The sequence below is a fragment of the Lonchura striata genome, chromosome 3 (genome assembly GCF_046129695.1).
Source record: "Lonchura striata isolate bLonStr1 chromosome 3, bLonStr1.mat, whole genome shotgun sequence".
NCBI lineage: Eukaryota > Metazoa > Chordata > Aves > Passeriformes > Estrildidae > Lonchura > Lonchura striata.
In genome coordinates, this window is record NC_134605.1 from 14,197,429 (window position 1) to 14,269,517 (window position 72,089).

General features: G+C 38.2%; 1 protein-coding gene, 1 long non-coding RNA gene and 1 other non-coding gene across 3 annotated transcripts; 2 read left to right on the forward strand and 1 right to left on the reverse strand.

The window, feature by feature from the left end:
* The first annotated feature begins 225 nt into the window (after nt 1-225).
* On the forward strand, nt 226-32,562 carry LOC116183367 (uncharacterized). The gene is made up of 2 exons (XR_004147972.2): nt 226-281; nt 32,472-32,562. It is a non-coding gene; the product is annotated as an uncharacterized LOC116183367 (long non-coding RNA).
* On the reverse strand, nt 9,319-43,123 carry HAAO (3-hydroxyanthranilate 3,4-dioxygenase). Its single transcript, XM_021526429.2, has 10 exons — nt 42,923-43,123; nt 38,786-38,864; nt 29,843-29,926; nt 28,143-28,249; nt 25,231-25,320; nt 24,484-24,527; nt 13,305-13,450; nt 12,160-12,228; nt 10,932-11,014; nt 9,319-10,141 (listed from the first exon to the last, which is right to left on the reverse strand). Exons 1-10 carry the CDS (start codon nt 43,000-43,002, stop codon nt 10,063-10,065), a joined length of 861 nt encoding a protein of 286 aa, XP_021382104.1. The 5' UTR covers nt 43,003-43,123; the 3' UTR covers nt 9,319-10,062.
* Nucleotides 43,124-46,805: 3,682 nt separating this feature from the next.
* On the forward strand, nt 46,806-46,899 carry TRNAI-UAU (transfer RNA isoleucine (anticodon UAU)). Its single transcript has 2 exons — nt 46,806-46,843; nt 46,864-46,899. It is a non-coding gene; the product is annotated as a tRNA-Ile (tRNA).
* The last annotated feature ends 25,190 nt before the right edge of the window (nt 46,900-72,089 follow it).

Genomic DNA, 72,089 nt, shown 5'->3' on the forward strand with positions numbered 1-72,089 from the left:
TACATTCAGCTGGATCAAGCAATCTCCATAAAGGCTACAGCTAAGAAGATTTAGTTGGGACCAAGTGATTTTAGGACGTGTTCCCTATTAGACCCATCCCATTATAAATTAACCTTGGATTGCATCTGTGCTTTCTGATTGTGATCTCTAATGTGTCTGCAGGTTGGGATTGGATGCAGGTGATTAATTCCTGTTCCTGATTTGTGCCTGGTAAAATCAAGACTGCATCTGGAGGGTGGGGAAACAGGTGTGCAGAATGTTCCAGATCTGTGTTTGCTAAGGTAGGTGTTGCTTGTTTTTCTCTCCAGTTTGGAGTAATGCTTATTAATTTAGGTTCTCCTTTTTTTCTGCTATATCACACCAAAGCTTCAGTTTGTTGTTACAGCTTTATTATACTGGTGAGTACTTTTAAATCTTTTAGTGACCATCTAGTGCTTGTCATCTCTTTGGAATTTCTTTGCAAATGAATCTCAATAGATTTGGAAAAGTTCTGCAAAATCTGGTTTTGTGTCTCTTTTGGGTGACAAAGTATCATCCTTATGTACACTTTTTATGGACTACCTACTATATTGAACTATAAGGAGTTTTATAAAATGATTTCCTTTTATTTTAAATAAAATAATTACTGTAAGGAAATAATTATTTTAGCTTTGTATGCATTATTGTTTCTTGTAAAAAAATGAGAGAAAACATAAATATTTTCTTAGTGTTGTTTTGGTTTGTGTTTTTTTTGTTTTGTTTTGTTTTTGGTTAATTTAGGAATGCTGGTTCTCACACAGGAAAAGAGAAGTTACTTGGCTCTGAACAAAAGATCTCTGTTTAGGTGGTTTTATGTGGTATCATTACTATAACTAATCATGTCCCTGGGCTTTCAGTTTCAGAAATGAACACTTATATCTCTTTAAGTAGTTGCCATGGAAATCCTCACAGCATGAACCTCTTCAGTGAACACCTTATGGCAGATAAATGATGTCTTTTGTTTCTATAAACACATCAGAAACTGGAGTGAAAGGGGTTTGTGTGTCTTCAAAGCACAGCCACAAGGACTGATACTTGTTTGTTCTAGCATATGTTTCCTAACCTCACTTCAAATCACATAAATCAATGTCAGATTCTAATAGTGTTTTGCTGTTATTTGAGAAAGCAATACAGTGAATTGAAGAAATCTCTTTTCAGCTCCTATTCCCTGTAAAGATTTTCAGATTTTTTTTTTTATTTTTAATACAAAGACTTTTAGATATATAAGTCTTTTAGGAATATAAATACAGGAGGTATTCCTGGCATTCAAATGCTTTCCTTTTTCTCTGCTATACAGTCATCTTTGAGCAGGTGTGATCTTTGTGAGAACAGGGTGAAATAATAGACAATATTAACAAATAGCTTTTATGGTTTGTGTTTTTTGTCTTTTTGATGATTAACAAGCTAATTTGTAGTTGAATTTCAAAATACTGGAATGAAAAAGAAGTTTGTTCACTGACTTCTTTTTTTTTTTGGGATGTTCTCATTGTTTTCCACTGCTTTCTTCTCCATGTATCTACATGTTGAACATCAACATTGGAAACCTGTTCCTGTATATCAGAATGTGACTAATAATTTCTGGGGTTATAACATTTCTCTAAAGACTAAGTCAGCTGTAATAAGGGTGTTTAAAGCCCCCAAAATTTTGTTCTATTATCTTGAACAAGACACATGATTAGAGTGATGTTATGACCTGCAGGTTAGCAGTGCCATATTGGAGTGTACTGTGTGTTAAGCAACCTTCATGTGCTGATGCAGTCCCACCATTGTGTCACTCTTTAGCCCAAATTCCTGTGCACACAGAGAACCAAAGTGTCCTTTGTTGCAGTGCTGTGAGACTGGGGTAATTCCATCAGCTACATATTTACCCAAGTACTGCTGAGAATAAAATTTGTCCCAGTATAGACATATAAGGAAATTAATAAAATGGGTTCACTGTAAAATGTTAAGATATAAAAATGGAAAATAAATTTTAATGACAAAATGCACAGGCTGTATAATATCATTAGTAACATGGGTTTAAAAAAAATGTTTTCTACTGCTTCTACTACTTTTTTTCCTTGTTTTTAAGCAAGGTGAATATTAGTATCTTCCACAGAGATTATTTTTATGAGTCCTGCAGGACAAGGAACTTGTAGACAACTGCTCATGTGTTCAATGCAAGCTGTATTTATCTGTGTCCAGTTCCCACCACACTGATGTTGATGCCCTCCAAGTAGCATTTGTGACTAGTTTGGTGCCAGCTGCAGCAAAAGCCTGTCTCAAATATGGATGGACATGGTACCTGTGGTGGGTTAAAGCAGAAAACTGGACAAGAACTGAAGTTTGTTTTGCCATGGAACAGCTCCCCCCATAGTAGATAAAAGGAATATTTCATTCTCCTGAGCTTTAAGTCTGTCTCTCCATTCAGTATGTTCCCTTTTAAAATTGAGTCTGCTTAGCTTCCCGTGCCAGACACTCTGGCACAGTTCCTCAGGCACTTAAATACCATTGCGGATTTGGGCTTCTGAGCCTACATCTAATTTCCCTCTGAGGGGGAGGAAACTTTGCAAGTAGAGTTAATTTTGCTATAGAGGAAATAAATGCCATGAACCCTTTCTATTAGATTAAAACTGATAATAAGGAGCAGCCTTTGTCCCTCCATGAAGGATGTCTTGAGCTGCACAGCCCCACTGCCTGGGATGCTGTGAAAAGCCTGGGTTATGTGGAGCATTTAGTGAGATTGGCTTCCAGTGAAGCCCAGGATAGCGCTTCCCTCTTGTCCGATCTGCTTTTTTTGTCCTCCAGAAGTATGTGTGGAGTGGATCCAACCCACAGAGAGCACAGATGTAGCTGCTTCATCAAAGCTTCTGAAACATCCTGTGTCTGACATAAACAAAAATGACCTTTAGTATCTCTCTCTGACTGCCAGTAATGGGCTAGTCGTGTTACAAACCTCCAAGCACACACAGTATGCTTGGCACAAACTTCACCAGTATGGGCAAGATACAACTAATTAGGACATAAAAATACTCAGAAGGCAGATATATATATGTGTGTGTGTGTTTTTCTATAACGTGTGTATATATGCAATACATAAACTATGCAATGGCATTTAGGGCAAGGCAGTACACAGCAAGGCAATATTTGCATTATTGTAGTGTAGCTGCCTGATTCTGTTAATACACTGGCATAAATCAGGGCAGCTGCATCTATAATGGCAAAGATGGAAGTAGTGACAAATTGCTTTCAGTGAAGAACTGAGTGTAAATTGCCGCTTTTATATCCAAAAAATGGAAGAAATGGCTTTAGGCAGCTGAACATTGTCATCCATATTGGAAACAGAAGCCTGAGTTGGTTCATTTTCATTTTAAACTCAAATTCAGATGGCATATGGCAGTCTCATTCCAGTACTCAAATACATTTTTCTATATTGGTTTAAAAGTAAGCTAAACTAGTATGTTTTGGTGGATAAATAATTAAACGAAGTCTCTTCCTTTGTTGTAAAGGTCTTACTTTGTTTCATTCAATATTTGCCATTTTCCTCTTGCAGAGAATAATGGGCCCTTGTCTGATAAGTGGATCTGCCCATTGAATGTTGATTTGCCACTCAATAATAAAGCATACGAGGTCTGAATCATGTAGCTTGTTAGTCACCAATATCAGGAAACAATTAGGAACTGTTAACATTTTTCTCAGGTTGTCATAAATAAAGCTGATCTATTTGTGTTTCAACAATTTGGTGATGATTTTTTCTCTAGTCAAAACGTGGTGTGCATATTCTTTTTGTAACTTATGCCAAGATGCTGTAGACAGCTCAGGTCACAAATGTGTTCAGGCAAATAAATAACTCCTGCTGGAACAATGCTTTGTAATAATATGTTCTTTTTGTCAGTATTCATGTTTTATTGAGTAATATAATCTGTAACTGCATTTGGGAAGTAGGAATTATCTTCTGGCTCACCAGCAATGCTGTGGTGCTTCCTGCATGGAAGTACCACAGCATTGAACTGTATCAAGTGGGGATGGAAATGCCTCTAACAGCAGACCCTTTGACTGCAGAGTTCCTGCAGGACAGCAAAGATTTGGGTTTGACTTCCTCCTCCTGTGCAGAGGTGGGAGCTGTTCCTGAGGCTTCTGCTGCTTGTGGTTAAGTGTTTTTGGGTCAACAAGGTTGTAGATCTCCAGAAGTGATTTCCATGAAGAGGATGAGCTTTGCTTGGCTCTTGGAAAAAGAGCCCTGTAGCTCCTCAGTGAAGGTGACTTTTTGAGCACCCCGAGAGCAGAATGTGTCAGAGTGGCATATAAATAACCCCCCCAGGAATTTCCTTGTGGTTCAGCTGTGGACAACTGCATTGTCAGTGCAGTTCTCTGCCCAGCCCAACAGTTAATGTGGAACCATTTGAAGGTGCCCAAGTTTCCTTTCCAGATGCTGCCCTGGGGTCTCATTGGAGGAAGAGACAGTTAAAAAAAAGCTAGGTAAGGTGCAATGGCTGCATTTCCGTGTCAAAACCCTGTGGTATTTGGGAATTGCATACTGAAACTTTCAAGCTTTCAAATTGGCATGTGTTTAGTTGCTTTACACAATTGAATTGTCAAATTTATTTTCAAACTCTAAAGTGTACCATTGGAATGTATGGGCAACTTATTGTCAAGAAAAGTTTGTGCTGACAGTTTGTAAAGTAGAAACTTTACAAACTCCATCATCTGTGTTCCTTTAGTTTTGCATTCTAAGTAAGCTAGAAGTTTTTTTCTTCAAGAGGGAAATAATAAAACACATGTTAAAATTATATTTTTGCTGTAGTTGTACAGCACTTCAGAAGTCTTATTTTTCTCTGATGTACTGAAGATGTACCCAAATTTCCTCACTGAATCTTCAAATGTGCTTATGCTTAGTTTACTTTGTCACAATCATGACATCTTTCTCTGGGGCTTATGAGATTACATAGTGAAGTGTTTTTAGAACCCAAATAGTTTTGCTTCAATTTCAGTGTAATTTATCTCCAAAACCATGAACAGAATTTTTTTATTTAGCACTGTAATGGCCATGTATATATGCCTATTTAGCAACTCTAAAAATACAAAGCAGTGTTCAAATCTTTCAGTATGTGGTTCTCATGCAATTTCTACTGAATTACCAGGCCAATGATCTTTGAGAGATATTTAACCTAGAGCAACAACAATTTAGAAAGAATCGTTTTATCATTTGCAGACTCAAAAAGGGGAGATGATTTCTATAATAATATCACAACATAAGGGCTTATTTTTGGAATACAAACTGTCTGACTCTGTGTGTGTATGTGCAAACATCACCCTAGATGTAAAGCCTCCATCAAAATTCCAGTGACGTTGAAAGGAAGAGTTTTTATTCACTTCCACAATTCTTGGACAATGACTGAAAATATTGACTGGATCCAGCATAAGATCTTTCTGTACCAGACAGTACTAAGACCTGTACATCAGGTAATTACTTTGAGCTGAGGGGTGGATATTAAATTTTTCTTCTTCATTATTACTTTAAAAATCAGCAATTTTACTTTGGGTCCAATCAGGTGTTATTCTGCATCCTTTGACACTGAAGAGTAGCTCTACAATACTTGTGTATTGAAAAAGAAACACACCAGGGGGTGATGACCTTTATGGGTGTGAAGTGTTCATTCAGGTGCATCTGGGTTATTAACAGAAAATAAACTAAATAAAAGCACTCCAAAGCCTTGAAATGTCTCCAATAAGAACACAAGCTGGTTATGTAGGAATTTGTTAAATAGCTTAAGTAATTTTTTCCTTATATGCAATGATGGTGGGAGTGTTGCTTTTTCTACATCTGTTCTATTAGATGTGACTGGAGAGCTGAAATCAGTACAATTAATGCTTTTAACAACAGAATGAAAGAATTTATTATCATCATGTAGTAAATATTTTTTTACAGGTGTAAGTAATTATTGTGTAGGTGTGAGGAAAAACTTTACTACAACACTCCTGAATTTCCTGATCCACCTAGACAGTTTTATGCCTCTGGCAGGGTTTGCTGCTTCAAATAAACAAGCAAGATCTAAAAGTAGAGCAAGCACAGATGAAGAAGGATTCCTCTATTGACTTTTATTAGCTGTCACTTTATCTAGTGCAAGCTCAAATGTAGATCTTGTCTTAACCTTTCTATGGTTTTTTTGGTTTTGTGTTTTTTAATTGGACAATCCTGTGCTCTTCTGTTGATCTCAGATGTGTGTAGGTCGCTCTCTTCTCTTGTAGTTCTCTCTCATAACCATAAACTTATGTTTTTCATGAATTTGCTTTTTGTAGTTTTTTCATGATTATAAAAAGGACTGGTGAAGGCTGAAGCTTTATTTGGTGTACCAGGATTATTTAATTTTTAAATTACTTCAAGCAATACTATTTATTTTGAATGGGTAATCATGGTAATCATATATCATTAATCATGTAACCTTGCTAATCAACTATTTTAAAGTGTTGGAATATGAGATCATAGTTAGAAGCAATGCAGTGAGACATACCAATTTATTTCCATCATTCATACAAGTTAGCATAGCTCAAAATAAGAATGTTAGTACCCCAAGAGATCAAGCCTGCCTAGCCTACGTGTAATAGGAAACATTAATTATTCAAATATTTTGATCTATACTGCTAATTTACATGGAAGACTGTAAATTCCTTGCTCAATATGAAGTACTATAATAATGCTTATATCACTCTTTATGTTATTTAAATGCTATAAATAGAAATCAAAATACATCTATAGCTAAAAACAAGTGGTTTAGCTTTCTCTTTACAAAACTTACGTGTGATCTCATTGGTATTAAACATTCTAAAGGCACTGAAAAAGCCCAGGGAAAGCCTTGCTGCTTTAATCAACAGCTGGCAGGATTAGGCTGCATCACCTTTACCCATATGAAGTGAAAGGGAAAACTCCTGCTGACCTCCAGGATAGGTGAGATTCTGCTTTGGAATAACTGTGGATGTTGTAGGTGGACTCAAACTTCTTTGTGTGTATTTCTAAGCTTTTCAAATCTGCTCAAGCTTGTGATTCTGGACAATGCTGCATGTGTTTAAAAGTAATAATTTACCAAGAATGGTGCAGGTATAGCTTTGCATCTGTGTAGGTTTTATTGTAATACTGCTTAGAATATAAACAGTATTTATATAAAGGTTTTACTTTTGAGTCTTGCAGAAGCATCAAACAACATATGGTCTGCACAGTATTGTGCTAACAAAGTTAGCACAATCCTGTCAAAATGTACCAAGGTTGTTAAGTATCAGGTCTCCCAATATCTGTCTGATTCAGATAGAAATGAGCATCCAAGTCAGGGTGCAGGTGTACCAGTACAAAAAGAGCTGTAAAGAAAGGCAGTCATGTGTATGTCAATCACATGAAGTGTGCTGTGTCTAAGGCACATGAGGAGTGCCTGGGGTGTTTAGCCTGGAGAAAAGGTCTCAGGGAGACCTTACTGTGCTCTACCATTGCCTGAAAGGAGGGTCTAGTGAGGTGGGGGTAGGCCTTTTGTCCCAGGCAATCAGTATGAGAGAAAATGGCCTCAAGGTGTTCTAGGGGAGAATCAGGTTGGACATAAGGAAGAATTTCTTCACAGAAAGCCTCATTAAGCATTGGAATGGACTGTCAAGTGAGTGGTGGAGTCACCATCCCTAGGGGTGTTCAAGAAATGACTGGATGTGGCACTTAGTGCCAGTTGACAAGCTGGTGTTCCATCAAAGGTTGGATCTGATGATCTTGGAGGCTTTCTTGAACCTCAGTGGTTCTGTAGGACATGGTTTTGCCAGGTGTGTTTAATGGACACATATGAACAAGCACAATGTCACATGTGGTGCATTAGAGTACTCTGCAAACAACATGCCTAACTAAGCCTTTGCCACTGACCTTAGCCTGAAATCCTTCTTTGAGGCAAAACGAACACCGGAGTCTCCAGACCATGATCCCAGGGTCTTTGGTTCTGAAATATCTGCTGAGCTGACTGCACATGCACAGAAATAACAGCTAAGAGGGCTCCAGGCACCAGATTTGCATGTGGCCAACTTCCTAGTGAGCAGAGTAGCATGGGTGCATCTAATTATAAATGTACCATTGTTGGGGCAGTTTAGAACAGATAGAGAGGAAGAGTAAAGAACTTGAAAAAGATTCACAGCCTGCCCAGGAGCCTTCTGGAACTATTTGAAAACCTGGAAAAAGGGAACTTGCAGGCTTCTGAATCATAGTGGTTAAGCACCTTGGAAGGAGTAAATGAAAAGTACTGTCCGTGCTCTCATTTGTGCTCTGACCATAAATAACTGTTGAATTGAAAGAGAGGGAGTGGGAGGAGGGGAAGGAAATTGAACACCAAAACAACAGAAATAATTCTCAAGAGAGAATATATCTAGAAAACAAAATTATTTTGGTACTTGGTATTTCGCTGTTTTTATCAATCCTCTCCTGCTGTTTTGATCCTGATTATTTTCCCTACTTATGGGCCTTAACACTTCTTACCTAGTTCTTAGAAGACAGAAGCTCCTCAATAGAAATTAGTTGATGACCTCCTAAGTCCTGGCTTCTGACTGTGGGCTGTGGAAAAACTGAGGATGATGGAGCTCTGGTCTAGCACTCCTGGTCTGGCACCGAGTACGTGACTTGGATAGAATTTAGGTGTTCAAGCACAGGTTGCTGTAAAAGGCATCACAAGTATAATTTGAGTGGGTATCATGGGAGGTATCTAATCTAGAGATGCTTTAATTTTTATTCTGAAAGTTCCATGGTTTTCAGTGTCTCTGGGTGGATGAAGAACTGCTGGTTATTCTGGATGCTGTTCTACATGTTGCCATGTTTTGCTCACTTATTATTCAGTGTGAAATATGGAAATATTTCTGTGCTTACCCTGTAACTGCTGGACTAAAAATATAACACTTTGGTACCCTAGATCCCTCAATCATAGATGTTCACTCGGGTAGTCAATTCTGCAGACACATAAACACATCAGTACCAATGGTAATCAGAAAAAATTACTCCCTTATTCCCTTTTTGTGTATGGTAGCTCACACTTATAACACCCTTAAGGACTGGGTTCAGTTTTCTAAATTAGGCCCCTGTTATTAAGGGGATGTAGCAGAGTTTTGCTGTATGCTTTGCTACAAAACCTGCTGATGTTAGATATAAGTTATAGATTAAAGCCAAGACAGCTGTGTCTTTCTCAGGAGAAGAATGAACACTTCAGTGAAATACATATGACATCTCTCAGTTTAATGAGCTTTATAGGTGATAGATGAAACAAATATTTTTCTGAACTTAATTAGAATTTAAAAAAATCAAGAATCAGAAACTTTTGCTTTCTCAACTATTTATTTGATAATACCTGCAGGTATCTAAGCAACCTGTTTTCTGATGACAATGTGAAGAACAATTAAATAAAACCAGAACAAAAACTATTCTGCAGAGTTCTTGGGATTAAAACCAGCAAAATATAATTTGACATTTATAATTTCTGCAGGAAACTTCATTGTTCAAAAAAGAAGCAGCAGTTAATATAAACTGATTATAATAATTTTTCTGCTCTCTTATTCCCTAACATAGCTCTAAAGGCAAATTTGACTTGAGAATTCTGCTGCACAGGAGCACACCCATGACCCAGGTGATCCTGTTTAATTCCATTGCAGAGTTGTGTTCAGAGTAGCATGCATGCAGCATCCAGCCTGCTACCTTAGCAGTGTAACAGAATCTGTCCCATATCCTTTTCTACATCTCGTGGCAGAGACTTGCATTTCAAAAGACTCTAGCTTAATTTAGATAGTATCATGAATTATTAGATAAGTAATTGGGCCACTTGGATATGTTGTCATTTCCTTTCAGATAAAAGCAAACAAAACACTAAATCTTAAAAAAAAAATACTGATTATAAATTTTGCTAAAACTTTAACTACTTGGAGAAAAAGTTTTAATTGGGCACAGCACTTGACTCCACTTAATTATTGTGTTAGAGTACTCAGAATGCCTGGAAACTTGAATAAAAGATAATTAAAATAGGAAGGTTAAAACTTGGTTATCCTCAAAGCCAACTGACAGAGGAGTTATTTATAAGGCTGCTTGCGTTTTGGATCCTGAGCGATGCAGAGAGCAACACATTCTTCTGCTCTTTTCCAGCAGTACCTGGAAGAATTGAAAGAGAGATGATGAAATGTGTTTAGAGGGAAATCACACTCTCAAACCAACAAATGAAATATGGATGGTATTAAAAAGGGGGAGTAGACACTTTATTAGCTTTAGCCATGCTCTATCTCTTCCTTTCCATTCTCTCTGGAAGCTATTTTCTTTATGTGTATCACATGTGTCAAGGTTATGAAACAGCTGTATGCATCCTACTCCAGGAAGAGAGCTGTGTTCTCAGCCTGAACCCCAAATCTTCCTGCATTGATGTTGATTAAGCTTGGTCTGATGCTTCGAGCATCTGCTGTGAGTGCCAGTGGGGAGTTTCAGGCCATATATCTTTACACATGCTCTTATGTATGCTGTATTTTCCTGGCAGTGCTTTCTTCTTTTTATTTTCTCTTCTTTTTTTTTTTTTTTTTTTCTTTATCTTCTTTTTTTCTTCTTTCTCTTTTTTCTCTCTTTTCCTTTCCTTCCTCCCTCTCTCTTTTTCCTTTCCTTCCTCCCTTCCCTCTTCCTTCCTCTCTTTCTTCATCTTTTATTTTTATTTATTTATTCTTACATTATTTTTTTATCCAGCCTTTATCATAAGAGGTGAACTAAAATGAATGCCTGGCTTTTCCTCCTGAAAACACTTTTGCCCCGAGAAATAACAGAGGCTATTGCAAGTCCTGCATTCACAGATGTTGTGTTTCTGCACCAGTGATGCCCAACATGGTGTGCATTGAATACACAGAATTTGTTGCTGGAAGCTGGGGAATCATGCACTGAACCCTTGTTCATCTCTACTCACACAGACTGGGCACGGACAAGCAGGCTGTCACCAGCAGAGAGAGTCAGGGCTTTATTATCCATGGAAACAGCTGATGTGCCCTCCTGAAAGGAAAGAAGTTTGTTTAATTTTCTATGTCCTGTCCCTAGCTGAAGGAAAATGCTGCATGCATAAATCATGCATAAATCATTCTTATTGAAAGAGCACCTCAAACCTGTTCTGTTTCATGAGGGCTAGCTAAATATTCAGTTGATCTTGTCTATCTAACACTATTAGCATCAATAAAAATATGTTTCATTGTTTCCTATCATAAAGCAGCAACCCATTGCCTGATTCTTGGGGTACACTGCCACCAATCTAACCTAGCAGCCCACAAGTTGGTACAGCTCCAGAAATTGGAGAGAATCTTTTGGAGTAGTTTAAGCTCCTCTTCTACTTTTCTGATTCCTCCTAGCTTTGTAAGTCTTGAAGAGCAGCTCACAAGTCAGCAGGGGGCTGACTGAAATTGCTGAATCCTTCCGTATTGGAATGCACTAGTTATTATCTTGTCAAGCAGGGGAGCCAAGTTCTTGCCAGCCACAAGGTCTTGATTCCACAGGCTGATGTAAGCTGCAGTGTAAACAAATGTCTTACAAGATAATGACTTATTTAATTTGTATTTGATAGTGCCTGTGAATTTCAACAGAAGAGAAACTAATAGAAATATCTCTCTCCCAAGCTAGCCTGACTTGTGTAAGCAAAAATTAGCTTTTCTTTTTCTTTGGGTTGCAATAGCATTCTAGAAGTAAACTGAATGAAGGACATCTGGATCTGGATCACCTGCAATTCTGAGTTAATATAAACAAGTTTTTAGGCTTTTTTATTAGCTTATTCTACTTGATTCCAGTTTGACTTCAGGATGAGGGCAAATGTTTCCAGGCAGAACTGAGAGGTGATGTTGCTTTATTGCTTGATCTGATATATTTACAGGATATAGCTAGGTAGGGTGCATTAAAATTCCCAGCAAGGATGGATGCCAGTATCTCTATCATCAACATACATGATGAGGAAAAAGAGGCTATTTTTATTGTGGCAGCACTTTACAGTTATTTTTCATTACAGTTTAAAGCTGAAAGGTGATGCCTATTGGTGATCTTTTCGTTGAGAAGGAAGGGAATCATTCCAGTTTCTGTTTCTAGAAGGCTTTACTACTGTTCAGTCTGAACTTAAACATGAACTCATCAGTTAACAAGTGTGAATTGCCACATACCAGCTGCCATATCCAGATATCCGAATTCTTTTTACTTTTCTCAGTTGTTCCTGGTCCATAAACTATAGCCTAATAAAAAAAAAGTAATGGTTTCATCCAAGTGACCAAAGTGTCCATATTCATCTCCCAACAACATTTAAAACATTCTATTTTTACAGGAGAATATTCACAGAATGTTATTTTTACAGACATTAAAATTCACACTATGTTTGGTTTTCTCATATTGATTCCTACTGATAAAAAGGGAACTGGTCACACCTGCCACTCCTTATGCTCCTCTGCAGCCTTGCTTATCTATTCCTTCTGCCTCCTCCCACTCTCAGTTTTGCATCTACATGCTTCCTGCTTCTGTTCCTGGAACAGGCACTTCCTCCTCATGAACTCTGGGCCCTGTCAAGAGCCTGTTGAAGTAGAAAAGTTTCTTCCATTAGCATTAAAAATGCTGCAGACAGGACTTCATCTTTCTCATTTTCTGCCCCCTCTGTGTTCTTCCTGATATTCCCACACTCTGTCACTTTGCTGTCAACTGCATTGGATTCTTTGGAGTGTGACTCCAAGTAATTCTGGGGAAGAATATGTTTTGTAAACATCACACATACAGCACAGATATCAAATGTTGACAGCTTCATTTACACCCAAACTAGACTGTGTTTGACTAAACTGTGAAATGGAATGTTTTAGGGCAGCCCAGGCTCTCTGGTTGCTGTCCAGTTTTCCTTGTTTCCACTTTACGTAGATGGAGGGAGAGAGAAAAGAAATGTGTTTACACACACAGATTAGACTTGGACCACAAATGCTGCTCAAACACATAAAGAAGCTTGAGTAGTATTTGCATCACACCAGTGCTTCTGATCTGAGAAATATGGGGAGAGGGACAGGGGAATGAACGAGCTGTTTTAATCCCAAAGAAAATGAACAGAAATAAAGTTCAGATTGATTCTGGACATGGAAGTAATGAGCTAGAAAGCCCCTGCCCTAAGCTAGTCAAATCAATGGGCCAAAGACAGGTACTTCTGTGGGGGTGCATAACTTTTTCTACTATGTATTGATCCCAGGCCTGAATTCACTCATTCTGATCAGTAGGCACTAATTATCCACACCTTTAAAAATATCTCTTTGTTTTTAGAGAGATTATACTCCCTTACCTCTGTTTCAAAGTTATCTCCAAACATACTCAAGGATTTTTTCTGTTTTATTTCACTACGATGATCATTTAACCAGCTCAAGAAGGAAAATGGCTCCATAACAGAAATGGAATTCAGTGGGAAAGGTGCTTCTTTCAGGAGTTCATCTGTAAGTAAGGCAGGGGGTTATCAGTGATACTTGCTTCCCTTGCTCTTTGCAAACATTTTAATTGAGGGATCAATTTACAGACACTATCTAGTCAAAAGTCAGTTCTAACAATAAGCAGTGCTATGGTCATTATCAGGACTTTTTGAGATTGCAAGATGCATATGTTATTTGTGTGTCTTTATGGAGTGACTTCAAAGATGTTGTCAGAACTGTGTGTTCAAACAGTATGCAATACACTACCTAGTTTCCTGGCATAGTCCTCATTCTCTTTCAGACCACCTTTTGCACTGGTAAAATATGATGTATCATCTCTGAGCCTTTGCTCATATCATATCCCTCTAAAAGAGAATTTGGGCCTATATTAAGCTTATTCTACATGTCTCACATAGATGGTACTGGCTTTTATGTTTCTTCTCCTCTATGTTTTTCCTCTCCCATGTGTCCCCTGTTTTTAAATACATTGGCCACAGTGAATCAAATGGATTAACATAACCTACAATTTAATACAATTTATTTTTTGGTGGTGTTCTTGGAGCATGTAGTGGTTTTTGGTTTTGGTAGCTGGATTTAATTTCCAGTAATTCTCCTTCCTAAATAATTTGATTTAAAATAGCTGGAGGGCTAATTGCAGTATAGCTGGCAAAATTCATGCTGCATGTTGCTGGTATACGAAACGAGCTGTAGTTATTTACCAGCTTACAGTGAAGTACAGAGACAGAGCAATTACCTTGGTGATTCTATGTAGTTCTGAGATGCCATGGGGGAACACCCATTGAGTAATTTCAAGCAGTAATGCCAACCAGATGCTGGAAAAACTCCCTGGATGGTTTGATCCCAAATGTATTGTGGTAATAAACCTGCAGCCAAATCTTAGTCTTGGTGCTAGTAATAGAACTGCTCTTCTTTAAGCACCACTGTATTCATTATGCAATATTCTTTTGGTGCTGTTCTAATGCTGAATTTGACTGCTCTGCAGTGTTTTGTACCATTCCAGTTTTTCATCCAAGACTATTTGTACACAGTCTATGAACAATATGTGAGAGGGTCAGTGCATGCAGGGGATGGCAGTGTACTGAAGATGCTGTTGATGCTCATGGGATCCCAGTAAGCACTGAGTACATCCATGTCCAGATAATCTGGGTGGGATCTTACTTCCTTTGTTGTAGAAACAAAATTTTGCTCTTCAAATTTCTTCTCCATTATTTTGGGAGGTTCCGCCTGCTTAACCTACTGTGGTCTCTTACCTCATCCATGCTGTGATTTTGTGATATTAAAATAATTATATTTTTAAAAGTAATTTCTCTTGACAATGCCACTTTCAGGAAGTTCTGAAAGTAATCTGAAAAGATCTGTACCAAAAGAAAACATTTTGTGTTTGAAATCTTTCTTCTTTCTACTTTTAAATTATTTAATTCAAATATTTTAAACAACTTTTACTGAAAAGCAAACTCATAAAGAGAAACTAAGGATCACCAAGGGAAAAAAGAAAGTCTTTATATTAGATGTATTTTTTTCTGAACTTGTAAGCATTAGCAAGATCTAATCTTGAACATTCTATATTTTGTTGTCTGATAACACTAAAATGCAATGTTAACGTATTTGGTGATTTAGTTTTGGTGCTTTATTTTTCTCACTGCAATATCACTGCTTGGCGTTTTTTTCCTTAATTTTCACAGGTTCATCAAACATCCTTTGGAGGTAATTAGGAACACATACACATTTTGTCCTTAAATTATAGATACAAGCAGATGAGGCTGCAGCGGAAAATTGCTTTTTTTGACTTGGGACTGATGTAAAACAAAGGTCTAAAATATTCTGATATGTGTTCACACACAGCAGAGGAGGAAAAGAAAATTAATCAGAAATTTTATGAGAAGGTACTCAGTGGAACAGTTGATCCAAAAGATATTAAAATATTTTGTTCTATTAATAGCTGAAATCATTACCAGCTGTTTTTGCTTCATTTTGCTGTCAGATTTAAACTCACCATTTGAATTCAGAAATGTTTCTTGTCGTTTAGGAATACAAGAAAGTTACCTGTTGGTAGAACTTTTTGCTAAAATGCATGTCCTAGTTGAGAGAGGTAGAAGGATTTTTGGTGGTGGGTTTTTGCTCTTAAAAAAAAAAATATATGGATGTTGGTAGGATTAGAGACAAATATTGAGATACCAAAAAATACTGAGATGCTGTGAGTATCCTGCTCAATTTGGGGAATATTTCTTCTCCACAGTTTAAGAATTTTAGCATCAAGCTGACAAGTAAGTTCAGATTTTATATGCTGGAGAATGAATAGCAAAAAGCTGAATCTCATGGATGGGCATTGTGGTGTTTTATGCAAGGAGAACTGTGAATGTTCCCCCTGAGTTGCAAAGAACTTGGGGTAAAAAAAAAAGCCAAAGTACTTGTTTATATTTTGACCAAGAAGCAACACAAATGTAACAACAAGGAATCTAAGTTTGTAGTCTAAATTCTGTCTGATATTCTCCATAAATATGATTTTGTAATTTTCTCTTTCTGCTGGTCTCTGGCTCCAGTTGCCCTGATCAGCTGGGACAACAGCACAGAGTGGCCTGTGCCTCCTCGGTGCCAATGTAAAGTGAAATACATCCTGCACTTACTATACTGTCCTTTCTTGCTTGTGATAAACAGCCACCCTCTAGCAGTTTCATTTACTTTCAAGTAAGGGTGGACTTTTCTTTATTTAGATTTCAAGTTCCTCAGTTTAAGAGCTTTTTTTTGACACTTGTCTTATCAGCAGGCCCTAGCCTGTGATGGGGTTTTGGCTTAATAATACCTTTGATGTTAATGGCACTTGCTGAGTGACAGCATAATGGCCTTTGAAAACTGTGCTTGCATGGAATTAACCTTTTAGTGTGACCTGGTACGATGATTTGATTATCTATTACTGTAGAACAAATGAGAGAGTGCTGTGGTGATGAGGTATGTGACAGATGTGTGACATTATCAACAGACTACTTGACTGAGTCCTTATTTAACCCTGCTGCTGATCCCTTGCATGATGCCAAAAGCTGTAGGTGTCCTAATGCTTGTGAACTCCAGCTAACAAGCTACAATGAAGAGGATCCAATCTCTTGCAGTTCCACATTTATTGGAGTTGAAGCCTGGTGCTTCTAAAGGGACTGAGTATTTCTGATCAGGCAAATGGCTTATATTTAGATATTGTTGCATATATTTCTGTGTAGCCTGTACGTTTGCTTTCAACAGTATCTGAGGAAGTGCAAGCCTGTTTCTGCAGTTCTGTTCTAGCAATACTGTGAGACAAGGAGACAACATGTTTAATGATGGTAAAGGTAAATATATGCCAGTAAAATACAAAAAATGGCTCTTCTAAGCTAGACAGCTAATAGACTTGTGTAGCTTTTTCCAAGTAATATAACACTATGTGGAACATCAAATCTAATATTTTCTTATATTTTCAGACATCCATTTAAAGGTTCAATACTGAAGTCCATTTAAGCAGATCATTACTATTAAAAATTTATATCACAGCAATGTGTTCTTTATGGGATTATAGTTTTTTTCTGGTTTTAATTACAATGTGATGATACCATGTTAAGCTGAAAAATGTCGTGTTTACTGAATGAGTTTGTAAATATTTAAAAAAGGAAATTACAGGTTTTAGAGGAACTTGACTTCAGTTAAACAATACTGAGACTGAGAATATTAAATTGGACAAAGAAGGAGAGAACAGCTTGCAAGAAAAGAGCAATTTGAATGTACAAGTAGTTTAGCCTCAACAGAGACTGCCTAATTTGAGCTTGCTGGGACTACTGTGTTTCTGATGCAATAAAGAGAACAGGTAAAGAAAATTGCCACTGACCTTCCAGGTGTATGTGGCTGATTTGCTTAACCCACATGTAACATGGAAGGCCCCCCTTCCCTTCCCTGGTGATGCCTCTAAGCTGTCTTGTCAAGAAATCAAACTGTCTCATTCTCTTAGCCCTACTATCCCCAAGCTCTTCCCATAGCTCTTGTTTCTTCAAGATTTGTTCAAAGGAAAAGAACAATAAAGCACTTGAAATATATCAAAATAAGGTCAACTGATTGCATGTTGGCTTTATGAAAAACTCTATCTTTCAGTGATGTGTCACCCTTCATTTGTAGACAGAGCATTCTAGATGGAACAAGGTTCAAATCTTTAAATCCCCATATATTCTTACTAATTATCCCACCATCCCGAGGCCCTGTGCTGCCTCAGTCTCTCCCTACATGCTGTGCCCCATCTCCATGCAAGGATGTGACACAGTCCATTACAAATTGTGTCTCCCACAATAGCAGCAGCAGACATCATTCTAAGTGGAGTGATTGAATCCTGTTTTTTCATCCTTTAACTGATTGTAAAATGGTCCAGACTACAGATCAAATTATTTTAAAATTATGTACTAATTTATTTTTGTACACTTTCTAATCATCATTTCCATGTCTTCAATCCTATAGCATAATGAATAATTCCAATGATAGAGTTTTGCAGCATTTCACATTTACTGTCAATGCCAGTAATAATACATTCCCTAGGATGTTTTTTCACATATTTGCCTACCTATTGCCTTTCTATTAAAAAGTCTGGTTTATTCTCCAAGTTAGCAGAAATGTCAATGAGACTAGCAGGTTTTTAATACCTCTGCAAATAAAACCAGTGAAATAAGGGACATAATTTCAGACATCTGGGCTTTAGCCCAGTCCATATAAAAATCCAGAGTGAAAGCACTGAGAGTGATTACTTTGAGGGTTGTTGGTTCATTTGCCTGTTGTAGAATGTAGATGCAGAAGCATTTAGTTGAAAATACAGCACTCACTTGGTGCAACCATACATTTCCCTGTGTAACTGTATTTTTTTTTGTAGCTTGCCCTGAGAATTGTCATGACTGCTAATTTATTACTTGTCCATGTAATTATTTCTAGGAATATTTTTCTTTGTGTCATTAAATCTATGCTGGGAACTGAACAACCTTTTTTTTTTTTTTTTCTAATTGAAACTAACAAGTTTGAGAAAACCTTTGAAAAATATTTTTGTTAAAAAAAGAAATAAAGCTTTTTCAAAAGGAGATGTCATCAGCCAGAAGGAAAGGAATAAATTAAACAACAACAACAACAAAAAAAATCACTCTTTATGCCATAATTATTTTTAAATGTTTTTCATGATCTAGCTAGGTTATTGTAATTAAGAATGACAAATTGTATTAAGAAATGCTGTCCACTTTTCCAATCCTAACATAAAGAATCTTAATTCTGTTTCTGAATCTGCATTTTATAAATTGGGGCATTTCATTAATCCTCTTTGTATGTAACCTCAGTTTGCACAGAATAGGAATAGGATACTTCATTATAGCAAGAGTTGAGAGCTCACTCTTGGTGAGACAAGGATTTTTGGTGCATGTGTGAGCTATTAACACAAAATAACCTTAGAAACACTAGTGAAATTGTCAGACGAACTCCATTAGTGAGTTTTCTGTTTCAGATGTTGCTGTCTGGGGAGCATTTAAGAACATAAGGAAGAAAGAAGCTACTTTATTAGATTGGACATACCTGCTGTGAAACTGCTGAGCTTTATAGCTTTTAAATATTTCTTATTTGTTTCACAAAAGTCTGAACAGAAAGGAAAAAAGCTCTATAGGGCATTTCTTCCTATTGCTCTGATAGGTTTATTATGTACATTATGCACTATAGGTATGTATGAGTCAGTAGTGTCTTGGTTCATATAGTGAAGCATTAGGAGAACTTCCAGAACCTACAGTTTATGTTCTGTCCCTCTGTGAGGAGGCTCACTTGAGAATGCTGTGGGAGAAGCAGCTTTCTTCCTGAAGACCTTGTTTGGTTTTTTTTTTTTGTCTTTAGCTGCCCTGGGCTCTGGGAGCGTTATGAACCTTTTGGCTCCAGCGAATGTGCAGCCTGCAGTCCTGGGTCTTGGATGTTACACTGTAGTTTGGAACTAAAAACCCTCAGTAGAAGTTTTCATATGGAAAATTATAGCAGCCCTACTCTAGATGTTGTAATCATACTTTATTTCTGCATTAAATAGTGCTGACTTAGGTTGGTGTGTCTGAGTAGTTCTTTTTCATTCTGAACTCTGTACTCATTAGGGACTGGTGTCCTCATTCAAATATGAGAGCAGAGGAAACAGATGAAAACAGTGAGAGGTAACATGCTTATAAGAATTGAAGGGTTTTATTATATGGTTCTATCCTCTTCTTCCACCAACACAGCCTTTGTAGTTTAGGTGCAGCTTCGGGAGAGATATAAACATGACTTGGAAGTTACTTAAAGGATCTATATATGACAGTCTAAAGATGAACAATGTGTTTATATGGTCATCTTTGCCAGAAGAAAGCAATGAGGATGATATAGAAAAGGGGAAGATTCACATTGTTGATAAGTTACAGAGATGGTGTTGTGGGGAATTGTACAATTTTGCTTAGTCTAGACAGTTCAAAATGATAAGTCACTGTATTGGTTAGTCCTTAATATCTAAATGCTCATATACTGTTTTTTTTTTAACACAAGTACTCATAGCAGAGAGAAGTACCATGTTACAGAAGAGAAGGAGTGATCCATTTAGGTGTGTTGGAAGTCCTTTAAGATGAGAGTAAAGAGAATTAAATAATCAGTTTTCTAAGCAGATACATAGCAAATAATATTTATGTTCAAAATTAGCGTTCTTTTTTGAAAAAAAAACCTCACAGAGACAGAGTCTTTAGAATTATTTCAATGTACTTAAAACAGGCAGGCACAAATATTTATAGTTATTTGAAGTTCAAAAGCACGGCCCTGTATTTGCCCTAGTGCAAATGCAGAAGGAATTTCTTCCTGCATGTTTTTAGTTTTCTGAAATAGTTTTAATTGAATTAACATTGCTCACTAGCCAGTTAACTGAAAACAAGAAAAAAATAAAGATCTGCTTGTTTTTATATATCAGTGAAACAAGACTGAGCAGCAAATACTGTCTATGGAGGTTCACTGGATTAGCTACAGAGGATGACTATACAGAAGCCAATTTTTATAGTGCTGAGTTTACCCTTATAACTTCTATAATAGCACTGCTGAGACCACAAAACATTTACAGATGCCTAGGCTCTATGGTAACCCCTGCTCCACTGACTGAAGAAAACACCTAATTTTTCATGTTCATTCAATTCCTTGGGTTTTGTTTGCTCTGAATCACAAACATAAAATTGCCCTGGGTTCTAACTGTACTAACTAGATTCTTAGTCTAGATTGAAAATCACCCTAGATACACCAAAGATCAATGACAGTTGTTCTAGTGAAGTCACTATGGGACTGATTTTCTATTGTATAATTGTATGTTCACTCACAATAAAGCTTGTTTGGGAAATAAAATTTAATTGATAATTAGAAGTAGATTAGTTTGGATAAACAAATTCCTGATATTCTACCTATACCATTAATGTTCATGAGGTTCATTTTCAAACACACCTAACTGTAGAAAAAAATTTTACTGCTGTTTTCAAATTACTCCTAAAAGAAGTCGGGATTATTGCAGGCATGGCAGTTAGAGCTTTTGAGCTTCTGGATACTTCTGCAAAGAATATTGAGCCATCACTCTTTATTAGAATCAAGGTTTCTCTGTCTGAACCATCTTTTTGTCCTCTTGGATAGAAAAATAGGATGAAATAGTTAACACTGGGATAATCCTGCTCTCAGGCTGATTCAACTGAAAGTAGTGAGACTTATTTTGATAACTATGATTCCTCGTGTCAAAAAATATTAAAAGTAACCCAAACCAGCCTGTCTTGAGAGTTCCCTGTATAGCGTATATCTTAAAAATATTCTCCCTTTTTGATAAAAAAAGGGGAGAGTATTGTCAGGCTTTATTTCTGCACATAGAAACAAAAGAGTCTAGCAATAAAATACAAAAGTTTCAGGGAGGATGCCTCAAGTAAGGACTGCATGAAATAAATATTTCTGATTATATTTTTCCTAATGGCATTTGAGTCCCCTTTCTTCTCTTTCTTTATACATTTCGATTGCCCTGCTTTTGGAGGGACTTTCCCTGCTATTGGCTAAGATAGGAACCATAAATAAATCAAGAAAAGTCTGGCCTTAGGGTTTGTTTTTTTTTTTCCCCTTTGTTTTTCAGAAACCATTGGAGCTTGATTGATTCTATTTACATCTTTCCTCTATGAGTGAGCTGCAATCCAGGATTTCTTTGAAGACTTTTTTTCTCATTTTTATTCCATTTCTCTCTAAGAAGGTGAGGCACTAGTTCAGACTTATGTGGAGAGGAACCTAAGAGTGCTTCAGCTGGCACTTTTAAATTGAAGTAATTCTGGATTTTCAGAACTGAAAAAAAAGGGCTGAAAGGCCATCCTCTGCATAAGCCAGCTCAAACAATGTTGACATATGTATTGAGTAAAACATCACGGCAACTGGTAGCTTGTTATGTTACAAATGTCATGCTGGTTGCTGAACTCTAATTCTTAAAAGAAAAAAGAAAGGAGAGCTGCTGAGGAAATAATTATATCAGCTGGGTATGCCTTCAGAGTGAACATATTACCATCTTCTATCTCAGTCAAACTGTTTTCTTTTCTTTTAAACATCGTCACTGAGAGTTACAGGAGCTATAAACTAAAACTTTTGTAACTAAAATTGTTGGGTGTTTTCCTCACACATAAGATATCACTGAGATGTTGGGTTATTTAGTGTCCACAAAACCTGAAAATTGGAAAAAGAAAGCTGTTCCCCAGGCTGAAAACCTGCCAAGTAAATTACAAGGAAAGAGCTTCTGTACTAAATTTATCAATAACAGTTTCTCAGAATTACTTGTTTAAAAAACAGGTCTCAGGATATATTGTAGCTTCTGATTGATTGTCAGGTTTAATCTTTAGCCCTAATTTTCTGCAAAAATATTAATAACATAAATCTTTGATGTTATTTTGTTTCTGCCCTGATATTATTAATTTGTTATTGATATTTAAACTCTTAGCCTGGTGAGGGATGCTTATTGCAAATCACTGTATAGGACAAGGATACTATGTGTGATATGGTATTTTTTTTATTAGAGCAGCATCTAGAGGCTTCATCTGAAATTATATTTCCTCTACTAAACACTGTATGAACACACAGTGAGGCAGTACATGGACTACATAGCCCTCACACATTCCGTGCAAAGAAAACCCCCAAACCACCAACACCCAAATGTTGGTGACATTCTCAGACTAAAACAGATTTTGACAGTGCATAGAAATAAAAGTAAAATCTTGGAGACAAGATCTTTTTATTTATAAGAAACATGGAGTCTTTCCCTGAAAATTACATTTCCCAGTCAGTCAAAGAGCCAATGCCTAAAGCTGGTTCAGCAAAGTTTTCAGGCAGGGTTTCTGACTGCTTTACCATTCTCTGACTGCAAGGGCTTTAAGGTTGCTATCCCATGCAGAAGAATCTTCTCTTAACTTTATGTTGGCGACAATGTTTTAGTAAATTATTTTTAAGAACTTTGATATTCAGGCAAAGAACAGCTTAACCCAATTTTAGAATTTGAGTAAGAGCTTTGTTCTGTAATTGACTGAGATGGCAAACAGTGACTTTTTGGGTTTTTTTTAAATGCTATCAAGCTGAGAAACAGGATAGATGTAGAAATAACATTTCACTGAAGCTTTTGTCTCTCAGAGTAATTAATAACAATCATCTTAAGATATTTAAAAATTGATGTGGAGATTAAGGACAGCTGATCCAAAAACCTTTTAGAGAGGGAAAACTAAAATTTCTCTTGTTGCAAGAGCTATGGAACTCAAGTTTTGAGTGTGACTGGAAGATGACATTCAAGTTGGCCATGAGGTCAAGAGTAGCATAGCTGGGTGCAGTGCACCTGAGCCATACATCCATTTCTTGGTTGGTGCAGGATGTCCCTCAGTTGCCAGCATAGATGAGACAGCAGAGAGATTTGAAAGAACAAACCTAGCTAAGCAGTGAGATTGACGGAGCTGGTTAGCATTTGGCTAGCTGCAGGAAGGAATCTCAGGCTCTCTTGGAGATTACACTGGCAGCTTCTGCTGTTCTTACGAACATTTTCCATGTGCAAACTAAGAGCCTGGTAATGTCATGGAGACTTTCCAGGTAGTTCTTGCAGCAGAACTGATCAGGTTGCACCAAGCTAAAGCACTTCTAAATAGTCTATGGAGCCTGTTCCTGCAGGTGCAGAAATGGCTGTATAGGGTGGTCTTTTGTACATAATTAAGACATAAGGGTGGTATTTTGGGCATAGTTTATGTTATTCAATAGCAATGGATCATGCACATGCTGGTTGCTCATTTAAAGCTGTGGGCCAGCAGGATTGTATAGTTTCAGCAAGACAAATTTCACACTGAAGATGCTGTTGCAATATCCTTGCAATTGAGGCTTTTGTTGCCATGCAGAAAAGCACCATCATATTTTAGAGCTCTGACTCCTAAAGCCAAAACTAATAACTTTGCTTTCTAGAAGTCACTTTCTCTGTTTTGTGTCTCTTTCCAACAGATTTAAGTGGAGTTACAACTGGAGCATTTGTTCCAGTGTGGAATTTACAATCACTACCCACAACAGAGACAAAATAAAAATATGGCATGACAGCATGGAAATAAAATGCTAAACAGATCAGACCTGAAGGAAACTAGAATAAGCTGGTTTTCTCTAGGCTTCCCAAGAGTAGATCACAGTTATAGGTAAAGGAGTACAAGTAGGTATAAAGTGTATTAATTCTACTTGTAAAAATCTCTTTATGGGCTGTCAGAAGTGAAATTTTGTTAGTATAAGACTTAACAGGCATGCAAGGATAGATAGTAGCATTTCACATTAGTATAGTTACCTGATAGGTAGATGGCATCACATGACCAAGCAAGATGCTGTTGGTAATCATTTCTATGGAATTTCCTTGTGGTTGGGGCAATTAAAGGAATTTCTTTCCAAAATAACTTTAATTTATACAACCAGAAAGCAAAACAGGTACTTATTTTATGTGGTGAGAATCACTGCTCTTCAATCAGCAATTGTTCTAATTTTGAAATTAATTTGTATTACCTGGGTTTGGTTTTCCAGTTTTATATTGCCTTGAATTGAAAAACCTGTAATAGTGAACATTTAAACAGACATTAAAAAGTTGTCCTGTAGGTTAACAAAGACTAGGCAGTAATACTGGCCAGTAAGTTTTCTGCTGATAATGGAAATGCCAAATCCTCAGCTACTATCACATGTATTCAAGACTATATCTATTTTACTGACAGAGGATTTGTCTGAAAGTCCTACAAGATTAATATCACTAAGCATTTCCTTTGTTCACTTTTAATAACTGTTTAAAACACTGATTAATGACATTCACATGTTTTGTAGACAGTAGCTCTCTACCAAATTTGCCAGAATCCTGATCATGCATAAATAATATCAATTAAAAGTATTTAGATTAAAGCAAGAGTGAAAGAAGCCTTAAAGCAGTTCAGTGATTTACCTTGATAAGAGCATTAATCAGTGTTAATTTTTCACTCAATTCTTTTTGCACTTAGAAGCAGTGTGCTACGAAGTTTACTGGTTCAAAAAAGTGAGTTCCAGAAGGATGTGAGAAATACTTGATTTCTCTTTTTTAAAAAAAATCTGATTTGATGAATTTGGGGCATACAAGACATGATTAAAAATTTATAGAGCAGCAATTAACTTTTAACAAGTCTATGTAAAAGGCAGCATAAATAGCAAATTAATGGCATAAGCCACAGGCTGACAAAAATCTACAATATAATTTAATTTTTTAAAATATTTATAAAGGAAAAAGCTTACTCTTGAATTATTGGTGCAAGTTGGGTGCCGAGATCTTCACAATGAAACCATTTTTCAAAGAGGACATTAGTTGATTCTCCAACATAGTATCTAATAAAGTAAACACATTAGTCAATCCTTTTATTAACAACTGATCAGGCAGTTTCAGTCTTTTGAAGAAAATAGCTACTCAATGTTGTATAAGAGCAACTTATTATCAAGCCTTGTGTACTTCATTCTGAGGAATGATTTCTGAGGAAAGTTTCCGTTTCCCTGGTTAGGTGACTTGGCGGGGTCTTCAAACTTCTGTGGAGTGCCTTGTAGTTCTGTTGATCAACCATATATCACCCAATTCCTTCAACCTTTCCCTATTTCCTTCTGGAAATGATTGCTGCCATCATCTCTTGGGAACAATAACTTTGACCTTGGATGTAGTTACTGCAAAAAAAAAAAAATCTAAAAGAAAACCTGGACCCAAATACCATTTCCAGCAATTGCTTCCATGCAGCTATGACATAAATTTGATAGAGTCAGCTTGCTTAATGCCCATGCATGGGCTGATAAGAAAACAAGGTGGCTTATGGTTAGTGAAAAATAGATGGTTTTCAGCTACACAGATTTGGGATGTGTTTGAATCACCCCTCTGAAGAGGAATTTAGTGCTTCATGTGCTTTAGTTTCTTGTCTTAACAAATAAATAAATTTTGGTGAGGTCAATAAGCCAAGGTTGTATGGAGTCAATCTATGGAATGACAAATACAGAATTTACAGTCAGATTTTTAAAAGACTCTAAGGAATGGTGCTCCAGTCCTGTCACTCTTATTGTCAATGTTTTTAAAAAGGTCCTGTGTGTCTTTTAGGTTAAAGTTACTGGAATGTGTGTCTGAAGAGAAAACAAAACTTATGTAATTATCCTGTCCATATCTGTATGTTCATGTCTGTCTTATGTATCTATACATATATGGTCCAGAAATTTTCTAAGTGCTTCCTGGCTCCTCAAGTTTTGCAAAAAGAACATACACTGAAAAGAATAACAGTATCTATACCTCCAATTTAGAAAAAAGTTGTGCTGCCAGCACAAATTCTGAACACAATCTACAGAGAAGATTGCTAAATATGTCTTATTTGGTACAAATAAAGTATCCAACAGTATGACTAACATCAAACTTATTTGGTTTTGTGATTATTTGACATAGAATTAAGATTAGCTAGATCATTTTTCTCATAGCACAAGACATGTAATCATTACTTAGGCTGGAACACTGGGGCAGGCTACTTATTCTTCACTTGTGCAGTAATCAGCATGCTGGGGGCTCTGATTTATGACTGTGGTTTGTAGACATGATAAATAATGGAACAGTAACACATTATTAGACTTTGAGTCAGCATACTTCAAAGTGCATTATGATTTCCTCTTGTGCAGTCTTTGTTGCAGGTGGCTGGTATTGAAAAAAGTATGAGAACATTTGGGGTTCTGGCTGTAAATTCCCCTCTGTCCCAGGAGCACACAGAGGGAATGAAGTTTCAAAAGAATGACAATATTGTTCACTTCCAAAACATCAAGTGTCTTCATTCACCATATCAGTGTGAAAACAAGGGCACTAAAAACTTCTGATTTATTTTCAGGCATCTGATTAGATATTTTGAACTGAGGACGTGTTAATTTCCACCTGCAAGGTAGGAACCATAAGGTAGTTTTTAGTTTAGCTTCTCCACATAAGCATGCCTACATTGGAGTGCAAATCTCTAGATCAGCCTGGATCCCTAAAAAGGCATTCAGCATTTCTCTCTCATACCATTCACAGACTTCACATGGTAGGTTGTTTTACTTTAAGTAAAGTTTATTTTACTATTTAAGTTATTTTTTTGCTATTTAATTCTTTTTATCTTAATAATAAATGGTTTTTATCTAAATAACTGGCTATTTTTTTTTCTAGCTGAAAGTATCCTTTAAATAATATAAGTCCACACAAGCTACAGATCTGCAATGGAAGGAAAAAAGAGACAAGTACATAGGCAAACAATACTTTAAATGAACTGGACTTGTTTTTAGCTTGGAATTTAATCATGTGGGTTTCTGTTCTTGAATGGTCCCTTTCTTAGTTTCTGTAGCCTTGTTTCTTTGAATGAAAAGGTATCTTTCTAGCTCTGCATACTTGCAAACTTCCTGCTATGACACTACCCATGCAACAGTCAAAATTGTAAGTGAAAGGATAGAAACAGCATTTTACAGATACCACCACAGTTTTAAATCTGTATAGATTATATGGACAGCTATAAATTCTGCTTGGTCTGACATCTCTGGTTAATACCAAGACAGTTTTCTAGATTGCTTAAGGTTAAACTGTTGTGACTTTCTCTCTTAGACTTGTGAGTTCTGTATGGACACAAGACAAAACTGAGTCCTGCTCCCTCTAGAAGACAAAGCAAACCACTCGCTTACATGAAGATAAAACCTAGGCAGAGATGTGTACAATGTAGAGGGACTAGTGGTGAGAAAAATGACTTTTGTTTCTAGCTTCCCACACACTTCACAAGAAAGCTGTTCTTCACCTTTTTGCTTTCGGTGCTTACAAAGGAATAAATATTCTGCTTGCCAGAACTGATAAAAAATCTTTTTTATTTGAGTTGTTAGAGAGCTCTGAGATCTTTTTTAAAACCTAAGGCAATAGCAGTACATAGTACATAAGTAGACTGCTATAACCACAACATGTATTTCAGAAATTTCAATATGGTTCTTGTTTAACTAAAGTAAATGCTAAATGAGATCTGTTTATGCATGTATAGATAAATAGATATGTGGATAGAATTAATACAAAATTGCCAGGATGAATCTGATAAATTACCAGAAAATGAAAACACAGCGTTGTATTGATATAAAAAATTAGTTTCTATTAAGAATTCTAACAGATTAGTCAATAGTTTGTACTTCACCTGAGCCCATCAATTTCTGTTTTTAATCTTTTCCTCTCCATCACAAGACCCACAGTGTTTTCGTATCTCTGAGGAGAATGAGGTATCCTGGCAGGTAGCAGGAACATCTGTTAAATGAAATCAGAAGGTATCAGTGTCAGGAAGTCTTTGTTTTTTGAATTGTCCTTTTCCTGCCCCTTAACCTGAAAAGACTTCTGCTCCTTTCCCCACTTCTCCCCAACTTTTTGTTGATCCCGTGTTTCTCCTTTGCAGCTGCACCCACTCTGGTACCCACAGCCCTGCAAACACTGTTTCTTGTTTTCTCTGTGAATGATGACACAGTGACTGCAATCAGCACTGCCTTGATGGCAGGCAAGTTCTCTCCTGGTCTGATCACCATTTCCAGGCACAATTGAAATGAAAATCCAATCAATTTCTCATCTGAAATTTATAAACTTACTGCAATTTCTGAGTAATTGAAAGGGAATTAAAAAAGCAGATTTTTTTTATCTGCTCAATAAAATGTCTAAGCTAATCAGCCACATGTATCCTCCCAACACTTTGAGCACCTTTGATTGCATGATGAGGAGTGCTATTCTCTCCAGAAATAAATAACAAATATGAGGGGCTATTTTCTCATGCAAGTGACAAAGTGAATAGGCAACATGTGGTTAAGAGAAGTCTATTTTTGAAGCTTGAGAATAAACCCTTTCCTAGCAGCTAGCTGGTAAGCCTGTATTCTTCTCCAGTGCAGATGTTTTTGCTAAGGCTGGGCAGTCCATAGAGTTCCTCTGTCTACAAAATAGAGCTAATGACAGTGCCTCAGCAGTATTAGTGTCAGTCTTTCCACCAAGTGTGGTGTGCTCCTTTTCATTAGTGCTTCTCTTACATGCTGAGATCTCAGCTGGGTGTGCTCCTGCAGTGAAGTGTAATACCAGAAGACTCATAGCTGGAAAACGTGGATCTGTTTTGTCACTGAAAAAGTCGTAATGCTTTTAATGGCATTAAGCTATTGGGTTTAACATGCTTTCCATTTTAAAGGTTGTTTCCACCAGACCTAATAATCCTTTCAAAGACTAGAGTGTAGTCCAAGCTGTGTCAATAACCATGAGTGGCAGTTCTAGTACATCTAACTTGTAGTAACAGCCAGTGTCTATTCATGCTCTTGGTAAAAGCACTGCAATCTGTGCTTTAGCAAAAGTACTTCTCTAAGGAAAAATTGGATAGATTTTATTTGTAAATGGCTCTTTTAAAGCTGTTCTACTGTGATGGCTGGAAAGGCGAGCTGTGAGGACAAAAGAAGGCTGAAAATGTATGGATCACTTAAATTCCTCAGTTTAGGCAGTTTGTTTAATGGTGTGGGTGGGTGGGTGAGCAGTGTGTACCTGGCAAGGTGTAAATAAAAGACTGATCCAACTGAATTCACATAGCAGATCCCATGTTCTTGACTGAGAGAATGGGGTATTTGAATAGATATCCCAGATGTTCAGAGGGATTTTTATCTGTTATTGAAACAGTCAATTGTTGAACACAGTTTATTGTAGTTTCCTATTATTTACTTAAAATTTTCTATACTCCATTCAAGCTTTTGATTTTTTTTTTTTAATAAATCCTGATTCCATCTCTTGCACAGCAGGGATAAATTTGTTTCTAAATAACACATAAAACATTCATGTAATATACTAATGTACAACTATAACAGAAAACCAATCCTGTTTTACCTCCCCTTCTCGGATGACAACGTCTTTGTGTTTCCCATTTTCAATTATCTTCAAACACATATCTCCTTGAATCTGGTAAAAAAGCTGAAGAAATAAGAATATAGCATTAAGGCAGCTACTCCAAAACATTCTGTACTTTATATTCTCTATACAAAGAATGTGTGTATAAATACATTCCATTTGCAGTAGCAAGTATTTGCAGATTTTTTTCTAACAAAAACTGGCTTCTAAAATCTGTATATTTAAAAAAGTTACAGAATATGTATTATTTCTATTATCTTACTAAGAATTAACAATCTATCCAAGAAGTTTGTACGTGCATATAGAGCTATTCTCTGGACCTGGTGGAATTCCACTGTCCTGGTTTTATCCTTGGAATTATTTTTTGGAGGGCACAACATTACAGTTCAAGCAACCATTAATTACACACACAATATAGAAAGCTTAATTTCAGATGTAGCAGGGTCTTTAATCAATCAAATTATATGTAAATTCTCCAAATAAGCTCCAAATATGCACATACAGGTCTTTTTGTGTACTTTTTCAATTTTTTAATGGCGCTTTTTCATTTGGAAGATGTTCTGCTTTAACTTTGTGGATACCCTCAAATCCAGCAACAGCTGCTGCTCTTCCCGCTGTGTATATGTAAAAGGGTTGCATTCAAATTATGTATAAGGACAGAACCACTGAACTCAAATCTGTCTTTGGTAACCTTTCCTTGGCTGTTTTCAGACCAAAACCAGCTCTGCTGTTTGTGGGGGCTTGGAGGTGCTTAGGTACTCATGCTTCATGACAGAACTGGGTTACAATCTGTAAGCAGATCTGTATCTTTCACCTGAAATAATGGGCACATTCTCCCTCAATTTTATGTGTGCAGAACAATAATATTTCCAGAAGTCAATTCTGCCATGCTTTCCATGTTCCCTTTACCACATCTAGAAACCAGAGTGCTAGTGCAGCTGAAGTAGTCTGAAACATGACTCAAATTTAGAACTATCATTGAAAAAATCCCTTATTTATAGCAAGCCGCTACAATTTCATCAAAATGAAAAAAAAAATAGGGGAAAGAAGAAACCACTGAAGCATGAAAACCCCTTGAACTGAACTCTTTCCAACATTAGAAAAGCTTAATCAATTTTTAAATCAGTATTATTTTTGAAAGAGTTTTGAAATATTAATACATGCCCCTGGAATTGAAGATACACTCTCTGTGAACATGAGAAAGAATAAATATGCTGCCAAGGGAACAAAACAATAGGGAGAACTGAAGATACACTGGAAAAAAGCTCATGCTTAGAGCTTTCACATGAGTGAAAAGTTCACCTTGTGCCAGGGGCATCACTACAGATAAATTATAACTCTTGTCAAGAAGGCCACAGTGCCAAGCTACTGATCCTCACTGCAGTCTATTTCCCTGTGTTCTTTTGCTCTGGCTTTCTTTGGCATTTCCGAAGGGCAGCACCCAAAGGTACAGCTGCCCTCCTTCCACTGGGCATGACAGAGCATGATCTGAGTGGGGAAATGACCCCTCCTTCAGTTCATAGAAGATTCATCTAAAACTGTATGATCTAGATGGATTGTCACACCAGCTGTGGGTCATATGGCACTGATAATTCTGAAACTTAAAGTATCATTTTGGAAGTCTTGAGCTTTGGAGTGTTATTTCCCCTGCAGCTACTGGGGCAGCTATTACTCAACACATGCACAGGACATGTAGATGAGGGAAAGGACAACAGAGGTAGAGTTTATCCTGCTTCTGACATGAATAATGCAGCTGAGAAACCTTACTGGAAATTAAAAACTTGAGAGTGGATGTCAGCTATCCAGTTCAGAGGCGAAGCATCACAGTCATAAGGAAAGATTATAAACAGTAAGTTATGAATTAAAAGAACTGTTTTGCAGGGGGAGAGGAGGAATGATGTGGGCTACGCATTGTCAATGAAAATGTTTTTCTGACTGAATTTAAATAGTACCTTTCACTGTAAATTGTGGTCTATTCTTCAAGACTTTTTTTTCTTTTAAATTTCCTGAGTGCTTCAGTCATCCATAAATCATCTGGTGTAACTGTGATTAATATAAGTGGCAGCAATTAGTGAATCTACTGCTTTGCTTATAATATAACCTGAACTTTTGATCAAGGAAACTGTCAACTATTTAATATCTCAGTGAGTTACAGTCCACTCCCATTTCAGAGGCCAGATTGGCAACACAGTACTGTCTTTTTGTTGGAAACTTCTTTTTTCTAAATACTGACTGACTTTAGCCTTTAGGGCAAATCTGATGTTTTCCTAAGTCTCTCTTGGAAAAAAAAAAATATTTACATGTATATGTATGCATATACACAAATATATATGCCTATCCTCCTATAGGATAGTAAGCCAATAGAGTTCATATCACTTGAAAATATAAGCTTTCCCAGCTGTACTGTTCTTACTGGAATAATCTAGTATCCATTCTCCCCAGCAGTACTAAAACCTGAGGAAATATGCAATATTTCTGCTCTATTAACATCTTATTAATAACAAGGCCTCTTGTTACATGAAATGCATGTATCCCTTGTAGAAAAGCCTAGATTTGTATATTTCTACTGCATAATAACTCACAATTGGGCATTAATTTTGTCTTTCAGGGTGAAGAACGTGTCTCAAGGAAGAAAAAACGGTTGTTCACCATTCTTTTTATCATTTGTTACTAAATGTGATTATTTATTTATTACTGTATCTTCTTCCTTTCTTCTTCTTTTCCAGACTTCAGCATTTTGTTTAGTTTTCTGCTTACTATGTGGTATCTTCTCAATATGATTACACTAAAAACACCTCCTTTATTAATGCTCACCTTGCCTCTAGAAGTTATGAAGCACCTAGGAGTGCTTCTTTGCCCAAAGCACAACATTATTTCATAACATTGCTCAATATGATGATGAAAACTGCAGATATACCTATGAAACTCAAATGAAACCACCTTAAGACTGAGAGGGTTTTATAAAATTAGTTTTATAAATTTAATTTTCCTTAAATTTTCTTTGCTGTAGGAGAAATCCATCCTCCTTCCTTAGTCTGCTTCACCCTTTTTGATCAAGCTTCAAACCTGATGCTATTATGCCTGCAGGGGAAGGTAGCATGGCAGGTGCTGAAGCACTCTCAAGTCTGTACAGGGATATTCCGTTCTATTATGAATACTCATAGAATAAATTATGCTGGAATTTCTGGAGGCAAGGAGATGCACAGAGGTATCAAATCACTGTTGCCATCAGTGGAAGCATTGCTGAAGCTGCTTGTCTTGACAGAAACTTCAACAGGGTAGTAGAACAATTGGATACTACCTTAAAAGAAGCACAAATGTCATCATTATATTAGTGTGGTGAGAATTGCTCCTTCAAGAAGCATCTAGTAGTGGAAGAATACAGGATTTGCAACTGGCCTGTATTGACTAACTAAAAAACCCACAAGTCTATTTTATTTCATGTACAGCAGTGTATGTAATTAAATTTGTATCCACCTTTGATATCAAACTCTGCCTAGACACAGGACCCCAGAGCTCCATGAGGGCTTTGATAGCTGACAGCTTACTTACAAACCTCTAAAGAGACCTGCAATTAGCAGGATACTTTGAGTTCTTACTGCTTCTAAAAACGGAATTTGGGATTGTTCAACCACTTCTGGGATTAGGCTCTGGCTTGGTCTATTCTGGCTTTTATTGCTTGTCATATGGCTAAACATTAAATTAATTTCCAGAGCAAATCAAATTCTGATGTGGGAGTAGAGCCTGGGTGCTCTCCAGACTTCAGTGGTGTCTGATCTGTTTGAGTACAGAAAAACAATGTTCTCCATTTCTCATCACAAGGGTTTTTCAGCCATCAGAAGTCTACAAGACAAACAGATGAGGAAGGTAGAGAAAACTATGTTGAGGGCTTTTGGTATAGTTTGTTTTTTTATTTTCCTCTGTTTATTTACATATCATCTCTGAGACCCGAATACTAGCCAAAACTCAAAACTAGCCAACAATCTTATGCAGCAAAAATATTTCTGAAGACATAATCTCCTTCTGAGGCAAGAGAATTATCATTCTTATTACATTTTAATAGGAGCTTTGTTTCTTATTAAAATATCCCAAGAGTCTTTACCAGATAAATATGGGGTTTTTAAATGTAAAGAAGCAAAAATATTTCTTTTGCTTTGTTGTGATTCAGGTTCTCAGATTTATTTTGGATATAAACACCACAAAATAACCTATAGGAATGCTCACCTAGCCCCATTTTCCCCTTGTTTTCAGACATCCACTATCCTTATAAAACACAAAGGGCAAATTGATCTGATAGGGAAGAGTTTCTTAAAAGCATGCTGACTGGAGAATAGCATGCACTAGAAGGGGTCAGGCTGTATTTAGGCACATAATCTGTCAGAAACTGGAGCCAAGTCATACTTATGGTGTCTGTGGGAGAGGGAGAGAAAGAGAAATCAAAATTCAGGTCAAGAAAACTTGGATGACTTGTGGCAGATGTGACTTCAGACCTGTATCATGTTTCAAAGCATGAAGTTGTATCTCAGTCAGACCACGTGAATGTGCTAGAAGAAGCTGAACAGATCAACCAAGATGATCAAAGGAGGGGTATGGGTATTCTCAGTTCAGTCAGAGAGAAAGGAGAGTTTCTGCCAGGCTAGAGCCTGGGAAAGAATTGCAAAGGAATGTAAATAATTATCTATCTCTCTTACATTGTTTATAGATATGTTCACATTGTTTATAGGTAAGTTCTGCCACCGTGCATCATTCATTGCGCAGCAATGGAGTGAGATGTTTTTACTTTAAGACCAATGAATTTAGATGCTCTTCATAAAAAGAGTGATGTATTTGAAATAAATCAGTTGGAGTTCACATCATCTAGCCTGGAGTTCTTCTGTTCCCGTCCTGCCTCAACAGTGACCGCTGAGGGGGGACTCCTTCTCTGAGAGTTCTTTTTAGGACTACAGTATGAGGGCTTTGGTCTGTGGGGCTGTGCCAGTAATTAGGTGGCTCTATCCATAGGAAACAACCTAGATGCTGAGCAGCAGAAACTTAGGGTGAAATATAGCACAGTGAGAAGTGGGACTTCTAAATCCAAGTGGAGTTTGTGCCAATGCAAATGTGTTGCAGGTGGTGGATATATGGCTGATTTGAATTTCTCTGCATGGAACTGCACTGTTTTACAAAGACTCAACATCAGAATGTAAATTGTTAAAAAATCAAAGTCAGTTGAGATTCACTGTGTGTATAAGTGTGTGTGTAAGTGGTGGACGGGGTGGGTAAAGAGACAGCAGCCTAATTACTTTTGTGAGTTAAATCTGCTAACAGATTTAGCTGTTAGCATATCTCACTTTTCTCCAAAGCAGCCCACACAATGCAATAAATAAATTCTGAAATTCTTGTACTGGACCTAGGCTTTGTTATGATTGTAGGGTTTCTCTGTCATTAACTTTCTCCAAAATATATGGTCCCCTTGAGTTTTCACTTATTTCTTTGGAAGAGGGTTGTTTTTTTCTACCCTTAGGCTTTACAAGTGAAAATGCAATAAATACACCATGAAGCCTGTAGGCTATGTTAACACTGAAACTCTTCTTGTCACAAATGCTATGGTATGATGAAAAATCCAAGAAAAAGATATGTTGAGGACTGTTCCCTGGTACCTGCTGCCCCATAGCTGTGAGAGGCTGAGTACAAGAGGACATAGGACATAGCCTGAAGCTGTGCCAGGAGAGGCTTGGGGTGGACAGCAGAAAGAATTTCTTCGTGGAAAGGGTTGTCAGGCATTGAAGAGTCATCATTCCTGGAGGTGTTCAGAAACAACTGGACATGACACTCAGTGCTATGGCCTAGATGACAAGGTGGTTTCAGTCAAAGGTTGGACTCAATGATCTTGGCATTTTTTTCCAGCCTTAGTGATTCTGTGGCTCTGTGTTCATGTCAGGCCTGCCACAGAAACTTTCAGTGGCCTCATCAAGTTGACTGCACAAGAATTGCAGTCAGTAGTCCATGGAACCCAAAACTCTCTTGACAAATGAGGTACATAAAAAATAATGATTCATTAGAAACTCTCAGAACTCATTATGCAGCTCAAACACTTCCTAGAAAGTTCTGTCAGTATTAGATACATAGGTCCATTCTCATAGCACTTTTTTGCCATGTTCCAACAGAAGATGCATTTCCCAAAGCATTTCATTTTGAATGAGTCTGATTTAGAGGCAGAGAATGTTCAAGTAGATGTTTGCTGACTACCTCTATTCTGATGGAGAAGGGAGAAAAAGGGAACTTGACAAATAAGAATGAATATGACAGCCGAAGACTGTGAATGGTTTAACTCTTGTAAGGTGCAGCTTCATATTTCTCTTTAAAAAACCTCCCCAATGTAACACAGTGTCAGGTATGAGACTCTTTGTGCAGAATGGAAGCAAAGTGGTAGTGCACAGAAGTTTAAGAAGGTGGTGAAGAGCTACAGAGAAAACTAAGAAAATAAGAGTTATTTAGGAAATGCCTGCTTGTTGAGAGGAGAAAAGAAATTGTGCGAGACTAGCTGTCATTTTAGCCTAAATGGCTGTTCAGGAGAAAATTTTAAAAGGCTTTGAAGAGACTTCAAATCAAGCCTCGCTTTTTTTTCCCTCCTAATTAGCCAGTCAGACCTAATCATCCTGATACACCTGCACATTAATGGCACCAGCAGAGAGCAGCTCGGGGGAGCAGGCGGATGCTCCTCAGCCCTTATCTCTGCGTGCCAACCCTTTGCTGCTGTGAACTGCAGGCTTTCAAATGCAAGTTCTGCCACAGGACACTCCATGAACGGTGTGATAACAGGCATGAGATAGTGAGTGGACAGATATAAACAATCCTAAATGTAACTTTCTCTCCAAACCAGCCCTTCTTTGCTATGAGAATACCAAAAGTAGAACAGCATCAGCTAAATTTGCCTGAAGGATTTGTGGGTTTTCGCGTTCGTGATTTGGCCTGCTGACAGTATGTCTATATAGTTTGCCTCCAAATTATCACCTAGAACTATAAATTACCCTTTTCCTGACAAAATAATGAGCTGAACGTGGCTTTGAATTTTTTTTTTTTTTAATCCCAAGTCTAATTTAGGAATATGCCTTTTTGCCAGGATACTCTATCTCACAATTCTTCTCTAATGAAAAACATTAGTTCTGAGTTAGATCACAGGAAGCTGTAAATGTGTCTGATAAAAAGCTATGGTAAAATGCAATGAATAACTATAATGCAATTAATAACTTCTATAAAACTGAATAAAACTGGCCCATATGTTAAACTGGTACATAACTTATAATGCTTCTGATGTGTGTATTGCCAATTTTCTGATGTGATAGGGTTGTTATGTTTCCATTTTTGGTTTCTGAGTAATTGTGGGAAGCTTACTATATAAATGAGCATGTACTGCTTCCTAAAAAGCCTTGCTTCCACTTGAGTTAGCAATAACATCAATATGCAACAGTAAATTAAAAACTATGCCTTTATAGATATGGCTAACTTTTTATATTGTTGAGAAGTCATATAAAGAGTTGATAAAAGGGTAGGCCAAGTTATTTACAAATACAGAACATCTTGTAACATTAAAAAAAAAAAAAAAAAAAGGTTAAATTAAGTCTGCCTAACTTTGATTTTAAGGAATCCCAAGCAGCATGATGGCCTGGTCCCAGGGGATGCCAGAACTCTCCCTGCACAGCCCATGAGAAGGGGATACAGTGGACTGTGCTGGTAACCTGTCATGTGATGGATGATGGATGTGCCTGTGGCTGGGAGATGGTAGTGATAATCCAACACAGGTGAGAGTCACCCAGAGATAACTCAGCATCTGCTCTTCCAAAGCTGTGTGTCTGTAAATGCTACACACACCTGCACAGCACAGTTAGAACATGAAATCAATGAAGGCTCTTGTGAAATGCTGGCATGGGTCTGGGGAGAAATGATTCAATAAGTAATGAATTTTTCTTTCTCTTCAAAAGGATTTATAGAAACTTGATCCACTTCTGCCTTAAACTATGTAGATGCTTAGGCCTGAGTTTCCAAAGATACTTAAAATTAGGTTGCCAAATGTCATTGGAATGACACAAAGTTAAATTATTCTGCTGGGAAGGAAGGCAAATTGTCTCCATCCTGATACCCTTACTTCCAGGCCTCTAGTAATCAACTTTCCCTTAGGATTCTTTCAGAGCCAGTGGTGGAGAAGTCTCTAGACTGAGCAAGCAATTCCAAGAAAAAGACAGTAAATAAAGAAGGTGTAAGTTGTTACAATTTTCTTAGGTTTCTACTCTTTCTTCCTCCGTGCTGCATTTGGCACAATGGCTACTCAAAACAAAGTTGGAATGACTTTGAGCCACCAGTGGAATGGCTTTGAGCACAGGGGAATGATGTGAAAAATATGTAAAGACTCTTTTCTTTCCAAACTCAAATGAAAGCTGAAAAGCTGATGATTCTCACAAAGTCCACAAAAAATGTAATTAGTGAATTATTTTTGATTTTTGAATGCCAAACTTACTTTTGAAATACAGACCAATCTTCTGCAATAAAATATTGTTTTAAAAACATCATTACCTGATATAAAATATCAGATAATAAAATATATCAGGACATAAAATATCCTAAATAAAAATAAAATATCAGGGTATAAAATATCCTTATCAAATATCATTAAAATTCAGTTCCAAAATGTTGAAATTAGACACTTGGATATGTCAGAACACTTTCTCTAGTTTCCTGTTGGAAATTAATTGCAGCAAAACAGAAATGATCGCATTTTGTTTCAAACAAAATGTGCAGATAAATGTATGGTTCTGGTAAATGATTCTGTTTAAGCCTATGAATATATCTAATAAATACATCAGCACTGAGCCTGGAATTTCTAATCTGTAGCTACATTTAATCATTATAGATAAATCAGAGTAATATAAACAACCTGTAGGTTACCTCTTCTCCTTCTTCAATATGATAATCCTTCCTTTCATTTGGCCCTCCAACAAACATCACATTTAATTGATAGCGATGCCTAGAAGAGAAAGTGACATTTTGAAGTTACTTCTATTCATGATGTTCTTTATTTCATTTATTTTTTAAAATTCCTTTGGTACAGTGAGTCAATGCAATAATGTTGAGTGGAAAGCAACAGCCAGTACAAGAACTCATAGACCTTGGACTTATCTCTCTGCTCTGGCACTGTCCTGTTGGGTGACCTGAGGCCAACTACCTTCCTCCTGGTGTTTCAATGCCTCCAGCTATGAAAAGAGGACAACAATAGCTGCCAGCTGTGAAAAGAGCTTTGATTTGAAAAGATAAAAAATGTTACCTAAGAGACAGGAACTAGAAAAGAGGCTTTTCAACCTGAGCTGATTATGTAAAGGTAAAACTCTGAAAAGTTAATAAAGGTAAAAAACATACTTTTCCCCCCCACATTGGTGGAATTACCAGCGATACTGATGGTAGGAATTGCCAGCTAATTTCTGTTCTGTTTATACTGGTTTTGCTAAGCTGGAATAACATTACAATGGTTTCATTTTGGTTGTGGCTATTTCCGAAAAGAAGATTCCAGGCCATTTCTTAACTCTGCCGCTCTTAAGAGCCCTAGTGAGCACTCCTCTCAGCTATCACAAGGAATGGCTATCACCCCAATTACCTATCAGTCCACTCACACTAATAAAAAGGTAAGGTAGTAGTTTTTCCTTTGATAAACAAACCCCTCAAAATCAGGGCCTGTTAGCTGTGAATCAAAATTTGTTTGCCTGCTGTTTGCCAAGTGAACTGAGGTGTATTAACCTCTGCTTTGCAATGAGGAGGTTCTGGGCAGTAACATGGAACCAGCAGGGCCATGATCCCCTGAAACACAGGGAACAACAGCAACTTGTCCCTGTGTCATCACCTTGTAAGCCTTAATTGAGAGAGGCTGGTTTGAGTGGTGGCACATACATATTCAGTCTGCTACCGTTATCACTTTTTCTGTAAAGAGTATTTAAATGATAATAACCAACACAGTGAGGTCTAGTAATGCAGACATAACAAGTAACAGTGACAAATTAGTTGGTCAAGTAAAACTAAAGAATTAGAATGACTGCTCTCTGCATAGGAAGCTGTATATTTTATATCACTGGGCTTCATATCTGTACCATAAAATAAGGAACTGAAATCCTAATTGTTTGTACCATGCCGATTTAATATTAATTTTCAACAGCACACTGTAATGCTTCTGCATTAATGAACACTTCTACTAAAGAAGGGCAGGATGACACAAACAGCAGCAATACAGATAATAATTAATGAAATAAATGCAAATCAACACTGAAGAATAGAATAAGAGAAAGGCAATCTGTGAATACCTTGTAATCTACTGTTAAAATGGGTTAGGTTTTTCTTAATAGACAGTTTTGTTATTAGTTATTTGTTATTTGTTATTTGTTATTTGTTATTTGTTATTAGTTTTGTTATTAGTTCACTAAGTAAAAGTGAAAATACTGCTATAAAGCAATTACTGCTTGACTTCCTAATTTGGCAAATCTATGTTTATTTACCCCACAGATTTACCTGGACTTTATATAATAAACAGGCTATAGGTTAATCATTCAATCATTAACAAATGTATACTGACACCATCAAAAAAATCCAGCTATGAAATATGACCAGGAACTTCAATAGGTAAGTTTGTCCACCTTGCTAAATAAAGTTGTCTGGTTAATATAATTGCTTTAAATATTGTTCTATTTAACAATTATTTATTGTTATGAAATATCATAGCAAAGAAAAATTTCAGTTAAGACTGCCAAAATGCAGTTAAGAGTACTGTAAAGGTTTCATGGATGAGAAAATTCCTTGACTCTACTATTGTTAGAATGAGAACCTAATAAATGGACTATTAAGTTTTCCATAATCTTACATTTCTCTTCTCATCCTCATAAAGAAAATGATACCAGCAGGTAACCCTTCAAATACATTATAAGACTACAAAGAATCAGTGGGTCCATGACCACACTTAATAGTCCTTTTGGTAAGCATCATATTTTGAACTCAGAAGAAGAGCTTTAGAAGTACCTGTAAAAATCAGCTGTGTCAAGGAGTTTGATTTTGTGTTAATTACTCATTGTTGAGGTTAAAAAGCATTTAAACTTACAAGATAGTTTCATTAAAATATAATGTCAGAGCTGAAATTTAATTAGATGTATAGTTTTCTTGACTCTGGTAAAACTCTGAATAGGCAGTAATTTAGGAATTGAGGTTTTGTGTTGAAATCCCAAATAGGTATTTAGAAATTGTGATCCTCTCAAATATAGGGAACACAATGTCATAAAAGCCTGAAAGCTGTAATAACTTTAGATACCAAAAGCCCTACTGTTCTGCTGTGAGACCAAGTTTCAACTGTTAAGTCTCCCTTGAACCAAAGTAAGTAACTAAATTTCAAAGTGGTTGCCTTCCAATGAGGCAGTAGGACACAGTAAGAAGAGTGCATGATACATCTCAGCACATATAGGATCAAGCCTTTGAAAAAATGTTGAAAATCTATTAGTTGCTTCTTGAAAAATCACCTAAAACCTTTTGGAAAACCCTGAAAGCATTTAGATAGCACCAGGTGCAGGTGGTGGTAGACTCAGAATCCATGCAGTAGATGGTTTTACTCTCCTACATAAGCTAAAACCATGTTGGAAAAATAGATTTTGTTTTAAACTATGCAATTTTTATAATGAAAAATGTTTCTCATTTTATTGTAACTTCTTAAAATGCTTATGGGCAAAGGTCTGCGATAGATGCCACATTCCAGATTTACTCAAGGTTTACAAAGAACTACTAGTAAGCAGTACAGAACAGTGCAGTAAACACAAAGAAGATTCATCATACTGATAGGGAATATAATAACACAACTCCACATCATATATATAAAATACTAAAATTTTCCTGTTATCATTGGTAAGCTTCAGAAATGAATATGCTTCATAAAATGCTTCCTAAATCCATTTTGAAAATTAAAGAAATGGGAACACTTGTAGTGATTCAAATTTCAGAATTTTTCAGTCCTACACACAGCTGTAGTTTCAACACAGACATGGCAGTAAGGATGTATTTTTTGCTTTTTATTTGTCTTGTAACCATTGCTTTGAAAATTAAGCTTTGCCCCTGTGAATGTAAATTAATATCACTGATACATTACTGCCCATTCAGCTTTTCATTAGGGATAGCACTTAAGGGAAGGGCAAGAAGCATATTTTTTGATCTTTTTTAATGACTAAAATTGTAAAGATAGTATTTTTTTAAATTAAAGTCAAGAAAATGATTTTTCATTTCTTTATAAAACCTGGGTCTATGTCACTCTTTAGACAGAATACTTTCTAATGAAAGCTTTCTGCATACAGTTTTAGACAAAATATTTTCTCCTCAGCTTCACTGACAAAGAAATCCTTGTTAATATTCTGACACGTTGGAATTTGTTCACAAGCTTTGACACAGAGCATGTGCAAGGTATACATACAACTGCACAATGCCCACACTTTTATTCCTTATACTGGTTTTCTCATTCAGAATACTGTAAATGGAGCCTTCAGGCTCTCTACTCTCCTCCCCTAACAGATCTGGAAATGCTCTGGAAATCTGATCCTCTGGTACTGCTGCCCTTCCTTTTTCCTTGTTTTTCAGTGATATACCCTTCTGAATTTGTTTGCTCCTGCAGCTTTGGCTCCTCTGTGATGTTGGAATGGTTCTCAGCAGCTTTAGCTAATTCAGGTTGTAATTTGGTTTTGCATGTGATGCCATCTCCTCGGATTACTAGGAGTTTGTTTTCACAGAGCCTGACACAAATTCTCTTAACTCAGTCTCCGTGCCTACAAGTGACTTTGAGTTGAGACAAGTATCTTGTATTCAAGTTGATCTTTGCAGATTCTGCTGTGTTATTGCACTCAGATTATTGTCAGATTTCACTTGCTTTCTTTGGAACAGCACTGTCTGCAGCTGGAGATGAACTATGGTTCCTTATTAATCTTTACAATGTATGCATTTTTGCAGCTTCCTCTTATAGCTAGAAATATTTGTATATATAATAACTTGGTAAAAAAAAAATCTTCATTTACTTACATAAGCTTATTGCAAACAGGTGGCAAAAAGGCAGTTTTGTTTTCTTCTATCCATTTTCTTACATTCACAAGAAGCTCCATGGTCCACCACCTCTGAAATTTTGCCCAAGATATCAGAATTTGAAGAGTGCTTTTTTTTTGAGCAGACTGCCTGTGATTCCAACCCCAGTGTTCAGAGGATTGGCTGGTAGGAGAGGTGGCTTCAGTGTCAAAAGGGACAGGTTCATCAGTCAAAGGTTACTTCATAGGGAGCACTAATCCTCCAGCAGTTTGGCTAATAATTGACTAGTATTTTAAAAATATAATTTTTTTTTTTTTTTTTTTTTGAGACTAAGTTTCTTAATTCTCTTTACTGCATCTACTGGAGTGTGAACATTACCTCTACAAAAACGGCCAGTCAGAAAAGAAGTCAGAAAAAATGGGTGAGGCTGGGGCATTCACTCCTTTCAAGTCTGATACCAAAACCTCCCTTCAACATTCTAAGGCTGAATGTTTGTGGTATATGTATTTGTTTGAAAATACTGGGATCTTCTTTTGCCAAGTAGCCAAAATACAGATGTCTCCTGCATTTGTAAGACCAAGAGTAGCTGTCCCTAAATGCTCATCTTAATTTGATCTGCTCTGCCAATGTTATAGCAGGGCTTGTGGAGAGCTGACCCTGATTCTGTGGTGCCCTTTGGGAAAGTACAGCATACTGCCATCAACTTGTCAGGCAAATAAGTAACTGAGAAGAACCAGACATTCCAGATCTTCATTAGTCTTTATTCCCTCACAAGTTGCTCTTCAAGATCTACACAGTTGCTCTAGGACTGCTCACTCTGTTCCCTGTCACCTCCAATTTTTAAAAACAAATAAATCAATAAACAGTCTCCAAACACATGAAATGAGTGGGCAAACAAAAAAATCCCAAGACATTACAATATCTTAGCACTTTGCTCTTGATGTATCTCAGTCTTCTACTTTTATCTACGCTGTGCTTAGTGGGTGAATGTGTATGGGTATAAGGTGATTAAATTATCTGGTTAAAAGTGAGTAGTACATTCTCCCTGGCTTGCACATATGAGCAGTGCAGCTACAGGCCTGAAAATTCAGCACGATGAGCAGTACAAAATTAAGAGTTTTTAAACTCATCCTGTTGTAATTTTCCACCAGAAGAAAGCAACAGAGTGTGACTTTGAACTAATACTTTGCTTTTATCAAATATTTGTAAGAGTGACTCTATTTTACCTTTGTCTCTATCACTTCTTTGCACTTTAGTTAAAACTCACTGTGTAATTTATAAAACAGGAAAAAAATCCATTCATTTTTGGATAAAAAGATCCACATGTGGATTACAGTTCCACTGTATTAATACAATCACAATGGGACTAGCTGTAATTTCCTCTGAAATAAGCTCAAAGTTGTTCTTATTTCATTCAATTACAAAACACCACTGCCACATCACTTATTTAACACATGAAATTTCTACCAACAGAATGGCTTCTGTTGGTGAGACACCACCTCAACAGCAAACACATAGGGCCTGGTTTTGAACTTACAGACAGGTACATTTTGGTACTTTTTGTTCTGTAGGCTGCTGGCAGTTCTGCTCTTAGCTATGAAGGAAAGAGAGCTTCTATTGGAAATGCACTTTCACTTAGAGGCTTATAACCTAGATTGGCAGGACTGGAGAAGTGCAGACACTAGTTAATGATCATAGTTTTGTAAAGCTCTCCCTCATCATTAGCAACTTGTATTGCAGAGCAGGACTCCATTTGTTGGGCAGGAAAGCCAAGAGACTCTACAGAGTCACAGTAGGAAAAAACACAGATCCTGGAACTGATTGAGCCAATCTTTGTTCATCACAGTGTTAAAGTACCAGTCTTAACTGCAGGGCTCTTGTCCACAACCACTGTTCTAATCCCTCATCTCCACTTTTTCCCACCAGGCAGAATACAAGGTACTATTACCTGCAGAGAAAGTTTCTCAGTTGCAGGCTCATAAATCCATTTTGTGGCTGGTATGAGGTATGAAAACCTGACAGTTAAACCTACTCAGGAAGGAAACAAAGTCCACTTACAAAATTCACCATTAATATAGGACTGAGGCTATTATCACAGGGTAGCATTTTCTGTAACCTTCCGAAAATCAGTAGGTTCTGAAAAATGAAGTTAATTGCTACTTCATGCATATAATAGTGGAGCTAAGGAATGCAGATAAATGCATGGTATGAAAGGTTATGAAACTGTTTCTGAGAAGAGTACTGGAGAGGCAAAGATAAGAACCAGTGATGCACTTACTCGGGTCTCTGCAACATCCGAGTAAGTGCATCTCATACACCTCAGGAACTAACTGGGGCCTGGATTTTTCTTGCTAGTCTGCTTCATGATGGCTCTTCACATCCATCAGAGTCTGTTCCAGCACCTGGGGTTTCTTCCTTTTGGCCCTGATCTTTCCTTTTATGCAAAGGCAAGGACTCGACGTGTAACCTTTTGCTGCCAAAGGAGTGCAAGAGTACTGAAGCACAGAACTGTTACATGAAAATAATTCATTTATTGCATTGAGGGTACAGGAAAAAAGAGTTACTGGAAAAAGTTGCATTTTGGACAACACTATTTTTCTACCTTCCTCAGTCACCAAACCCATTAGAGACTTAAATTTACAAGCTTGTATCCAGCAAGAAAAATATGTTAACAAAAGAATACAAATCAAATACTGACACTGGGCTATATACTTTTTAATCTACATTCTTGATACTACCTTTTTATCTCCCCACAGCTATCTTTGTGCTGTATAGACTATTTTGTTACCATAATGATGTAAAGGGTAATGAAGGCTGCTGCTGTTTTCTGGTATGCCATAGGTACACCTATATGATGGAAAATTTCTCACAAGAAATGAGCTGCCAGTTCTCCTTGCCAAGCCAGACACCTTAATCAAGGATTACACACAGCAGTTGCATGCTGCTTCACCTGTCAGTGGTGCATATAATGGAAATATATTTTAGGTAATGTCCACAGTAATAATATAATCAGAAGAAAAAGTTCCTTGGCAAGTGAGCTGACACTCTGAATGGAGAGGAGATGCTTCTCATTTACCACGGGGATCATGGGGGAAGAGAGGAAGTGGAGTCACACTTGGGTTTAATTATCTGCTGCTGCCGGTTATGTTTACCATCTTTTTTGCCACATAAGGTAGGAGAGATAAATCCATGTTGGAGATACACTTTAACCATGCTCGCACAGCGTTGAACAAACACTTGTTTTGAGAGTGCTGGGCACCCCTCGCGTCGCACACAGCGGCGATGCTGGAGACACCAACATTAATTCCCGGCCAGTCACCGCTTACTCCTCCCTGCGGCCTGGTCCTGAGCATGCCCGAGGGAGCACCGTCACCCCACGGCTGCCGCTGAGCGCGGGGCTGGAAGGCAGCCCCAGCGGCCCAAGCCTTTACCGAGGCCGTCGGCAGGCGGGGGCCGCACGCCCCGGGGCCGAGCTCCGCCCGTCTCGTCCCCGGCGAACGGAGCGGCGAGCGGCGCTCCAGCCGCGGTCCGCAGGGCGCCCCGCCCCGCCCCGCCCCGCCCGGCGGCGGAGGGCCGGGCTCTGCCGCACCCGCGGCCTCCGGCCCGCCCACCCCGCGGGGCGGCCGGGCCGCTCGGGCTTTGTCCGGGCCCCGCCGCCGCTCGTCTCTCCCTGGCTCGCGGGCGCCGCCTTTCCCGAGCACTGCGGCGTCCGCCAGCTCCGTCGTGCCTTGCCCGCGCCGCTAACGGGGTGGCGCGGCCCGGGCACGGAGCCGGGGCGGCTTCGGGCCGCCGCTCAGCGCCCGGTGCGGGCGGGAGTCCGCCGCCCTTCCCCCGCCGGGCCGGGGAGCCCTTGATAAAGCGTTCGGGACGAGTTGGTGTCAGGGCTCCAGTGGCGCAATCGGTTAGCGCGCGGTACTTATACAGCAGTACAAAGCCGAGCAATGCCGAGGTTGTGAGTTCGAGCCTCACCTGGAGCACACAGCTTTTTGGGAGAGGAAACGGGCTTTTTTTGGGACCCGGCGGCGCTCCGGACGGAGAAGGACAAAAGTGCGGAGAAAAATTAAACAGCCTTGGCGGCACCGTGGGGCCGCTGCAGCGGGGCGCACCGCGCCCGGGCAGCGGCTCCGCGGGGCGCGCCGGTGCCTCCGTGCCACGTGTGTGCGTGTGTGCGTGTGTGCGTGTGTGTGTGTGTGTGTGTGTGTGTGTGTGTGTGTGTGTGCGCGTGTGTGCGTGTGTGCGTGTGTGTGTGTGTGTGTCTGTGTCTGTGTGTCCACAGGCACTTGTCCCCGCTGAGCGGGACAGGATTCACGGCACCCTGTCCCTGCACACAAGCGTGTTCCTTCTCCGAGCTGCTTGTGAGTGCGAAATTATAGGAAATAAAGGTTATTTTATATTGCCTTGTTTCATACGGAGTGCAAGTAAAGGCTCCACTGGTGTAGTCGCTGTGACTCAATGGTGATAACGTCTCTGTTTTGCCTCCTTTAGTGGTGACAGTCTTTGTAACTGTATTCATTGCCTGGGTAATGCTTAAAAAGTGCACACTGAAAGAAGGAAAGTACTTCAAATAATTTCTGGTTTCTCCACTCAAGAAAGGCAGTGGCGCCATGGGAAAAGGGCAGCTCTGTAATGGAGAAAGTTGCAGGGAGCTTCGTGGATGTCTAGGCCCAGATCTTGTGAATTCCCCTCTACGTTAATATCTAGTCTGCTGCTTTCACAGTGCAATTTATACCAAAAAGTTGAAAGAGGTTCTCAACATCATATAGCCAGAGATGTTTCTATTGCCCATATCAGCCCTTTGTCTGTACTGCAGGCATTAACTCCTAGACGTGGCACTTTAAGGCTCTTAATTATCCTTTCTGTCTTTTAGTTAGCACTTTGTCCCCTTTGAATTTTACATTAACTTGACAGCTTTCAGTGATGGAGTGATAATCCCTTATAGTGGTATAAGGAAATGTAAGTGGATAAGAGATATCTGTAATGTATCAAAGAATGAATAAAATTCATCTTTTGCTTGCAGTGAGTTTCATGTTTTTTTCTTCATGCTAGGATATCCTGGTCCTAGTGCTGAGGACTGTACAGAGGAGTATCGAGAATACTAAAATATGAAAGTGCTGTTTTTGTGTAACTGGGGAAAAAGAACCCAAGCTACAAATCATTAGAAAGGGAGAGGGACTCCATTCCTTGGACAGAGACCTTTTAAGAGACTGAGTGGGGCAGCACTGCTTCCTTTGCCTCTTCCGTGGTGGGTCTCCAGGAACAGGCAGCAGCTCCTGCACCCTCCTGCCAAGGAGGAGCTGCTAGTTGGACATCTTGGGCCTTGCTCTGGCCTGCTGGGCGAGTGATTATAGAATTTTTGCCACATTTTGTGACATGCTTCCATGGTGGTGCCCGAGAGTAGCCAGGACATGCATGGGACCATAAAGTGCTGTGAACTTCTCCACAAGATCTCCTTCATCCCCGTAGTCTTTACCTCAGCTTTTACTGATTCTTGTCTTGAAAAAGAAACAATTGCTTTGTGAGGTGACTTGAGTTTCTGCCCCTGTGCCTGTCACCTGAAGGGCAACATGTTCCAAGATAGGCATTTTACACTGAAAGTCATGCTAGATCAGCACAATTTATGTGGATTGACTGGAAATCCCAAGAAAATGAGCATGTGGTTTATCTGATGGCTGTTTAGTACATAAAGTGATGGGCTGCTGAAGCACGAGACCTTCCCGTGGAGGCAGGGCTGTGCGCTGTGGGGAGCCCTGGTGCTGCTGGCTGTGGCGGGTCTCTTCCCACCCCTCCATGGCAGGGCTGTAGAGGGGCTGGCCCGGGCAGGAAGAGTGCCACGCTGGGGTGAGCTCAGTGATTCCCCTCAGTCCCTTCCCCAGGGGCTGCTGTGGAAGGAGGTGACCTGTGTGCCCCCGGGAAGGGATGAAAGTTGGACCTGGGCAGGTTATCTCCAGGGTGTGTGAGGAGCTTCTTGTGTGAAGCTGAGCTGGGTTTCAGCATGGCTGCAGCAGCTCTGGTGAGGTGAAATGAGGAGGGCCTCGGCCTCTTGCTTGCATTTGCAAATTTTTCCTCAAAATTAGGTGTGTTACAAACTTATAAGAAGAATGTAGTTTTTTATTACATTAAGTTGTTCTTTTATTAGGCATATTGGTCCTGATTTGTTGGGTAATGCTCTAATGCTACTTGGCAGCAGCTTATGTATTAAAACATGTATATAGTTACATATATATGTATATAGTAGTACATATACATAGTAGCACACATATATAGTTTTATATATATATAATTACATATATATATATATATGTGTGTGTGTGTGTACATATATATATATGTGAGCATGAAGACAGCTTCTCACCATTATGGGAGAGTTCCCAAAGTCTGTGTCTATGCACTAGCTTATTTTCTATATCTTCAGTGGAGCCATGTGATATATTTGGAAAACACCTGTGTGTGAGGGATGCAGAGTGCCAGCTGCACTGTGATCTAGGGAGAGGAAATCCTGCCTCTTCCCCAGACAGTAACACGATTCACCTGTGCCTTGTTTTCCTTTTGAAAGCCAGGTGCCAGAGCTTGTGCTCCTTTTTTGAGCCATGGCCCAGTGTTCATCACTGCCCTTGAGGGGGTAGTCCTGGTTTCAGCTTGCTGTCACCTAGCAAGGGACTGTCATGGGCCCTGGATGCTCCTGGAGGTGCATTCAAGAAGAAAGACTTCCCCATGATGAGTCTTCCATGCTGCCTGGCTTATCTCGGAGCCTGCCTCTTCTTAAAATTTGTCTTGTTCTTAATTTAATGTTGAGTCTGGACCATGAGAGTTCTACAGACTTATTCTGGCTACTCTGAGTTCCCACAGACTCTAGAAGAAAAGAGCCTGCTTATGGAGGTAGGAAAACTTGATGTGTGCTGCTTATTGATGGAAGGAGAATTTTTAAAAAATTATCTTTTGCCTGCTCTTGGAGGATTAATAACGATCAGGTTTGGGAGCATGGTTTGTGTTTATCTCTGAATGGTCTCACTCAAACGGGGAGCCCCATTGCAATGGCAGATGTAGGATTAAGAAATAAAGGCATATACAGGGTAGACCTTCCTGATGTTTGTTTCTAAGAGTGGCAACTCATGTCTCTGGCATGTTAGTACAGTTGTGATTGTGAGGTTCTGAAGTGTTTGCTTAAGTTACTTTAAATATAAAAGTGTGGAATTTTCCATAATATTGAGGTTTGCATATCCTAACAAATACCTATAGAAGTCTATGGTAAGGATTTGGCCTACCTAATTGTTATGAAATCAAAGTAATAAATATTTGGAGTATTTGAAAATAATTACCACCAATGTTTGCTGTTTATGGCTTTTCCCAATAGATGGCACTGTGGTCTCACAGAGCGAAAAAGACGATTGCAAAACATTCCCAGACGCCCTAAAAATAAAAACCACTTGCTGAATGCTCTGTTGTGCACTGTAGAGAACAATAGGCCAAAATTTCAAAGGTTGCTTAGAAAACAAAGTCTTCTGGAGGTATAGATGCATTTTGGTTTTGTTTTGGGTTCCACCACCACCTTTGTCCTTCGTATGCAACATCTTCAGGAGCTTTCTGAAATTAAAGTCTTGATTTGTTGTGTTTGGAGTAACAGAGGTGAATGGGGTGTATCATGTTTTTTTAAGTCTCTATGAATTCAGTCCTGTGTCAAAGTTCTAGTGTAGCAGGCCTGATTTATATTCTGTCAAACAATTTTTTTTGTAGAATAGGTGATGTTAGATGTCTTCATGCGGGGCTGCCTAAATCCAGGTGTCTGTTTCCCACTGTGGAGAGGAGGCTGTGGAGGTATTTGGCTTAAAAACAGTAGGAGGGAGGAGAGAAATGAAGTGTAGGTGCTTGGAAACTGTGTGGAAGAACTCTTAAGTCAAATAGAAATATTCTGCTTTTGTGGAGAAAAGATAAGGTAAGGGTGGTGAGAAAAGGAAAAAAAAAATCATGTGGAAGCCTCCTTGTAGAAGGGAAGGGCTGAGAGATGAGGGGGACAGTGGGGCTGAAGCAGGCTGATAGAAGGTGGGGGAGTGAGAAGAACTTGTAAGAGGAGTACAAAAGCAAGCTCACAAAGAGAAAGACTTCATGTATTGCTCTCTGAAACTAGTAAAGGGGATGCTACAAGGAGGGAACAAAAATACAAGAGAAAGGGTAGGGGCACAAAGAAGAAAACGGGGGAGTCGGCTAGAAGAACATAGGTAAGGAAGTTCTTAAAAAGAATTTTTTAAAAAATCCTCCTGTCTGGCTATAGCTACATGAGTGTGCTGCCTAGGGCAGTGAAAAACAAATGAGTAACTGTGTTAGCTAGTTAAGCCAAGCTAAGATGGAGTTGCTGTAGAAAGCAAATAGGCCTGTCCATTTTGCTTGAGCAAACAGAGAGCTCAAGAGGCAGGTTTTTCTTCTCTGTGTGTTTTGAGTGGTTACTTTAGTGTGGCAATATAAGAGTCCCCTTGGTCTCTCTAGGGTTTGAAGCTGGTGTTGGGAGGCTTAGAGAGCTCAGCTTTCTGGTTTGGAAAAGGAAGGAAATGGACAGTCAGTCCTGGATCTGGTGCCCACTTAATTTTCTTGCTTGTGCTGAGTTTGCTGTGTTAGGCTCTGCTTTTAAGGTGGAAAAAGACTCTTGGTTTATTCAAATAGTTTTGGTGCAGCCTAAATATTTGAAACCTTGGAGAAGTCTCAAAATACAGCAAAACAAACTAAACCAAACCCAGAGGAAGAACAAGCTGGGGAAGTGGCTGAAATGGAAGGGGGTAGTCAGAGAGTCTGTAATTAAGAATTTTGGGGAAGGGATGCTCCCTTGAAGTAGGCATTTGAGCATGTATGGTCTGCTTTAGTTCAGAGATCTTTATACATGGGTTAGCTGAATTATGGCAGTGTGAAGTAATAATTCTGGAAATTTAACTATATATATAATAAAATATACATAGGAAGATTGTGAAAGAAGATAAAGCAATAATTTTAAAACCTGTCTTTTGAAAATATGGTGGAAAGTTTGTAATTGTGCTGGAAGTCATGTGGCTGCATGGTGTAACTTAGATGGTTTACCAGTTTTGTGAAGAGAAGCTGTCAGTCATTAAACACAAGCATTCAAAACCAGGGGGTCTCAGAGTCAGTTGACTTCACTGCTTGCATTTATTTTCCATTTATCCTACCCACTGAAATGGGGATGAGAATTGATTAACTATACATCTTAATTTTAGTCACTATTTATATGCTGTGTAAAGATGGATATATATCTGTCTTTAAGGAGAGACACATCACACTCCTGCCAGCACACTTAAAAGCCATTTTATATTGAAAGGCTGTTAAGAGTGCAAGTTTATGTAGCTTTGTCAGTGCTGGATTTGGGGATGCTTTTGAGGGTGTCTTTATTAAGTGCCTGGATCCGGGTTTGGGGAGTTAATCTCATTCATGTTCTGGGCCACTCTGCCCCTCTCTCTCTCCTCATCTTACTTCTGCCCCACTTTTCTCATCAGAGGAGGGATTCAACCTCAAAAGCTAAAGGGTTGCCTTGAAGCTGGCACTGATTTAGAGAAGGTGAGAAACACCCCTTCAGATGTTTCCCTGCCCACCTACATTTCCCTATACTCCCAACTGCCTCCTGAGGGATTCAACTCATCTCCTACTTTGATCAAGTGCTCTAAGGGGTTTCCACTGCAACAGGAAGTCCATCCCTGTTGCTTTGTCTCAATACAGCTGTGACTGTGCTCCTGTACATCCCTGGTGAGTAGCAGGAAGTGCTGCCCCTCCTGGGGTAGCTCAGGTGGCTGTAGGTGGTTGCAGTTTGGGCTGGCTCAGTGACCAAAGCCCTTTGTTGCCCTCTACTTGTACTAGTAGTAGTACTGGTTCCTGCTTGAGACTTGCAAAGTCAATTGAGATTGGTGGCTGTGTCCTGTTGAGATCAGTGCCAATAAAAAATGCTTACATTCATTCCTGTTGAGATTTGTAGGAGTGTGCATATGTATCATGTGTATTTAATGCTCTAATAACTTTGAAAGTTTGACTCCTAATATTGAACTGTTTGCAAGGGCTAAAGTAGCCTCAATATGTTTCAAATACTTCTGTGACAGATTTATCTGATTGTGTGTGTCATTCATACTGAGCTGTCCTGAACTCTCAGTGTAACCTAGACCAAAAAGTACTGCTTTTTATTATGATAAAGGAAATGCTTGGTTATGCTGCTATTTCTCAATTTCTTAACACTTAGTATCTTTGAAAATACTTTTCTTTTTTTTTTTTTTTTTTTTTTTTCCAGAATTGAAGACTTTTGCTTCATTGTGTGTACTGAGTGCTACTGTGTAGCTTGTGTTTGAGGGCAAATATCTTTAATAGAAAATTAGGGTAATTGTCTGTAGGTTCCTAATAACTGTATCCCTGTGACAGAATTCTTGTAACACTTGAACAAATTTTTCGAACTGTTTAGGGATGTCTGCCTGATGTTGGTGTTTGCCCAATTGTAAGCATCTGGGTGTTGTAAAATATACCTAGCAAACAGACCTCTTATTGCAATTGTAATGTATTTGAAGTGTTCTTGCAGGAATAACCTCTGTCATGTGAATACTTCCAAAAGTAGAAGCCAACCTGCCAATGAACCAAGACTGAAGTGACTGTTTTTTAAATGTAGTATTAATGTTTAGTACGATTGGGTGCATTTTCACTGAGTTCTGTGAATTTGCTTCATGTTCCATAAGAGGATAAAGTTTGGCCCAAAGTAATGGGAAGCTTATGTCTGGCTGCAAGGAAACCAGGAAATTTATGGGGCTTTAAAGTATGACCCACTGCAATATTCAGTATGTGTGATTTTTGGCATGATTCAGCAGTAAATACCAGTTGAAAACAGAAGCACAAATTATAGGGTAAATAATTCAGACCAAAAAGAGGTCTGCTTATGCATACATGGTAAAGGAAATGGAAATACAACCGCAAAATACAATTGCTGGGAAGAACACCAGCAGTTTGGAACAGTCACTGTTGAAACTGTGGAAATGATCTCCCTGGATGGCACCTGAATTGAGAGGGGCATAATGATCTCCTTTGTATGTGTTTGTGTACACTGACCAGTAAATCGTGTGAGGCTGCTGCATTTGGCAGGCTTCGTTTTGGAGAGGACTTTCTGTTCCGTGGCTGCTGGGTGGGAGGATGTAATGGGCACAATGCTCCTTCGGTCCTTCATCTAATGCATGTCTGTGACTTGACTTTTAAAATCTTTTTTCATGCCTTTTTTTTCCTTTTTTTTTCTTTGTCATTGGTAGAGGCATAGTGCACTGGAAGAAGAGAACTTTGTGTTAAATTGTTTTTCTGAGCTTTCTCTTTGCATTTCAGCTATTATTTAAATAGCTTTGGCTACTGATATAAAACAGTGCTTGGTTCCTACTCTAAACATAGAGAGCCACCCAAGCAAAATTCCTATATGCCATTTGATAACATTTTTACCTTCTGGTAAAAAAAACAAAACAAAACAACAAAACAGGAGTAGCCAAAGTAGTCTTAACAGATGTGTTTGGCTGACACTTTGGCAGAGTATTTTGGCTTCCATTTGCTTCATTTGGAATGAGGAGTATCAGGTCCCTGTCACAAGTGAGATGAAAATGAAAGCAAGTAGCAGAGTGTACCATTAGCACAGTAGATTCCTTGCTTGGGCATTTTTTAATTGTTCTTAGAGCATAGATTGCCTTGACTTGTTGTATAACAGGCTTTTCAGAACTGGGATGGGGTATTACTGGTGGGTGACCTGTACAGCTAGGAGCTAAAGAAAACAGTCAGCAGCACTCGTGAGATGTGAGCCATGGTGAGCTGTTGTTGCTTCAAGATCACTCCCTTGTGTAATGTTATAATTGGAAAACTGCAATTCCTTGATCTCTCCAGTGAATGCTGGTTTGAAACACACATTGGACTGTATCTAATTGTTATATGGAATATTTCTACTAATTAAGTTGTTTGTGCTCTCAGGAAGCTCATCTAGTGGATAATGGGGTGAAAATTCCTGTAACTTACTCCATTAAATGACTGCTGGAGAATATCAGAAATTGGAGTTTAAGGGTCAGTTCAGAAAGTAACTTAGACCAGAAGTTTCCAATAACAGTTGTGGCTTGGATACAGTTGAAGTAATAACAACACAGCTAAATTCAATTGTACTTGCATTGGCTAAGTAATAATCTCAGAGAAGATGTGAACAATAGGCATTGGAGACTAACAAGTCATATACTGGAAGAAAATTATAACTGATACAGACAAAGTGGGGAAAAAACTGGTAGTGATTACTAACTATGAAAATGCTGGTCTTAGCTGTCTCGCTCAATAAATAATCCTGCAGGGGTATTAGCAGCATTAGTAGTAGCAGCATTTGGCCATCTGGCTTGGCTTCTGTGGGAGGTTTAAAAAACAAAATACCACTGTTAGTGGAACTGCATCCATTGAAATCCTAGGAGAACTTGGCCCTGCCTTTTCATGTTCCCATTCGTTGTGTGCTGTTCATCCTGTGCTTGGATCTCATGTGATCATTTCATTTTGCAGATATTTTCTTGATGTTTGTGGACCACACCAATGGTCTCTGAAGTCCTAGCTGCTGGTCAGTTCAAGTTACCAGTCTAATTATGCTGGTGGTTTGTAGGAAACCTTGAGGTGACTTCAGACCTACAAACATTTGTCATAGAATATTGGTAGCAGCAGCTTCAAGCTCATGTTGCCTATTTCACTGTGCACATAAAAAGAGCCTGTTTCTGCCTCTTGCATAATCAAATCTACTGACTTTACTGTTCCTTGGTTTGGAATTGTAAACATGAGCATCGATGTGGCAAAAATTCCTCTTGCTCATTCTTTACTGAGTGGGTATTTATGAGCTACTCTGATTAAATGAGTCTTTGCTGTAGCTGTGTCCCTGTGACTGTTTCCCACGCGTGCTGTTTGTGTCTTGTTTTACTGATAAGCTCTTCTCATCTTGTGTCTGTGTTAAACAATGTAAGCATTCACAAGTTATCAACTAAAGTGTAAAATGCCAGCTTATTGCATCTCTTTTTTGACTGACATTTTTTCCTTAAAATTTCACTTTCTTCATCCTGTAAGAAAAAGAAGCTAAGGACAAATGTTTACATCTCTGAGCAAAGGCTTTTTTGCATCTTCTTAGCGCTGCTGCTAGTACTAAAACCATCTTGAAATATGTGGTTGAAAGTATTCTTTAGTGTGTGATTTGTACCATAATCAAACTGACAGACATCAGTGGAGCACTTAAAAGTTTATGCTTGGAATTAAGTCCAGTAAGATGCTTCTGGAATCTCCTGGTAATTTCCTTTTATCAATGTAAGTGATGCAGTATGAATCCATTATAATTACTGTGGAGCTGCACCAAATTAGATGGTATGATTAAGGCTTGAATTTTTCCAGTGGATGTTTTGAAGAAATGAGAGATGGTAACAAAGAGGAAGGCTGTGTAGCATTCAACATTTGATAAGTTTGTTTGTTCTCCTGTACACAGGAGAGACCTGTTTCTTCTCTACAGTGTTTCCTGTTAGATAGCTTACAATCTGTTCAAAGTGATTATCAGCTACTATTGTCATTGAATAGTGGTATGTTATAATTCTGCTCTTGCTTCGGCACAAGGCATGGGCAAATCAGGCTTGTACTGTTAAGCATCTGTATCTGGTAAAGCCATGGGTGACTGAACTCTGTGCAGTGGCTCACACACTTGATTTGTTTGCACTGAGAGAAATTGAGGTCCATGTCCACTCAGCTAAGAAGAATTAGTTTAGATTTATACTGGTGAAACGGAAACAAAAATATCTGGCACGCACTTAAAAGAGTTTATCCTGGTGCAACACTTTGTCTCATTCATCTGAGATGTGCTAATCAAACAGCAGAGCACAGGGCATGAACGTCAGACTGCTTCATGGGCAGTGGTTGTGCATGACAGCATGGGCCATGGGAGAGCTCTGTACGCCTACCTAAATTTAGTTACCATGGTTAGTATAGGTCACAGTGAAAATGACATAGTGGTACTTTCACACCAATTCTTCTGAGGTTTTTTTTTCTCTTTAGTGATTTTTTGCTTTATGAAAAACTTTGGTGTGGCCCACAGCTGAAAAGTCTTGTCTCTTGGCAAATGAGATGAATTTGTGCAGTTTCAGCAAGGCTGTACCCATCACTTGGAGAGGACAAATTTTTTATTCCATAAATAGATATGGAAAAATAAAAAAACAAGGAAAACATATGGACTTGGAGTTTGCTAAAATGTCAGACACCTCTGAGTGCAGTCCTGGAACACTAGCCCAATTTGTTGGAAGGAAAGGTGTCCAGCCTGATATGTACCTTTGCCTTGTGCATAGCCAGGGGAAGCTGCAAGCTTGGATGTCCTGTTCCAGATTTGTCACTAGGCACAAAACATTACTTTTGGGGTCTGCTGTTGATGGAGAGCCTTCTGCAAGGCTGTGATGCAGCTCTGTGGGCAACAAATTGAGACAGCAGTTACTACCAAGAATTGGGTGGCCATCCCATTCGAGGGAAATACAGATTCTGTACTTGAATACAGTTGACCCTGTATCTGTAGGCACAAATTCAAAAGTATCTGTTACTCATCCTGAAATTTCTCAGATTAAACATGTCTGAGAAAATGCTCTGAATGCTCAAAAGCCTGCAACTCAATTAGACCATCAAGACATGAAATTTCCAGCAGATGGCAGCGTTGCACTCTGTAACTTATTTTTTTTTTTGTCTGGTTTTGCAATTCCTGACTACTTGGGCTGGTTGGAAACTGCTGGCTAAGTAGCAATCCAAACCCACTTTTAAATGTTTTGAAATACAGGTCTTAGTAGATTATGATAATTGGGTATTGTTTCAGACTCGTGAGTTTTGTGTGGAAAATACTTCTGTGCTGCATAAGAAAATGTACTAAAAACCAGTGCGAGTACACCTAAATATTTTCTGTTAACTCTCTAAATAACTACTTTGAGACAGAGGAAGGCTGTTTGATAAAAGTGTTCTTTGTAAAAATACTAGCAAATCCCTTAAAGATGTTAAGAGTTCAAAGTGGAACCATGAGTGGGGAGCTTGTAAGCAACTTCCTGCATATAGTAATTAAAACTAGAACATGCTCCCACTCTTTACTTAGAAAAAAAAAAATGCTGACTTTCCTAATGCTTTTTGTACTATACCTTTTAAACACCGTGCAGCTTGATACCAGAGTCCATACCTAGGCAGACATACAAGTGAACATACCCTCTTTAGACATTATTAACTCTGTGTTCAAAGGTTCAGATGCAATAGTTAATTCTGTTTGTAATTATTCACGTAATAATATTGCTTTGTAGACAAAGCATATGTTTGATTGTACATTTAGTCTGGTTGTTTAGAGAGGTTCTTGACACCTCTCCCACCTTCACTGTTGATTCACTGGAGTTCCAGAGAGACTGTGGAGGAAATGAAAATTGTTCCTGCTGTGAAAAAAAAAAGGGCTGTGTACAGAGGCCTCTTCAGAAAACACCCTTCTACTTCCAGATAGCTATCTCTCTGTGATGTACCACTCTATACATAATCCTAAAATGTGTAAGAGATTTTTTGCCTGTGTGTATATTCTCTTAGGGAGAATAAAATACTATTCTTAGTTTTGGCACAAGATGCAGTTTGACTGCTGTACTGCAACCAGCTAATACTGATGTAAATGGCATCACACAAACACAAAGCTATAATAAATAGAAACTAGGTCAGCCATTGCAGCCCTTCAGAAAGTGATAAAAAACCATTCTTCTCTTGCCATCCAAACTTGCAGTTTGTTGAGTGGAAACAAGTACATTGATATGAATGAAGTTAGTGTCTCTTTAGGAAGCTTTATGCACCTGCTTCAGAGTTTGGCTCTAGAGTAAATGGCTTCAGACGTTCTCCTTTTTTTTTGTTGAACAAAACAATACTATAGGTAAGCAAAAGTTCAGACTGATTCATTTGGGTTACACTTCAGTACTGTTCTGCCTTTTGTCATACGAGTGAACCACAATGGGAATTTTGACTTACGATTTTTTTTAGTCAAAGTAGAAATACTGCAGGTCCCAGAGTGGTTTGTCAAGATGAATGGTTTCTCTGCTTACATGCTGTCTGGATGTCACTAGCTTAGTATTCTGGAAGAAATTAAGTATATGAAAATCTTACTTTTATGGGAGAATTTCAGCAAAATCAGCATAATGGGAACTGGTGTTTTGGAGTTAGAGGGGTCCTCATTCCAGTAACCCTCAGAAGATGATCTGGTGGTCAGAGTCAGTCTAATGCACACTTGCTTCTCCCCTCAAACAGCATGGAGGTGTTAGTGAGCACAGCTTGTGTGTTGTGCAGTAGGAATGTGTGGCAGTGAACTTTCTTATCTAGCTGGATTCTCATTACAACTCGAGCAGAGTCGTAAGACTTGGAACTAGTTTCCTGTCTTCATTATTGGTTTGCATATGCCTGTTTAAAGCAAAAAGCAAAACAAATAAAAAGTTGGTTAATATTGCAGAAGAAAGTTATTTGAAAATATTAGTTAGTGTAATATTTTATCCTTAAGGGTACGTTTAGAGCCTGGGACTCACTGCCATCTGTGCATATACTGTGAAAGGATATCACTGGGTGTCTTTCATCCTGGTCGCATGTAAAAGCTGTGGTGTGAAGATTTGTGATACTTTGAGTCATGTATTACTTTCTGATCACTACAGTTAAAGATGTAGGTTTGTTGTGTTCTCATGCAAGGGAGCAATGTGTGCTTCATAAAGAGCAGCCAGGATTGTATCTCTGGTGTAGCAACACCCTCCTCCCCCAGAAGAAGGAGGGAAGAGAAGCTCTCTACAGCCCTTCCAAAGGTCTACACCAAATTAATGTCAGGAGATTTTTTGGTCTTGGAGGACCATCCATCTCCCTTGTCTCTTTGGGTATTAAGTTTGTGAGAGAAGTCACTCTTTGTAAGATAGCCTTCAAAGGACACTTCAGAGTACTTAATTTATATATATATAGTGTATATATAGATAGAGTATATATAGATAGAGTATATATATAATATATAGTGTATATATAGTGTGTATATATATATTTTTTAATGACACACAAGGTTTCTTAAAAAACCAAAATGCAACAAAAAAACCAAACAAAATGGGAAACCCATCTAGCCACAGAAGTGAGATCTCACTTTGACAAATTTGTCCTTCCAGCTACATGTACTTTGTTCCTTTGAGCAGTTCTAGGGAAGGCAGCTACTTTGGGTGGCTTCTGCTCCTGCACTTTTATCTGTGAGAATGTCTTTCACTCTGTGTTGCTCTAGTCTTTCATACCTTTTACATCAGGAATAGTTGCACCACAACAAGAGTAGCTTTAATGGTGCATCAATTTTTGGTGTCACTTCAGTAATGCTATAGAGCATAGCCTGAATTTGAGATAAAACCTTGATGAAAATAGTCATCTTCATCTGTAACTTCTTACTTCTGTTTATTTCAGCACTGAATGATCATATTGTTATATTTTAAGGGAATACTGGGTTTTCTGACTCTGGTCTTATAGAGTATATTATACTCTATAATAATATAATAATAATATCATATAATAATATAATAACAACAGGTTAAATTATCTTGTTTATCTTGAGATGCTGAGCAGCACTTTGTAAATGGATAGAATGTGTGAATATGTTGAAGTTGACATGGCTGATGTAGTAATCAGGGACTACTCCAAGTGATTTAGAGGCTATTTACCATACCATGGTGAAAGTTCTGGGTGTGTAACTGAATGTGGAACATGAGTTCTGTGTGGAACACTCAGCATTCAGGGGTTCTATACTATTAGTATGTCAGGAGATACCATCAGTTCCTTCCTTAATACTCCTAATGAATTAATTTGTGATTTTGGTGGGCTTTTTAATAGCAAATAAGCTTGCAGTTTTTTAGACAAATAATTTGATCTTTGTTTGTCAAATATTTTATTTCTTAGCTGATTATGTAATTCTTGCCTACATTTCCTGAAGACAGAGTAAGTGTTGCTCACTTACATGTTCAAGAAAACTGAAAAAAAGATGGTTTTTTGTGTGTTACAGCTCTGTGACAATTATTTTCATGTTGTGTACATTTTAGAAGCAACCTCTTAAATAGCCATGTAAGCCATTCAGATAGACTCCTTTAGGCTCTGCTTGCTTTTATAGTGCAAATAATTTAGGAATTGTTTATTTTTAAAGGATTAACATCTTTAAAAATGTGCTTTCTAAAGAATTGCTTTTGTTTTCAAAATGGGACAGTCGACTGGCAGACAGGCTTGCAAAGCATTTCAGTTCTGCTGTGCTTTGGAACTTGCCTAAAGAAATTATTTCCTGACCTGTACAGCCAAAATTTCTTCAAAATAAGACTTTTAATAGCCTGCTAGGAAAACTGTCTGCAGTGTTTGGAAAAAGGAGAGAGCTTTATATCTGCTAAGACAGAGAACTGGGCTGGTAACTGTAAATATGATTAATATATTGAAATTCGACAAATGGCTTCACAAAACTCTAAATGTGTTTTATCTTTCCAGAAGAAGTAATTACAGCATTCTGGGATTTTTTTGTTGTTGTTGTGTATTTGGTTGCTAGTTTTGGCTGTAGAGTTAATTTTAGAGTTTGGCTGTTTGGTTTTGGAGTAGAGTTAATTTTCCCCACAGTGTCTAATATAGGGCTATGCCATGTTTTAGAAAAAAAAATACCAATTCAATTAATTTAACAAAAAAATAAAGTTTTGGGAAAATTAAACAGTTTTTTGCTAAAAGTGTTCAATGCTGTGAGGAGGCAAGACAAGGTTTGTGGACAGAGGTTGTGCCTCTCACTACTTGGGTTGGTAGAGCTGGTAAGAGCAGCCAGGTTTGAGGGGCACAGCGCTGAGTGCCTGGATGTGTGCAGGAAGCGTTGGGCTGCTGAGCTAAAGGGGAAGGTCATCTCTGTGAAGGGGGCTCTCTCCTGCCTCTGGAGCAGAAAGGACCCTAGAGACACAGGGGTGCTGCTGAGGAGGAAGCTCTTCTGCCGTGGGAAGGTGTTCCAACACATGGAAAGGTGTGCAGCTTCTGTTTGTGGCTGGAGGGAAAGGCTGGCAAACTAGGGAGACACTGCTGCACCTTTTTTGAGTGGGGGGTGTAGCATCCAGTGCAGCTGGGACTTTCACTTTCCAGGATTACTTCTTAGTGGAACAGCATGAAGGTGTGATGCAATATATTATGTGAATCAGTGTTATTTATATACTACAGAATGAAGAAATCGAAAGGTTTTAAAAACCATCTATATTCCACTCAGTTTTGATGGAATCAAAGAAATTCTGTTTTCTCAGCAGCAAGAAAACTGTAATAATCACTGATGGAAGGATCTAGTTGGGACTCAGTCTCTGGGTACAGGAATGATTTCTGTTTCACCCTCAATGAGAGATGAAGTACAGGAGTGTTTCATTTTTCAAATAGGACAAATGATAACCACATGGAGAGGATCAACCTTCAAGTGTTAACTTACAGCTAAAGCTGTAGGTCAAGCTTTTTTCTGTGGTCCTTCTTATCTGCAGATATTTTCTGTTTGTTGGCTGTTCTAGGTCTCTGCTGTAACCTCCCACAAGTATTTCACAGATTTAGCTTATAGCATCCTTTCAAAATAAAGACATAATATTCCCTTCTTGCTCATAGGGAGGGGACAAAAAGCAAAGGGATCTTTGTTTCTTTGGAGTCTGGTATTTAGCATACTAAACTCCTCTTGGTAAGAACAGAGCAAGAATAACACACAGTATTTGCTTTCATTATTTTTTTTCTTATTACAGTTCAAAAGTATTTCAGTTTTGTTATGCTGCAGCCTGCAATTGTATGTAAATGTTGCAGTGGGAATAACAAAAGTAGTACTTATTCTAGAAACATAGGTTTTAAAGTTATTATTGGACAACTGCTTGCATCTTCTGGAAGATCCTGGTTACCAACAGGAAAGCATCTTTATGGCAAAGACTCAGCTTCTAAATGATAAAATGGAGCACTCTGTTATCTCAGTTGTGTAGTAGGAAATCAGGAAGTGTGTATTTAAAGTGAATTGCTATGGAATTTGTTTAGGCCTATACTTTGCAGTGATATTTTTAGACTATTTGTTTTAAAATCTTAATAAAGCTACGTCTCTCATGTCTAAATTCAGACAATCTAAAACTCATTTCATAAGGACTCTAGAAATATGAGGCAATGCCTGCACTGTTATCCTTGCAGGATATGGGAAATCAAAGCCTTGTCTTAACAGTGAAATTGTAAATTGGGATAGTGACTTTGTAATGTTAGGTCATACTATGTGGCTGACTTTTCTTTTTTTATTTCTTCTTTTCCTCCATTCTGGAGTTGCATCAGAGTAAATAACAGTATATAGAACCTTTTTATTACTGCACTACTTTCAACCCTCCTGCATTGCAATTCAAACCAGTATTCCTTTTGCATTGAAATTTTAAGCTGTGGCCATCTGATTCTGAAATGGGACCAGTTTTATCCTTCCCTTCAATTGGAAACAACAAAACCCCTCCATAAACCTGAAGGAATATTTTCCCTGACAAACAAAAGAGCATTATGCCACACCCATACCTGTCTTGCTGTTGAACTCTGTAATTCAGAAAGAGACCAAGAAGTGCTACTGTGGAAAGATATGCAGATCCAAAGACCCAACAAATCCTGTGGCTGCACACATCTACAGAGCCAAGGGTTTCTCAGAAATAAGAGGAGAGTCTGTCTTCTTTTTATTAGACCTGGCAGATTCAGCTGACCTTCAGAGAAGCTGTGGATTTGTTCTGTTCTGTATTTCACTCCTCTCCCTGCAGTTAGAAATCAAAGTTAACATGATTGCTGTGTAATTCCTGCATTTGTCACAGACCTCTTCTGCAGATAGGGGAACATATATGGGACTTAGTCTACATTTTCATTTTACCATATGGCTTCAGGAAGAAAATTTGATCTTCATATTTGACTGGTATTATTGTTATTCTGTTCTCCTCTCAACAAAATTAAAGCAATGCCCCAAGATTCAGTCATTCTCTTGTTTACAGCTGGTGTTTTACTCTTCCTCTAGTAGAGAAAATAAAACACCAGTGAGCCCTTTCTATACTGTCAGTACAGCCACTGGATGTGTTGAACCACATGCTCTGCTACTTGGTGCATGCTGCTCTTAAGCCATGCACTTTGTGTGCTTGCTTTGGTTTGGGGTTTTTTCATCCACTTCAGGTATACTGATTCTGAGTTTGAAAACTCAGAAAGATTCTCAAATTCTATCATACTGTTTCAATCTAGTCTAAATCAGTGGGGGTGCAATGTATATTTAAATCCATATAGATTTTTTTTGTGTGTGCATAAGTCATCTTAGCAAATAGCAGAATCCAACTGAAAAGTGGAATCTGCCATTAAAAGTGTTAATTGTACTCAGTAATCCATAATAAAACTGGCAAATCTAATAGTGGCTCATCAATTCTTTGGGCAGTGGTTTTAATTGCAAGACTTACTGCTCTGCAGTGTTTAGTTTTATGTTGTGATTTCTCAATGTAAAAAGCTCTTAAATAGCTAATAAATCATTATTTGAGGTAATGGCCCATCCCAAAGATTAGAAGAGAAATTCTCTGAGAGTTGATAACCATTTATTTGACACTATCTTGTACACACTAGAAGATAATCTTTCAAAGGTCAGTTATTCCTTGGCAATGGAGTATGTAAGGTATTAAAATAGGTTAACATAAGCCAGAGCTGGCAGTGATTTAGACTTGTGGTAGGTAATATTTATGAGAGTTCACAAATGTCTAAGCAACTCTGCCAACTTATTACATATCCTTTCAATCTTTACAAAATTAAAGTTGTTTCTTCAATGTGCTGGCATTTATGGTAAATACTCAAGTGTCCATTTCTGTTTATTTTTACAAAAAGCAATTTCTCTGGCTTCTTTGAGAGAGTGATCATGATGGGATTAGAATTTATTTTCTGAATTGTTTTCTTTCCCCAATCCTCCAGTTACAATTACAGGATGTCCTGGCTTTCAGTCTTTTGGTCCCCCCCTTCCCTCATATGACTCCAAGCAAAACTTATTTTTGCACTTCTGTTTCATGGTAAAACCAATACTGTACTGTCTTTCTGGCTAGTATCTTGGCAGTAATGAGCCTAATGGTGTTTAAATTCAAATTCATGGAAAAATATGCTGGAAAGCCTGAGAAAGGTCATGTTTCTGGTTTCTACATCCATTGGAGGTATTCTGTGGAAAGCTCGGCAGAGCATCTAAGCAACTGAGAAGAAATAAAGGCAGTAGGATGTTGGCCCTGCTAATAACAGTGTTTTCTTTATTTCCCTTAGCTATTAATTTGGACTTTATAAATGCTGCAATTTAATGGTTCTGTGATGAAGGCTTAAGGGTTGGCAAGAACTTCCACATGCTGGCTTTGTGCCTCAATCCCCAGTTTTCCTACAAAACTGGTTTTCCTCTGTTTTCTCTTTCAACAGCAAAGTGTAACACACTGATGCTGTGCTGGTGGGTCAGAGACCTTCCTGGCAGATCCCCTTGAGAGAGACCCAGCAGCAGGGCTGAATGTGTCTGGTGACACTCTCAGCACCAGCTGGCTGCAAATGCTGCTCCCCTGGGCTGTGCTCCCCCTTGGTGCCTGGGGCTGTGCCCCAGTCAAAGGGCAGTGACACCTGGTGCCAGTCACATCCACACATGCAGGTTCTTGCCAGGGGAGATGCTTCTCAAATACAAGGGCACTGAAATATCAACATTTATAGAAGCTGGGGGTGTTCTGAGCAGGCACCAGTATCTACATCTGAAAATTTTCACCTGAGTGTCTGGAGTGTCTGGCACATCTGTATTAGTTGTCAATACCTATCTGTTCTGATGTTCTGGATATGGACAGGCAGGTGGCTTAAGAAAGGAAACAAGAATGAAGAAAAAAAGTGAGACCATTGTGCAGAGAATGGTCTGAGACTGTGTTTTGATACGCTAAGGTAGTAACACCTCTGTATTTATTGAATACCAAAGTGTGTTTGTAGAAAAATAAAGCATGTAATGATGTGGGCAGGAAAGATCTTTCTGACTTGGAGTGCTTCTTGCCATGCCAGCTATGTATTGGATTCAGTTTCCTATATTGTTCTTCTCTACCTTTCTAGAGCTGGGGAGAAACAGAAGTGATGTTCTTTACAGACAACTTGGTTTAACCAAAGCAGAACGAGCTGGTTTAGATTTGAATTTTACTTATCTTCTTTCAGGGCATCATGTTTTTGTGGAAACATCCATATTTGTGGAAAACTGGTGCTCTTTTCTTTGGCTAAACCCCAATGGCTGTAATGCAGTTATCCAGGAGAAATTATGGACAATGCAGACTCTTTAACTCAGTCAGATTTACTACTAATCTTGATGGAAAACAGAAGGACAGATAATAAGCCCTTTCTTGGCCTGTAATATTATTTTTCTTATCTGTTTTGACATAAAGAACTCTTCACTGGAGTGACCAGCTTTGCTATGAGTCAGACAAATTTACAGTTTTATCTCTGTTTTGCTCAAAAAGTGTTGAAACTAAAGCTTTGCATTAATTTATGTTACAAGCACCATGTTAGTTTCATCTGTAATATTTCTCTATATTGGATGCAGACCATAAGAGGAAGCAAATTAAGGAGCAAATATTTTAACAACTTATACATAGGATTTTTGCAAGGATAGACTGGCTTAAGGTAGCTTGGGGGTGAAACAAAAAGTAACATCTTGTCAAAACTGAATGCTCAGATTAACTCCAGTGTCTGTTCTGATGAAACCAAAGGGAAATTAAATAATACAGGTATTTCTTAATGTCTTAGGCAAAGGGAGAAAAATCAGAAAGTGTTATTGGATTCTTCATTTACAATCAATATACATGCAAATGTCTCTTAGATTTATTTCTGTTATGCAGGAGTGTCATGAGTGGCACTTGAGCTGGATAGGAAACAGTTTTCCTACTTCATGAAATTTTGAGTCTGTAAATATTTAAAAGTCTTGGTCTACCTCTCTTACTCCTAAGTCCTGTTTCACTTACTGATTTTATCACTTAGATTTTTAAACTCAGGAGTTCTGTGAGGATTTTTTGAAGACTACAAAACAATTGCAGGAGTTCTTTCCCAATTTGATAAGTGAAAATTTTCACATGCAGACTTTGGATGAAAACTATTTTATCCTGGTTTGTAATAAATCAGTAGTTTGGAGAAGCAGAGAAAGGACCTTATATTCATCTTAAGCTATTAGACCTAATTGGGTAGCAGAGAAGAGTATTTAGCACATCTATGAATTACAGGTTTCACTAGGTTCCTTTTTTTTTCCTTCTTCCTCCTTGGCTGTGAAGTTATAATGACAAACGCTGTTATTTCCCTTCTCGGCATATGCCACATGCTGCTGGAAAATATGTAACAAAATGTAATGTTAACATTTTCCTGACACTTCTAAAATTAAACAAAACTTTCAGGGAAAGGAAGCTTCATGTTAATTTATGTATTCCTCAGCTTTCAGCCTAGGGAATGAGGGTGGACACCACCCATAGCTACTTCTTCAGCCAAAGTTATTTCTTGTTTACAGGCATAAAGTCAAATCTGATGAGCAGTAGGCTTGAAGAGTGGTTTTTAATATGTGGTGAACATGCATTTGTCTCCATGTATTGCTCATCTTCTGCAGAATTCTTTATTTTTATTATAATAAGGCTCTCAAATTAGTGTTTTAAACTAAAAAGACTTTATGGTTTTATTAGGAAACCCTTGGTTATCATGTTTCACTCTGAGAAATAATACTGCTCACTCCTTTGTACCAACTCCTACTTAAATGCATTCATTTAAAATGAAATGTCATGTTTTAATGTGTCTTTTAGATTAGCTGAAGACAGACCAGTGCATGAGCAAACATACAGAATGCTGTTAATTTCTTAATAACTCATGCTTCGTGATTTCTTCAGTTATGAAGATTACCCTTTCTTGTGTTACAAACACTGACGTGGTAGATGTTGCAAGGTTTTCTGAGGAATCTGTATTTTTCTCTAGAACAGAACAAATATGTCTTCTCCCTCCACCCCTCCAGTAGCATGTAGCAGCAAGAAATGAGGCTGTTTTAAGGATTGAGAGTATATCCCCGGGAAAAACAGACCAGTCACCTTGGAAGAGCACAGGAACATATGGACTTTGAGCAGCACAGTTTTCTGAAATACATCCAGATTATACTTCTGTGAAATCTCCTGTTAGCCTAAGTGTTCTGCATAAGAAAGACCTCCATGTTGCATACACTGAGAGCTTGGCACAAAATTCCTCTGTGGAAGTTACTATTATGTGCAATAAGAAGACATCTGCATTCCCATTCTCTGACTTCAATTCCCCTTTCCTATGATTCGGTTGTTTTTTTTTTTTTTTTTTTTTGTGATAGTCTTTAAGTATACACTGCATGAAGTTAGGATCTAAAACATTTTTTCACTCCTCCTGGCCAAACACATTTAGAAGTTTGTTCAAGTCTGCAGAGACAAACAAGGTGATTTGTGCCACAAGTACTGTTTCTGCTCTCTCATCTTTTCATCCTGAATAAATTTGGTTTAGGCTGTACATGTGTTTAGCTTACTCTCCTTTAGGCATTGATTTCTTTGAAGACATAATCAGCAGGTTTTGGGTATTCTTTGTGTAGAAGTCATACCCTGTTGATTACACATTTCAATCTTCTGTGTTCACAGTGCATGAGTGGAAGATTTTGCTTGTGAGGTATGTAATCTAATAGTAATTTTTTGTGCTCTTAATTAAAATTTTTCAGTGAAGACTCATATATGAGTTAATGAAGAAGCTAGAAAATAGTCAAGAACCATAAATTATCTCAGAGGACTCACAGAGCCCTATGGTCATCATACCAATTTTCAGTCAATTGTCTTTTTGTGTAAGTAATAATGGGTATTTCCTCTCGGGCATACTTTGTTAGAAATTTAGGGATGTATTCTCTCATTGACATATGTGAAATTTTTTCATTAAATTTCTGTTAATGTTAACAGATGTCATGTGGGGGACCAGTTAATTCCATGTCACAGCTATAGAAGAATAAATCCCTTCAGTTTCCTCACTTGGATGTTGGAATTTAGCAGTAGTCACTGCACATTGTGTCACTGGTGCCAGTACTGCAGGTTTTCAGCCAAAATAGCTTTGAAGGTGATTTTCCTGAAGTTCAGAGCTCCAAAAATGTTAACAGCTTTCCAAGCAAAATTAATTCAATGTCAGCATTCCACTCAGTCTCCTGCATCATTTGCTTCTTACCCAAATGGAAGAGGAAGCAGGGGTGGCATGGAGACAGCCACAATCCCAGAGTAGTCCCACAAGGGTGCCTGTCCACAGCTTTCCCATAGAGTTGTAATTTGTGCCTCTGTTCTGGCATGAAGGGATGTGGCAGAGAACCTCAGGGAGGTTTTTCCTCCTAGAACTACGTGTGCCTTATGGGCTGCCAGGGAAGCGAGCCTCTTGGGAATGGCTGCCAGCTCGTGGAATGGCACAGTGCTCCTGTGCCTTGTGAGTCAGGTGTTCCAGGCAGACATGGTGAATGTCTGCCTGGCCTACTGAAATATGGTAGTGATACATGGCAGTCAACATGCAGAGGCACTTGCATTTGGGAAAATTTGGGTTTGTGATAAAACACATGTTTAGTATAATTTGGCAGTTGTCTAATGTAAATGCCCTGCTTTCAGCTGCTCCATATCTCAGGAAGAGCAGCAGCATCTGTGAATTTGCTCTGTGTCCAGACCAGGAGTGCTGATAAGTCTGTAAGAACTCGCCAAGTGCTATCACTGAATAAAAAACCCAGAACTATATGTACTTATGAAAATAGACTTTCTGTTCTGCTTGTGAAAGCCGGGCCCCTCCTTCCTGTGCTGTGTTAATGGAAACCCTTGAAGACAAGAATAAGACATGAATTCTAGAGAAGATCAGTGAGACAGTAGTCAATGACTAATGTAACGTGTGCCTGAGGGCTGTAAGAGATAGCATGTGGAAAATCTGCCCATCAACTTTGCAAGAGCAAGCATATTTAAAAGGAGAGCATTTTGTACATTGCCCAAGCTTGATGCAAAATTTTGGAAGAGGCTGCTAGTGAATAGGGTGGATAGAGCAGTTAAGCCTATATGTAGTAATAATTTTTAACATATAACTCAGTCATTTACATGCATGGATTTTCAGTGTATTCAGTAAAAGGGGGAAGAAGAGGGTTAGTAGAACGAAGAAGGGTAAGAGCTGTGAAACAGCTCTGCAAAGCATAAAAATAGCTTAAAAATCGAAACACAAATCTTGATGAAACATCTTCAGAATGTAGCCAATGTATTTTAAAGTCCTGGAATAAATACAAGGTTCATACCTGTAAATCAGCATAAATTCTACTTTTTAAATGTTTTACAGAATGTCTGCTGCTCTAATTATTAACTTCAGTGTGAAATTAATTTATTTTTAATTCTATATCAGGGTCTGGACTGGGTTTATATCAGGATGCAACAAATACTGTGCTATTTGATAAATCTTGATAAAATGTTTTGATATTTTATTATTATTAGGTTGATAAAATGAACCTTCCAAGTTACTCAGATTTTGTCATGTTCATTTATGTCTACAGATGAAAATTTAGTTTGGGTTGTGCAAGATTTGCTGCGGTCTTGCTTGTTGGCACTCACTTGGTCCATTAACAAAAATATTTGCTGCAGTATTTTCGGTGTAAGACCATGGTTGCAAAAATTATTTACAGACTCTGTCTATTGAAGGCAGTGTGAGTAGGAAAACCAGCAGTTGGCAGTTTTACTGGTCTTGCTCACAAGGCCTCATGGCATCTAGTGTGGGATTTAATGGGGCTTCTACTAATGTAACTATGTGGAATAAGATCAGAGACATGCTCAAAATCATTATTTTCACTCAAAAAGATGTTTTCCATGAGCTTGATCATACTTGCATGCAAAGTAATGATGAGTTTTCTGTTTTGTGTATGTGAACAATGCCGGGATTGCAGGAACTGCTTTGAGTTTTAAAATAAGTTAAATTTTTAAAATATATAATATGAAGGGAACTATGATCTTTTATCAATGTAAATTTACTAACTTAATGTCAGCCTCTAAATTCAGCTATTCCTGGTGAAATAATTAGAATTTAGTTGGTTATGTGTTTTTTTGTTTCATATAAACCGGTTAATAAGCCCCATTGCTTGCTCTACCTGCTGAAAACAAAACCCAGTTCAGACTGCAAGGCACACAATGAGCATCTGAAAATTTCTTTAATTACTTAGATCCAGGCGTGCTTTTCAGTCTCATTTTTTGCCAGTGTGCATATTGAGATTAGGACTTGACCAAAATGTCATTCTACAAGAGGAGTCTTTCAATGAAACTAAGTGATGCTGAAAGCAGTTCTATACTTCGAGGATGTTAGTGAGAGAAATCCTGAAGAAATGTTCTGAAATTTGGTGTGATAAATAAATCATAGATGCATTCTTCAGTAGCTTCAACTGGGAAGTAGCACAAACTACAAATCGGACAAGTCAGGAAACCTGAAGGTGTCCAGTGCTCATAGAATAGCTTCCCACCCCTCCTTTTCCAATTCTAAGCTGTTTTTAATTATGTAGAAAGAAATGTTCAAATGAGAACACAAGGAATATTCTTATGTCTTATGAGGAGCTGAGGGAGCTGGGTTTGTTTAATCTACAGAAGAGTAGGTTCAAGGGTGACTTCATCTGCCTGAAAGGAGTCTGTAGTGAGGTGAGGGCCCATATCTTCTGCCATGCCTGGAGTGGGAGGAAAAAAGGAAACGGCCTTAAGCTGAGACAGAAGATTCAGATTAGATATAAAAAAAAATAAAATTTCACTGTTAGGGTGGTCAACTATTGGAATATGTTGCCCAGGGAGGTGGTAGTCACCACCCCTTGAGTGCTGAAGAGGCATCTGGGTCTGGGTGATCTGGTTTAATGGTTACTGTGGTATTGACAGGTGGGCAGCAGGACTGGATGATCATGTAGGTCTCTTCCAACCATGATGATTGTATGACTTTTTTAGATCTTTATGTGGAACTAGAATGGACATTTCTTTCTTAGCTTGTTTGATCTTTCTGAGAAGTTTTGAAGAATAGTTTTGGGGCAGTTATAAAATAACCGTCTTAAAATGCAAGATGGAATTATTTTGTTTTCTGTTCTCTGTATGGTTAAGTGGGCATTAATTTGGTTTTT

Excerpts from the sequence above, each read along its gene's own strand:
- HAAO (XM_021526429.2), bottom strand. The coding sequence starts at position 43,002 with ATGGAGCTTCTTGTGAATGTAAGAAAATGGATAGAAGAAAACAAAACT. Across the intron at positions 25,321-28,142 it reads ACAGAAATTGATGGGCTCAG|ATACTATGTTGGAGAATCAA; the intron begins GTGAAGTACAAA and ends TTACTTTATTAG. Across the intron at positions 24,528-25,230 it reads CTTGCACCAATAATTCAAGA|GTTTTTCAATTCAAGGCAAT; the intron begins GTAAGCTTTTTC and ends TCACTATTACAG.